The 72,089-nt window shown below is 32.2% G+C and overlaps 1 long non-coding RNA gene across 1 annotated transcript; it reads left to right on the top strand.

The window, feature by feature from the left end:
- The first annotated feature begins 43,258 nt into the window (after nt 1-43,258).
- LOC120135637 lies at nt 43,259-59,358 on the top strand. Its single transcript, XR_005517276.1, has 3 exons — nt 43,259-43,395; nt 47,763-47,765; nt 59,346-59,358. It is a non-coding gene; the product is annotated as an uncharacterized LOC120135637 (long non-coding RNA).
- Nucleotides 59,359-72,089: the final 12,731 nt, after the last annotated feature.

Raw genomic sequence — 72,089 nt, 5'->3', positions numbered from 1 at the left:
AGAAAAATTTCGTTGATTTTTTCCGAAATTAAAACAGAGAGGGTTTTTAATTTTGAATGAAATAGTAGGAGTAATTTGTAAATAAAGACCTATTTATAAATTTTAATTCGGTAAATTTACTTACTTTAAAATTTCCATTGTTGTAGATTTAATGGCAAACAAAACTTTATCACTGCGATCACTCCTTGAGAAGGATAAACTTAATGGCATAAACTTCCATGACTGGTTTTTTAATTTGAGAATTATTCTCAAACAGGAAAGGAAGGAATATGTCATTGAAGAACATGTGCTTGATCAACCGACAACTAATGCTTCAAGAGCTGACAAAGAAAAATTCAAGAAACATATGGATGATATGTTAGATGTTGGATGTCTAATACTTGCCACCATGACTACTGATCTTCAGAAGCAACATGTGGACATGGTTGCATATGAGATGATTCAAAGTCTCAAAGAAATATATGAAGGACAAGCACGTCAAGAGAGATATGAGACCTCTAAGCTTCATTTCAATGCAAAATGGTAGACGGAACTCCTGTAGGAGCTTATGTCATCAAGATTATGGGCTACATCCAAACTTTGGAAAAGTTGGGATTTCCTCTCAAAGATGAATTGGCTACCGATGTTATCCTGTAATTGTTGCCAGATAGCTTTAGCCAATTTATCCTTAATTTCAACATGAATGAAGTTAACAAGACTTTTCCACGATTACTTGGCCTGTAACGAATTGCTTAAAGTAACATGAAAAAGGTTGGACCTAAGCCCATTCTGATGGTCCACAAGGACAAAGGAAATGGAAAGAAAAAGGTAGTGGCAAAGTCTAAGGGTAGTGGTAAGGCCAAACCGAAAGGGAAAAATGCATTGAAACCCAAAGGGGAAGTTAACAAGGAAGGAAAATGTTTTCATTGCGATAAGACCGGACACTAGAAGAGAAACTGCCTTGTTTACCTTGAAGAGGTTAATAAGGCAAAAGCAAACGAAACGTTTGTTTTAGGTATTTATGTTATTGATGTTAATTTGTCAACATCTACTTTTTGGGTATTAGATACCAGTTGTGGTTCTCATATTTGTACTTTCGTACAGGGACTACAAAAGAGAATGAATCTGGCTAAAGGAGACGTAGACCTACGAGTGGAAAATGGAGCAAGAGTTGTTGCATTAGCTATAGGGACATATGTTTTATCTTTGCCTAGTGGACTTGATTTAAATTTAGAGGATTATTATTTTGCGCCTAGTTTGACTAAGAGCATTATTTATATTTCTTGTTTGGACAAGATTGGTTTTGAGATTATTATTAAGAATAATTGTTGTTCTTTTTATCTCGACAATGTTTTTTATGGTTCGACACAGTTTGTTAATGGTATCTATATTTTGGATCAAGAAAACACCATTTATAACATAAATACTAAGAGATCAAAAACGAATGACTCTAATCAAATTTATCTTTGGCATTGTCGTTTAGGCCATATAAGTGAGAAACAAATATCAAAACTCCATAAAGATGGATTCTTAGATTCATTTGTTTTCGAACAATGTGATGTATGTGAATCTTGCTTGTTTGGAAAAATGATTATAGCTCCTTTTAATAGTAAAGGTGAGCGAGTAAGTGATTTATTGGGGTTAATACATAGTGATGTATGTGGACCAATGAATACACAAGCCAGAGGTGGATTCCATTACTTCATTACTTTAACTAATGACTTTAGTTGGTATGAGTATATTTATCTTATGTGGCATAAATCTGAAACCCATGAAAAGTTTAAGGAATTTAAAAATGAAGTAAAAATTCAACTAGGAAACAGTATTAAGGCACTTTGATCAGATCGAGGTGGAGAATACTTAAGCATAGAGTTTGATGAACTCCTGAAAGAATGTGGGATTCTCTCACAACTTACACCACCTGGTACACCACAATGGAATGGAGTTTCTGAAAGAAGGAATCGAACACTGTTAGACATGGTTCGATTGATGATGAGTCATAGTGATCTACCGACTTCTTTTTGGGGACATGCACTTGAAACAATCGTTTTCACACTAAATCGTGTTCCATCTAAATCGGTTCAAAAGACACCATACGAGATACTGATTGGGAAGCGTCTTAGTAAGTCTTTTATGAAGATTTTGGGTTGTGAAGCTTATGTAAAACATCATATGTCTACAAAACTCAAACCTAAATCACATAAGTGTATATTTGTTGGATATACTAAAGAAACTAAGGGATACTATTTATTTAACCCCAATGAGAACAAAGTCTTTGTTGCTCAAATAGGAGTTTTTCTCAAAAGAGAATTTCTCTCAAAGAAAGGGAATGGTAGAAATATTGAACTTGGACAAGTTCAAGAACAACAAATCAATAAACCTAAAGTTGATCATGTTTCACAAGTTGTTGAGGAACATTCAACAGATTTAGAAATAAAACCACTACACAGATTCACAAGAGAACGTCGTGCACCTGAGAGATTTGGATTTCTCATTACTGCACATGGAGATGTTCTACTTATAGATCAAGATGAGACCAAGACTTATCAAGAGGCAGTGCTAACCTAGACTCTGAGAAATGTCTTGAAGCCATGAGATCTGATATGGATTCCATGTCATTAAACCAAGTATGAACTTTGGTTGAACCACCTGAAGGGGTCAAACCTATAGGGTGTAAATGGGTTTTCAAAAAGAAAACTGACATAGATGGTATTATACAAACATACAAGGGGAGATTAGTCGCTAAAGGTTTTTGACAAGTTCATGGTGTAGACTATGACGAAACATTCTTTCCTGTAGCTATGTTTAAGTCCATCCGGATTTTGCTCACAATAGTTACATTCCATTATTATGAAATCTGGAAAATGGACGACAAAATCGGTTTCCTTAATGGAAAACTTGAAGAGGATATGTATATGATAGAACCAGAAGGTTTATTTCCTAATTTTGTATGTAGACGACATACTCATCATATGAAATGATATACCTACTTTACAGTTTGTTAGGACTTGGTTAGGTAGTTGTTTTTCTATGGAAGATTTGGGTGAGACAGCGTATATCTTAGGAGTTAAGATCTTTAGAGATAGATCAAGATGACTTCTAGGTATGAGTCAAAGTACATATATAGACAAAGTGTTGAAAAGGTTCAATACGAAAGAATCCAAGAAATGATTTTTACCTATGAGACATGGCATTACTCTTTCTAAGGAAATGTGTCCTTCAACTCCACAAGAAAGAGAACGGATGAATACGATTCCATATGCTTCATCTATTGGTTCTATAATGTATGCCATGATATGTACTCGACCAGATGCATTGTATGCTCTAAGCATGACGAGTCGATATCAAGCGAACCCTAATGAAAATCATTTGGTTACAGTTAAAAATATCCTTAAGTACTTAAGAAGGACTAAGGATAAATTTCTTGTCTATAGAGGGGACAAAGAGCTTAGTATAAAAGGTTATACTGATGCCAGTTTCCAAACTGGCAAGGATGACTCACGATCGTAATCGGGTTTTGTGTTTTGTCTTAATGGAGGTGATGTGAGCTGTAAAAGTTCGAAGAAAGACACAGTAACTGATTCTACAACAGAGGTTGAATACATTGCAGCTAGTGAAGCAACAAAAGAGGTTGTTTGGATCAAAAAGCTCATATCGGAATTAGGGGTTGTTCCCAACATATCAGATGATGTAGAACTCCATTGTGACAATAATGGAGCCATTACACAAGCAAAGGAACCCATATCTCATCAACGATCCAAATATATTCTTAGACGCTTTTATCTCATTCGAGAGATCATAGATCGAGGAGATATACAAATATGCAGAGTACACACGGATGCCAACATTGTTGATCCCTTGACGAAGCCTCTTACACAGCAGAGGCATGATCGTCACATTGAGTGACTCGACATTAGATATGTGAGTGACTGATCTTAGTACTAGTGGGAGATTGTTAGAATATGCCCAAAGACCACTCATTTGATGATTGTAATAAAAAATTTAGTTATCGGTTTTATTGAATAAATACATTGCCACTATTATTTTTAGTTATATATATGTGTTTAACATAAACTGGAAGATAATAAAGTCCATATAATGACAAACTTTGTATTATTAAAATATCCCTAGTCAAGTATTATTATGGGAATGGACAATAATAATACGCTTAAGACTAACATGTTATTGATTGATGACAATAAGTTGTAATTGACATAGAAATGTCAGAATTGATACATGATTATATTGTTAGAGAACAATATATTGGATTGACCCACCATGGGCATATGTCTTGGATTATTATGTGATAGTCATAACATTGCTCATGGTGACGACTATATGTATGATCCTCAGACTTAAGATCAATATTATCCCAACATATATTGTTGTATGTTTTGATGCAGTTAAACAAGCTCCGTAACTGGTTTCTCTATAAAGACTGTTATTGAATATATCTCAATATATGCAGTGGGTGTGTATTTTTAATATAGGATTTGTCCTTCCTACATAATAGGAAATATATCACAGGCCACTTGATTGAATGAGACTAGAAATGCATGGCCATGCTCGAATAAGTTGAAATGAGATATCATAAACTATTCGTTAATTAAATTCTACTCTAGATATCAAGAAACAATAGATGGGCTATACAAGTGTGACTATTCAAAAACTTGTGCCTATTCTAGATATAAAGGACAAAAGGATATAATACATAAAAGAGTTAATCACCAAGATGATATGTCGAATAATATTTTCTTGTAACTTAGGTGACAATGATATATTGCTAGATGTCACTCATTGTATGTAATTTTAGAATTGTTCTAATAATTACTATTAACGTTACAAGAACCTACAGGGTCACACACTAGGATTGAAAGGAGAAGAGATGTACAATTTGTTGTACGTTACTAAAATATATCTAGAGTTAATATATGTATGTTTGATATACAAATGTTTTAATAATCTCGAATATTTAATTCCAATTAATTAAATAAAGATTTAATTAATTTGAAATAATAAAATCCCTAATATGATCAGGGTAACTTGGATATAAAATGATGTATTAGGTCTAGCACCCATTAAGAACACACATAATCTTCAACCATTTTTTCTCAAAAAATAGTTTTGGGGAAAGCAAATATTGCTCTCAATCGGGTGAACTGAGTAGAGGTCGAGACGTGATTTCGTGGAGGCTTACGATTCGAACCGATCGACACCACCATTAGGCACTGTTGTCCTTGTTGTTTTTCAAGGAACCCGCTGTAAGTATTCGCATCCATTTATCCCAATTTTGATTTTTCGTACTTGGATCACTGGTGAGACCGTCGAGTTTTGTTTCTGCTACGTCGTAGGGTACGTCAATGGTTCCAACAAGAATGAGTCTATTGGCATGGTGATGGTTCGGCTATCTCTTCAAGGGAGTCATGATAGTTCAGTTAGAATGAAGATAAATCTCCCTTAGCCAAATGGTTCTGTGATGGTTCGAGTTGGCACCAAAATTTTCATATGCATGGCATTGGGGGCTGGCCGAATGGTCGTGATGCTTGTCTTATGTCTCTTCGTGATTTAAGCCTCCATTTGATGATATCTCTTCACCAACATGCGCCTTGATGAAAATACGTCTTTATGGACAACAACATTCATTAAAGGTCACAATTGTTGGAAGGTAACCTTTCATGTTTGAGCTTGTTCTAAGGAGAATGAGCTAGAGGTGAGCTGGCCATAGGTGAGTTGCAACATGATAAGTATTATGGCAGCTCCTTGTGAAAAGGCACATCTTGGAATGACAACTATTCGCGAAAAGGTACGATTTCACAAAAAATTACTTAGGACTTATTTGAAGTGTCCTGAGTAGTGATGATGATGGTGGAGCTCCCCAGATGAATTAAAGTCATCTTCTAGCTTGAATCTTCATCTCAACCCAACTATGAGCTCATTGGTATCTGGACAACTTTTCACCAAATGTTCCTTATGCTCTCCTAAGTGTTCCCATATAAGTTTCCTTGTTGTTTCTTTCTCCATTTAGCTCAAAACAGCTCCCATAGATGTGACCAAATGTACCTATATTCAAAAACATAGAAACTAAATTAAGTATATGAATTATTATAAATCAATAATGATGTGTTTATTATAAAGATTTGGACTTATAGAATATAATGGTAACTTATGCCTCACATAATAATGAGTGAGTTATTATCATTATAACTATAGATGTAATATATATATAGATGAATATATCTATGTTATAATTAATGAAATATAAATCATTGTGTAGAAAAATAGAAAGTTTTTCCCTTTGAATCTAGTGAAAGGTTGGAGATACAAAGTTAAACATGATATTGAATCAGATCACATCACTTTCATTTTCCATATTTCTCTTATTTGGAACATTATAGCTACATAAGAAAATTTCTAAGGTGAGAATCCTTCTCCTCGTGATTTAAGCATTATTTTGAGTGGTGTATTTGGAGTGTAATCATTTGGGTTTTTGTGGGTTTTGGATGAGAAGAGATAAGGGCGAGGAGCTTGAAGAGAATGAAAGTGTATCTTAATTATTTATCATTTTTAGTTTTCTTTTATGTGTATTATTTGATGATTCCATTTTAGTATGGAAAGAATGGGAACCTTTTCAAGCTAAAGGGAAGGACAAAGCTTGAAGAAGGGAGTAAAGGGCTTCCATTTTTTAGTGACCAAAACAAAGGTAATATATTTCCATTCTTAGAGTTTCCATATGAAACATAATATTTAGATTTGTAATTTGAAAGCTTGTTTTATGTGAATAGTATAATGGGTCTAGTTTTGGATATAGATGACTATTTTGAAAATATCAATGAGGACCATGTATATATGGATAACTCTAGTGGCCATTATTAGTGATTAGAATAGTGAAAAAACTTGTTTAAAACCTTTAGAAAGGTTTTTTCGAGCCTTAAATATAAATTTCTAGGTTTTAGTATCGATACTAATAGAACAATATCTATACCAATTGAGATTTCAGAGAATTTTGGAATAGAAAATTCCAGTAGCTAGTTTTGGTTTCGATACCAAAGAATGATATCAATGCCAAAATATATGTTTGGGAACCCTTTCATAGTATAGGTACTAGAACATCAGTATGGGAACCATTTTAGAGTATAGGTACCAGAATAGTGATATAGGAACTGTTCCAAGGTATAGGTACTAGGATAAATGTATTGTTACCAATTATAAGAAATGTGCTTTTCACGAGTTTCACAACTAAATAAGAGAGTGGTGATGAATTGTAAAAGGTGATGTATTGTATGGGATACATAATTAACTATGAGAGTGGTGAGTATTATACAAGATACACACCCAAATACAAGGAAATGTGATGTATTGCATGGGATAACATCTAAATAAGAGAGTGGTGATGTATTGTATGTGATACACACCCAAATAAAAGGAAATCTAATGTATTGAACGGATACACATCTAACAATAATAATGTTGTTGTTGTACACCTTTAAAATCAAAGGTATACCTTGGTAAGAGGAAATGATACTATGAAATAAAGAGGTAAATGAGTGACGACAAGTAAGTTTGATAAGGTTAATGAAAGCTTAATAATATGATACTCTAAGTATGTTTAGAAATTATGGTGATGTTCGTATAATGTATTTCGCTTACATTCTTAATTTATGGTTATGTGAGTTTCTTTGAATAGTTATATATTATTTCACTTTTGTAGCTCATTCTTTAGTTGCTTACCATTTTTAGGATCCTGATAGCTGATAGTAGATAAAGGGAGCGCCATCATTAAGGAATTTCAACATCTAAACTATCAGAGTATAATTATGAATTATAATAGGGGGTTTGTGTGTTTCATGTGTATTTGTGTTATATATATGTATTCAGTTTGGTTTCTTGTCTTGTTTTGGAATTGTTATATATTTTTTGGATTGTCAAAAAGTTGGAGTTCCATATTTCGTATACCAACTATCTTAGATGCTAGATGTTTTGTGTTTAAATATGAAAGATGTTTTTTAGATGTTTTAATTTAACAAAAGAACTATATTATGGATTTTGGGTCACTATCGATCCAAAATGTGACATTTTAAGCCTAGTGTTAACATATTGGGTTTAAGATTACATGAGAAAAAGAAAATAATATTGTCACCAACTTAAGCACTAAAAAAAGGGTCTTGTATGTCCTCTAGGATTTAATTTGCCTTGTAATAACTCATTAGAAGTTCCTATAGCGACATATTACTTGAGTCCTTAAAAAAGATCGTAGTTGCGAAGGATGTTGACGTCTTTTACAATAAGTTATAAATAAGATAGCTCGATTTAGTCCCTAACTTTTTCATCTTATGTGATTTAAAGCATCCAGACATATAATGTAAATAGGGCATTCTAATAATACTAGAGGAGGCAACTGTCTACCCACCAAGGAGTTTTTGCGCGGACATTTTATCTTGTTTGAACGTATTTTTCATTCCTTATTTCTTTATTTGTTAAAATATTCTATAAGGGTTTAATGATTACATTCGATGAATAAATGTGACCTTCTTAGGTTATGAATAATGAAACAAATTTTGAAACATGAAGGTTCATTTAAAGTTAGGAAATGAAATGCACTTTTGAGGGTCGAGGTTATAGACCTTTTGCAAGTGATCAAATTCAGCCTTTCTTATCCCATACATAGCCAAAAACATAATTATTTGTGGCCAATGTCGAAATTCACAACCTTGACATTACCCTTTGTTGAGATATCAAAATCTTGCCCTTGCTTTTTATGAGAAGTCATCCTTGATATTATATAGCATTCTTTAAAGAGATGGCCTCCATATCACGTCATTATCCTCTAAACAAAAGTTTAACTTTCTTCTACCATAAAAAAATCCAAATGATGTTGAACAAGAAGAAAATATGGGGCATCCTGCATCAATCTTATGAGGATAAGCTTAAATGATTGAGGGGAAAAAATTATCATGAATTAATGATCTGTTTTTTTTTTCAATAAATAAAAAGGTTGATTCTAAATATCTATCCCCTTGTGATATCTCTTTCACAAGGAATTTCATGTATGAAATGACGAGCAAACTTATTTGACAATGATAAGAAATGTTTGAGATAAGGTAAAGCTCCGCAAAATTAACCAAATACAATATGTTTGAAGCTTCAAATCAAATTGAGAATGAAAAGAAATATTTCAAATATAAGAAGTGACTTGTGAGCAAATCAGATTGAGGTCTTGAACTCAAAAAATAAAAATGATAAAAAGAACATGCAAGGATTCTCACAAATAAAATAATTCTTTTGATTCTCGAGCCACAAGATTGAAAAACTAAAACAACTTCAAAGATCCATATTACAGTAATAAAAATGTCATGATTCTAAAGGCATTGAAAAGGGAAATTACCTCTAAGGTGAAAACCCACAAATGTGTAGTCTAGAGGTATTAAAAAAGAATAATGTCACACCCCAACTTTAGGGTTTAATTTTTCTTAGTTTAAATGTGAAGTTTAAAGTTGCTAATTAATTAAAATTTAGGGTTTACCAGGAAAATTGAAAAAGTTCAGGGGCTTTGGGTATAAATTTACCCTTCCTTGGATAATATAGAATTAGGGGATTCTAGAAATTTCATAAAAAATCCAACTTAAGTCTGATGTAAATTTTATTATTCTATCCAAAATATTTACAGACCACAACTTGAGAGATATTTTTGGTGTAACAATGAAAAGTTTAGTTTTTAAAATTGTGTTTGAAGTAATGAAAAAGAAAGATTGAATTAATCTATTCTGCCCAATTAGGTTAAACTTTACATAATACAACCCATGAATCCATCCCCTTGGTTCACCGAAATAGTGCACCGGTAAAGGAACCCGACCAAAAATGATAAATCCGAACCAACCGCCCCAAATAGCCTCGGATTATCATTCCAACGGCAACCATGATGAACCCAACAATCCAATAGAAATGGTAATGATCGTCTCCTCACAATAACGGTATTTCTCCAACAACGTCGAACAATCAGCAATGGAACTCCACTCATGCACCACTTCATCACCTGCAACCAAACAACTAAGAAATAACTACCAAGCAGCAAAAAATCAAGAAAAATATAAAAACCAACGGGATGAGTGTTTCATTTTCTAAAGATCCAAACATTGGTGGGAAAATATAAATGGTGAAAACGTCGGAGTGGTAGAGGTGAACAACGTATCTCAATTTTGGCACCATCGGACAGTCATATGAGGTAGATAGGCGTGTTTTGCTTCTAGAAAAGCGAATGGTTAATGCTAGATCTATTATGATTGGTAATGATTTTGGGTGATCGGATGTTGGATATTTGACGAGAAGGACAAGGCGCTTCAGACGATGAAGTTTGGTTGTGAATGGTGAATGAGAACAACGACTGACGTGGTGGTCACCAGCGTTTGACTTGTTTGTCAACGAAGCTTTCTTGTTTCAATTACAAAGAACAGTGTGAAGGCTTAAAGAAAGGTTCGAAATATTAAATGTTGCGTAGAAGATAAAACTTGAATATTGGGTTGAAGGAGAAATGAAGCAATAATACAAGCGCATGTGGTTTTGAGAATTGTCGATAAATTGAGAAGAGGAAAATAAAATCATGAGTCCTCCAAGATTGGTGAGAATTCAATCTTGCCTTCTAGTTTCCATATAGTTATGAATATGGCTTAATGGTTTCAACAAGATCAATTTAGTCACTAACCTTTGTCCCTAAGTACTAAATTGGCTCTATTAGTCTTCAATTCATCAATTGTATCCCCAAATTATTACATATTTTCTAATAAGTTATTTTTCATGGTGAGGGAAATTATTTGGAATTGAGTTTGTGAAAGCGATGGTCCGGATTCATGAGAAAAGATTGGAAACTTGAAATTAAAGTTGTTTCTCCCGATTCGCTTGTCCACGTGAGCCCGTTATTACCCGTATGGTTTGGTACACCTTTTTAATAATCCATTTAGAATATTAGTTCAATAGTAACTCTGTTATGATATAATTTAGGATTGTGCACTACTTTTTATCATAGCGAGACCAGTGCTAAATGGAATTCATGATCTGACCTATTATGCGAGGTGTGCTGCTTGTGTGCCATATAACTACTTGAAATATTTGTTTGAAATATTATATGATTTAAGTATGCTTCTTGATTTACTATATTTTAAATCATGCTTGCTTGACACCTGTTCTCTAGTTAATGTTTTTACTGATAAATAAATTTGTTTGAACTCTGATTTCCTGCTACATTGGTTACTGTCTAAAAAATATTTACTTCGGGTACTCTGAGATCCGGTATGAAGTCTCTACAGGGTCAATTTTGATCAAGCTGGTAATTCCTTATATTAGGATCATCATCAATCAGTTGCTAATTCTTTATAGACCTAAGGCGACCCTTGGCTCCTAGGTCCAATGGGCCTAGTGGTAAGACCTTATGGACCATATGGTACTCCCTTAGGGTGGCTCCATTACTATGTGCATTGGATAAGTCCTTATGGGCCTGAGGACACACCCATCAGGTGGGCACCTACGCTTCGGCTAGGGTAAGACCTTATGAACCCAAGGTACTCCCTTAGGTTGGAACCTACGCCCTTTGGGCTTTGGGTAAGTCCTTATGGATGTAGTTCTGGGGAACTGCATATGGTGATCAGTTGGAGGGTATTTTTATTTTAAGCAAAAAATACTACTGATGTTTTCACAAATTGAAACTAAATTGCTTTATACTGCCTTCGACTGATGTTGAATATTTTATTTTTATTTAGTCATTATGAAGACTTTTATTTACTAGAATTGAATTTTAATATTATCAAATCTATTTTTAAAGATTTTTATTCAGAATATGGTTTTAAATTATTGAAAAAGTTTTGGAAAACTTTATCGTAATCCGCTAGATCTAGTCATAACGCATAGACCGGATCTAGGGGCTTACAAATAAGAACCACGAAGAACCAAATTCAAGAAAAATATGAATGAATACATTGATCATTGGTTCAATTATCCTTAAACATGCGTTTAGGTCTATTTATCAATTTTTCATAACCGTGAGTCATGGCCTACATTACGTGCCGGAAAAGTTTTCTAATCATACATGAATATCTATGTGGAAGAGATTATCTCCATATTTTATTACGCCACTCAAGGTTAGTCTTTTTATTTGCAAAAGGTTCTCTAGAACTTTATTGCATGATAAAGAACATGAGAAAATTGATAAAAAGAGGTTTTGAGATGAAAATCAACAAAGGGGTCTTGTAACCAAAGGAAGATTCGAGTTGAAAACCTAAAAAGGCGGCTCGAATGTGAAGATTATGCAACTATCACATGAGAAGTTGTCTTATAAATCTCTTGATATATCATCGCACACCACCGTAAGTATTCGCTAGAGCTTGGAACTATTCTTTATTTTTAGAAGATGAACATGATGAACATATCAAACCAAAGAACATCAAAGAATCTGAGGCGCTAAATTTTAATCAAATAAGTCAATCCAAAACACATTTTTTCCCAAATATCAAAATCCTCATTAGCTTCAACACTTGTCAAAGAGTTATAATTTTTAAAAGATTAAAAGGGTATTCATTTGTTCGATAATCAATGAACTCATGTTTTACTGTTTATTTCGATTGTGAGCCTGAAACAAGGGGCACCATTCATTTTTTACCAAAATTTCTTCATTGAACTTTTCACATTGTGAAAAATGAAAGATGAATAAAGAAATTTTAAAATAGGATAATCTCTCAAGAAGAAAATAGGTCCTTGAAGTTGACGTGACCCGCTCTACCTTAAAAGCTTGACACAATGAAGTGGGGAAAGGAGCAAAATTCAGAGTTATAAGAAGAAACAACACTAAAATAATGAAAGTATCTTTTGATTTTAGAAGCATGAAAGATCAAAATTAAGGATTCCGAACATGTTTCATAGGGAAGTAGGTTCGGATGAAGTGTCTCTTTGGTACCTCAAAGGAAATGAAAACAATATATGATTCCTTAAGAAATAGAAGCAATTGTAGAACAACTTTACTTCCCCGATACAGAAGTTAAGGAAGCATGAATTAAATAATGTCCCTCACTAATTAATTTTTAGAAATAATGTGACCTTCTTGGGACAAGACGATAAGTCTCACCCCCTTGAAAAAGGATGAACCAAGGATGATATCTGATAAAGAAAAATCATCTTCATCAGAGTATGGAAAGATTTGATTGTCAAACTTGATAGAGAAATTACAATTGTTGAGATTGAGATATGTTCAAGATTATCTTTCAAGATTAATTAAGAAACATGCATAATTTCATTTTGTACATCATACCAAAATTGTATAAGATAGTTCCTAGGACACCTTTCATATGCCATATTTGAAATCATATCATGTGAGATTTTGAGAAGAATTTTAGAGATTCATCTCACTACTGAAGATAGTGGATAAATCGACTGATGATTACAACTTGGCGTCTTTCAAATAAAGGAGAAAGATCAATCTCAAATTTGGAATCCTTTAGAGGAAAGAGTAAATTAACTGATGATAATGACTTGGTATCCTTTCATGGAAGGAGGAAGATAATGACTCGACATCCTTTAAAGAAAGGAGAAAGATCATTATTTGATTTGGTATCCTTCATATAAAGGACTAAATCAACCATTAATTAGGAATTGACAACTTTGAGTCCAAAGGAGCAAGATCATCTTTAGATTTGCAGAAGTAGATTTCGCTAAACATGATTAACTAATTTTCAAATAATTTTACATTTATCATACAATGCAATTGATTCATTTTTGCATTACAATCTAACAAAAGTTTTGAACTTCTGCAGATGAGCACGACTTGGCATTTCCCAAAGTGAAGGAGGAAGATCGTTTCAAATTAAATCAAATATCCGATTATGACTTGACATCCTTGAGTACAAAGAAGCTGGATCATTCTTGGATTAGATATTTTCAAAAAAATAGTTAATTAAGACTTAATGTCCTTCAGAGGAAGGAGTAAGATCGTTTCTCAATTTTATGCCCTTTAGAGGAAGGAGTAGATCACCGATCTATCACAACTTGGCATCCTTCAGAGAAAAGATCAAAATTGTTCTTCGATTTGGTATCCTTCAAAGAAACAAGTACATCAACCATTGATTATGACTTGGTGTCCTTGGGAAAAAGGAGCAAGATCGTTCTTTGATTTAGCGTCATTTACAGAAATTAGCAGATCATTGATTTCGATTTGGTGTACTTTAGAGAAAGGAGAAACATCGTTCTTTGATTTGATGTCCTTTAGAGAAAGTAGCAAATCAACCATTGATTACGACTATACATCCTTAAGAGAAATTAGCAAGATCATTCTTCGATTTGGTGTCCTTTAGATAAAAAGAGCATATCAACTATTGACGATGACATGGCATCCCCATTCTAAGGGAGCAAGATAATTTTAAAACTTGATTATGTATGAAGAAATGAATGTGTCTTGGCATCAGTGGAAAAATGTTTTCAGAGTCTATCTCCAGAAAGAAGATTTTTCAGATTTTATATGCTTGAGTTGAAACCAAACAAAGATTTGTGTCTTTTCATCTTTTCCCTATTCTCATTGCATGACAATGGATAAAGAGGGGCAATTGTAATACCAAATTTTCATCCAAACTACCATTTACAAGACTGATACATTTTTATTGAAGTATATTTTGAATCCTGATACATCAACTGACTTATAACAAATTTTCAGATGAGATTCATACATTTTCGAGGCATGATGTCTTGAAACATAACCATCTTTCAGTTATATTTTAATGCATTTTGAAACACCTCAATTGGACATCGAGAACCGGATATATGCTTATTTTAGCGAAGACAACAATTACGGAAAATTGAATACGAGTTAAATACGTGGTTTTTAACTTATTATGAATTTCAAATATTTATTGATTATTTGTAATTAAATTCACCTTTAGACTTTCCTTTATTTATTTAAGGTAATTTAGGATCTTTTTTTAGTTATGATAAAATTTATTTTCTTTTAATTTGTGTAATTAGAATTAATGAAAATATAATAGTGTTTTTTTTAGGGATTTATGGAGCCCATAAATAGACACTTATCTTATGTAAAAAAGAGGAAAAAAAGAAGAGAAATAGAAGTAATAAAAATAGAGGATAGAAATAAGATAAATTATTGTAATAAGATCAAAAAATAAAAGCAATAAAAGCTGAAGTATTTTTTTAAATATTTCCCGTGTTCTTCTTACTTGCATGCTAGCACTTTGATTCTCACTTGATCTTTTTTTATTATATAAAAACCCACTAGTAGAGGAGGCCGGTGAACAAGAGGTGAAGATCTTGCTTAGATCTATCATACCTCAAGGCTCTCTAATGAAACTCGTTAGAGGATTATATCATTTTAACTTCTTTTTATTAATTTTCATTTTATTTTATTTTTCTTAAATTCGATTAAATGACCCGAGAATCCAACCTGAATCATCTATGAGATCTACACTTTTTTTAATGAGTAGGGGATAAATTATGGTTGACGTCCATGCAATTTAATTTGAAAAATTATTACTCAATTTATCGATAATTTAATTTTATTAAATTCTTTCAAGGGCTAGTTTGATATAGCTTTTGAAAGTAACCTTTAAAAGTGTTGTAGAGGCGAACTTTTAAAAGTGTTATACAAAAATGCATTTAAACTTTAATTGTTTAAGTTTGATGCTAAAAAGTAAGTTTGAACAAATAAAATGTTCATTTTATACATTAGGTTGTAAATTAAACAATATAGCATTTAAATTATACTTACACTTATATATGTGTAATACCCTAATTTTGTCCAAGGGCCAAACTATCATTTCTACCATTTTGTAACTTTTAGGGAGGCTTTAAAAACCAGTCAGAAAGTAAAGAACCCCCTTTTTTTTCTTGTATGCTGGAAAAAATGAAAGCAAATAGGCTCTCTCTCTCCTGGGATAAAAAATAGTGTATAGTAGAGACTTTGGGTTCCCCGATTCCTCGATCAAAAAAAAGGAGAGCAAGGTAGAGGTTTTTCCTCCCATTATACAAAAGTTTATAGTCATCCCTTCATATTTTCGGGCAAGAAACACCATTATACCATGAGCATTTCATTCTCAAAGGTTACAGTTTGTTCCACTTTCTTTTGATTTATGATATAAAAATGAATCTATATATATATATATATATATATATATATATATAAGGGAGATTTTGTTTTACCTTGCATGTTAGTGTCCTTAGCCGGAGTTGATTCGTCATTGGAAGTTGAGTCTAGCATCGAGAATGTGAGCAGTCGGTTTAGATCTAGGAGGGTCAGGGGCTATTTTTGGTCTCTTAGGATATTTTTGGGGTTGATCGGTTCGTGGCACCACCCTCATGGTGATCGGCCATGCATTTTAAGCCTTTGGTCAAGAATGAAAAAGAAAAGAATAGAGAGAGGAAGATTAGGTGTTCAGGTTCGTTGAAGGGTTGGAGTGCGTAGTGGCCACCGAGATTGGTGGTCGGAGGTAAGGAGAAGGGCCAAAAAATGGCTATTTGATTTTAGCGAGGAGCGCCGCTTGAGAAGAAGAGGAGAGTATGAGTGAAAGCAAAGTAAAAAAAAAACAATTAGATTTAATTTTTCTTATCGACAGAAACGAAAAATACTAAAACCTTAAGGAAAAAATGGTTAAACACAGGAGTAGTCCCCCAAGTTTTTTTGTCTTTTTTTATGTTTGTTTTACTAAATTTTAATCTAATCCACTGACTTATATTTTATTGCATTCTAACTACTGTTATTTATTTATTTATTTATTGTTATTAATATTTAAATATTTATACGACCTTGTGGTGACCCGATCCGGGGTACGATCCACATTATTATGGTATGGATTCTGCAAACCACTAACTATTTTTATTTTATTTTTATTAATCTGTTTGAATTATTATTCGACCTTGTGGTGACCCAATCCAGGGTACGGTCCACATTATTATGGTCCATACTCTGCTAACCATTAATAACTAGTATTCTAACTTTTATTTTATTGTTCGTACTAACATTCTAACTTTTATTTTATTGTTCACACTAACATTCTAACTTTTATTTTATTGTTCACACTAACATTCTAACTTTTTTATTTTTATTATTCATACTATCTTACTAAAATTTTATTTTATTACTCAAGCTAACCAGCTAATTTTTTAACATTAAAATATTCAACGACCTTGTAGTGACCCGCCCTGGGATATGGCCAGCATTATTTGTGATTTGGGTTAAAAGATTAAAATGACACTTCCTAACTTTTAAATTTATGCCATATTCCATTTTTATTTATTCCAACACTTTAATTTTCAGTATTTTATTTTTATGTTCTTTTAATTTCCTGTATTTTAATTTTGTCTTTTAATATTCCAGAACTTACTTTTCTATCTTATTCTTTTATGCATCTTACTTTGCACTTCATTTTAATTTATCCACCAATAGTGCTTGTGGTTTATTTATTTCCAGCTTCTACGTTTTTTATTATTTATATTTTAAGCCTTTTTCATTTCCTTTTTTTTTGTTTGTCTCGTGCTTTAAATTCTGGTCGTAAATTCGCAAATATTCTTGTTAGTCCCTCATTTATTCCATTAGAGAACAAAAATCGGATATATGTTTTAGACATATTAAACATATGTGTTCTCTCTAGAAAAATTAAATGAATATTATCTTGTATTGAAAATTTATGTAAACGCACCTAAACTAACAAGGGATGTGTTTTAAAGAATTAACCAAGCAAAATATTATTTTTACTCCTATGATTTCTTTATTTCATTTCATTCATTCATTTATATATATGTTAAATATAATTTAAGAAAGACATGGTAATGATATTTGGTATGGGAAATCCACAAAAACATGCCTTAATTAGCAAGGAATGTGTTTTCGAAGATGGTCTGTACAAAGTAATATCTTTTTCAAAAAATTTATTCTAAGAGGATCATAATTTAAATATATATTCAAAATTTTGAATTTCAATATTCAGATGACGTATAATCGCTTAGGTACCGATTTTGGGCGATGTGGGGTGTTAATCCTTCCCCACGCATAATCGACTCCTAAACGCTTTTCAAAATGACTTTTTGGTTAAACACATATCACTTATTATCTTTTAAAAGTATTTATCTTAAAATCATTTTAAAAGATATCTTTAGGTATTCGACCTACCTGAACCAAAGGTCGATGGCAACTCTAAAATTTATTTCTATATTTAAAACCCAATATTTCCTAAAATTAAGTTGGATTGCTCCCCGCCATAGCCCTGATAAGCTTAAGGACCATTCCGACAGCTTGGCAACTCTACTGGGGGATATTAGAAAGTCAGGCTGTAATCAATTATTCGTCATCTATTTTGGTTAAAAATGGTAAATTTTAATGATGTTTAATTTTTGATCCTCATGTTTTGTGTGCATCGCTTCGTACATATTTTATTTATTAGTTGTACTAACGTGTGATTTACATGTTTCAGATTTCTGACTTTTATTTTAGTTTGTTGCTTTTTGGATCAAGGCAAAGTATTTTGAGTTTCCCCCCACTCATGCTATAACCGCTTGAGTACTTAGAGCCTTTTAAATGTGCTCTGTCATGTTAGGCATGAGTGAACGCTACGTTTACGTGAGAAAAAATGTTTTTCTCCGCATATGATTTAGCAAGTAACCTCTGGGGTGCATATGTCCCGTGTTTGCAAGAAAAACATTGAGTTTCCTCGCACGGACATGAAGAAATGCATCCTCTTGAATTGAACTCGGCTCGTTTAAGCCTATAATGGGTGAGGATTGAGGGTCTGGAAGCCCCAAGGGGGCACCAGCAAAGGAAATTCGAAGACACTATTAGGAATACTAAAACTTTGCACGTTCCATACTGAATTTTTGTCTTATGTTCTTCAAAAGTCACAAAGGGGAAACTCAGTCTAACATTTTCCTCGAATTTATTTATTTATTTGGAAAAAAACATGAGAATTAGAAGAGTATGTGGTTAAGTTAATTTTTTTTTCAAACAAGCATGTGAACTAGATGACGTGAGGTTAGGATTTATATGTTGAATAAAGTATAGGGGTAGAAAACAAGTATGGGTAAAATTGTTATAAAAGCATGTCAGTGTAGAAACCAACTTGGGTAGGATCTTTTCCTTTCATAAATATTTCTTCTACTTTTTGGTTAAGTGGTACTAACAATTTGTTTTGTTTTATCTTATTTTTATCTGCCTTATGTTTACATTTGCATTTTCACATCATAACCAAACAAGGTGTTAATTCACAAGTGATTGACCAAATCAGAAGGATTTCATATCGACATAAGAGTTCCATAACTTGATAGTCAACTCCATAAGGGCGATGACTTACAAACAAAGTTGATAGATGAGAGAAGAGCTCAAAGATTGATCGAAGTCTCCCATTAAACAAAGATTAAGATGGTATCAAATAGCCATATGTTAGTTTAGTCAAGAGTGAGAATATCATTCATGAGATATCAAGGTCGTTTTTTTCTTGGAGAATCCCACGAAAATGGAAATCTAGAGATCCTATAATCATAATGGGTGAATTAAAACTAAGAAAGGAGGATCAACACTTTGAGAAGTCCAACAACTATAAAGACAAACAACAAATTACGAGTAATGCCTAGATCAATTAAATGAAGAAAATGAAGCTCGTTTGTCTAGTGTAAGGAGAACTTATGGTCTGATAAATTTTTTTTATGGTGGTTGCTTTTGGAATTAACGCCTTGTACTTTTGCATTTGAATTTGCATTATTGTTTTTTTATTATTAGCTCATTAATTAATTTATTTTGTTATTATTGCTTTCATAATATTTCTTGTCATTTGGTTATCTTATATGTACTAACTTGTTTTTATGTTGCTTTTCTTGTATCGTATGATCATGACATAATCAAAGGGGTATTGATTTGTGAGTGGTCATCAGAGTAAAAGGTTTTCAGAATGGACAAATGGTTTTATGATTAAGTAAACTATAACATAGTTAGGGAATAGCATCCAACGAAAACTCTAAGAATAGTGGAGAGCTATACACCCAAAGATCGAATGTCTGATGAATAGCAAAAGGAAATAAGAGAGATAAGAGATAAAATGTCCAAGATGATGGATAAAATAGTTGCTTTGGCCAAAGGAAAAGAGTCTTCTAAAAAAGAAAGGAAAGAGCTTGATGAAAACGATATTATGATGTCAAGTACACAAAGGACTACTTTAGAATAAGCTAATCCTAACCAATTTGAAAAGTCACGCGTAGTAACTATTCACATAAACAAGTTGTCTAGAGATACTTAGGAAATGGTGACAATTGTAGAAGTTCATAATGAAGAAAAGAAGCCATGCAATCAGAACTCGTAGGTATTTAAGAGTATACTCCCAACATCAGGAGAAGCAAATCTGAAATCTCCAATTTAATCCAAGCTGAGAGGTGGCTATCATTTTAATCCTATCCCTTTATCATATAAGGATTTGTATGGTAGGCTCTTAGAAGCCCGAGAGGTGGCAACACATTATGTGAATCCTTAGCAACCTCCATATCCAAATTGGTATGGCATCAATGTTCGTTGTGAATATCATGCGAGAGCTCAAGGACATCCCATTGAGAATTTCACTTCCTTCAAGCATTGAGTCCTGTTAAGATGTAGCCAAAAGTGTTCAAAGGTAAGGGTATACAGGAGGAAGATTATCTACTAAAGTATGAAGTTAAAGTTCGTTATTTGAGGAGTGAAAGAGATGGAAGCCATGCATGATGGTTTTCAAAGGATCTGTCAAGGCTTTAAAAATGATGTTATAGGAAATGCCCCAGAGGAGTGGGAAAAAGGGGTCACTAAACTGAAAAACGATGTTGAAAAATGGAGAAATAATTGTAAGGTATTTGAAGGTCGAGCCATGAATTCCTCTCATGATTTACACATTGCAAAAAGAAGACGTAATTCAGACACGTATGATTTGGAAATTTGCCAAGCTGAAAATCAAATGTTGAATGTATCCATAGCAAACATGGAAGCTTCATATCATAGCCACAAGCATTAGATTGATGCTGAGTTAGAAGCCACTAGAGCCAAGAACAAGACGTTATTGAGGATTATAGATGATTTTGGAAATATTACCCAAGGATTTCATAAAAACGAAGACTTTGTTACAAGGAAAAATGAACAACTTTGTTTATAGCTCCGAGAATTGGCACATAAGATGGAGGAAAAAGACAACGACATGAAAGAAGCTATGATCTAAGCAAGCAATGTGGCTCACAAGTTGATTGATTTAGTTGGATTTGCAAGAGAATTGAAGTAGATTGACAACTCAACACCCGAGTATGAGTGGAGGTTAACTTGGCTTTTAAGAGAGATAGAGAAGTTAGAAGTTAAGCTATCCATTATATGTAAATTTTATTTGACATACCAAAACCCTTGTGTTCAATGAAAATTATTTTAAGATAATCACTCTAGAATGACACCTTTTTCATATATGCATTTGTATAACACATTTTACATTCCCATTTCTGTATTTTCGCATTCATATTGCATTTTTTCATCTGTACATTCACATATGTACGTCATACATTGCATAATATACATTGCATCTTAACATGCTTTAATTACGGATCCTGGTAGTAACTCGCGGATAATCATGTTCAAGAAATATTGAAGGTAAATTAAGGCGACCAAGTTCGTGCCTATAGAACAATGGAGTACCGAATATCAAGTTACAGAATATGATCGATTCGGAGGTATGATCTTTTATAGAGCAAGTATTTCAAGATAATTTTCCCTCAATAAAAAGTGAAACAAATCCCTCTATTTCAAGATTTGATATTCCCTGAGTAACAGTGGAACAAGTCTACCTCGATTCAATCTTTCATTAAGAACAGTGGAATGAATTGAAGTCCCGTGATCTGATTTTTCCTTAAGAAGAAGCGAAACAAATCCATTTCTTTCAAGATTTGATATTCCCTGAGTAATAGTGGAACAAGTATTCCTCGATTCAATCTTTTCTGAAGAACAATGGAGTGAATCAAAGTTGTAACACTCATCTCCTATATACCTTTACGTATACGAGCTACGAATGTCACATCACTTTTAAAACATTTTGTCATTTGAACATCCGTACAATTTTGTTTCATTTTATAAACCATTAAAATTTATTTTTAACTAAAACATGCATTATCTTACATATATTAAATAAAAAGGGATGTTCTACATTTCACCGTTTTACAGTAGTTTAATTCAAAAGTTTTACAAAGCGTTTTTACTAAGTTTATTACATGCCGACTAAAATATATCAAAAGTAGACAGGTATATCATACTGTTACTGAATAGGAGACCCTGACTTAATGTCTGATGATCTCCTTACTCAGCTAGTATTCAACCTACGCTTGAAATAAACACATGTTAAGTATTACATAGTGAGGCAAAAACTAATCATACAATAAAATCAATATATCATTATTCTTTTATCGATCAAATACAAATTCATTATTTCCATTCATTATTATTTCTGGTCAATGCAGCCGTAGTGCCCATAAGTCACTCATAAACATATTATGAATTATGTGTTTTACACAGTCAGTGCCGAAATGATTATTCATCCACGTAGGATGAATTTCATGAAATGCACACTTAGTGTCGAAACGTCTATTCATCCACATATGATGAATTTAGTGAAATGCACTCTTAGTGCCGAAACGGTTATTCATCCACTTAGGATGAATTCCGTGAAATGCAGACTTAGTTCCGAAATGGTTATTTATCAACATAGGATGAATTCCGTGAAATGCACACTTAGTGCCGAAACGGTTATTCATCCACATAGGATAAATTCCGTGAAATGCATACTTAGTGCCTATTTGGTAATCACCACATACATTTTAAAACAGTCATACATATATGATTAGTACATCATATAGTTATACAATTAAATACACTCACCTGGCGTTTCCCGCTATGAATCCACAACGCAAGGCTGTTTACTCTGGTACTTTGCCTTTGCCCTTAGTTTTACTTGTCTCTGCAGCTTGGTTTCAATCTACTCAAGCATCCATTAAAACATGTATCATACCCAATGTTAGTATATTTTCTAACCATCATACTTAAATAATACTCAAAAGACATATCATTAACTTCCTATAACAATATCAACCTACGTTTAACATTTCTAGCTTCATAGTATCGATTCCCTTACCATGGTATCGATACTATTACACTATGGTACCGATACCCCTTCTGGTATCGATACCAAAATTAGGTTCAATGTTGCCTGGTATCGATACCCCTTACCATGGTATCGATACTACTATACTACGGTATCGATACCTCCTTCGGGTATCGATACCAAAATTAGATTCGATGTTTCTTGGTATCGATACTACATCACCATTATCGATACTGATTGAATCAGTATCGATACTACTCAGGTAAATCATCCCATTTTAGCCTATATTATTAGTACTGTTCTATCAGTACCGATACCCTTGCCCAAAATTTCTAATTTTCAACACGATTTTCACTCAATTAGGGTGAATTTCTTTAGATTAACACCTTACACATACTATGAAACTCTTTATTAACTATCAATACTAGTTTTACTTTATTTTGTTTCTTAAAACACCTAACATATTCAAGAACATTAAATTCTAAGAATCACACCACTTTTCCTAAAGTTTTTTAATCCTATCCAATGCTTCTAATCTCTCATTTACCTTTATGACAAGACAAATCTACCATAAAACATTCATAAACCCTCTTATTTCAACATATCACTCAAAAACCCATTTTCTTCAATCACTATTATCTCATCCATAACTTAGTTTCAATCCCAATTAAACCTTCATTAAGCTTCTAACATACTCAAAGCTTCGATAACCAACCAAAAAGAAAGAATAAACTAGCCATTTGAAATCTCACCTTTGAGCTATGGGGAGGGCTTTTTCCACGGCAAGAAGAAGATAGAAATATAGCCTTTTTGGTTTTTACTTTCCCCTTTTCCGTTAATTTAATACCTTATTAACTAATAATTTTTTATTCATTTTCTTGTAAAGGACCATAATACCCTCTTACTAATCCATTATCACAATTTACTCTAAATCATTAATTCTAATCATTCTCATCTTTATCATTAAATCGAATAAATCCTTTTAATTTTAAATTCTTTCAATAAGGTCCTTAACTCAATATTTGGGGCATTACAAAAGTCCCTAGATCTGATTTCCCTCAAGAAAAAGCGGAATAAATCCCTCTCTTTCAAGATTTGATATTCCCCGAGTAATAGTGGAACCAATCTTCCTCGATTCAATTCTTTTCTAAATAATAGTTGAATGAGTCAAAGTCCCTAGATCTAATTTTTCCTCAACAAGAAGCAGATTCAAGATTTGATATTCCCTAAGTGACAGTGGAACAAGTCTACTTCGATTCAATCTTCCCTAAAGAATAATGGAATGAATCAAAGTCCCAATATCTGATTTTCCCTCAAGAAGACGCGAAATAAATCCCTCTCTTTTAAGATTTGATATTCCCCGAGTGATAGGGAACAAGTCTATCTCGATTTAATCTTCCCTGAAGAATAGTGGAATGAGTCAACGTGTCTCGATCTGATCTACCATGAAGAAATAGTGAAGCAGATCTCTCATGAAACTTTAGACCATAGATTCGACCAGAAAAAACTCACTGTCTCTTCTTCTTTGCCCTATTATTGTCATGCGACAATGGGAACATAGACAAATTAATCAGTCGGAAGATCTAGGTGAAAATCAAATAAAATATTGATGAGGAATATCGGTGCCCGAAGATAGATTTGCAACATGTTCAGACAAATTAGGCCATTATTTGTCTTTGCTTCGCTAGTTGTTTACATAACAGACGAGCAAAGAGGGCAGTTGTAATACCCTAATTTTGTCCAGGGACTAAACTCTCATTTTTACCATTTTGTAACTTTTAGGGGGGCTTTAAAAACTAGTCAAAAAGTAACCACCTCAGTTTTTTCTGGTATGATGGAAAAAAAGCAAATAGACTCTCTTTCTCTTGGGATAAAAAATAGTGTATAGTAGGGACTTTGGGGACCACGGTTCCTCGATCAAAAAAAGAGCAATGTAGAGGTTTTTCCTCCCAGTATACAAAACGTTGTAGTCACCCCTTCATATTTTCGGGTAAGCAACACTATTATACTAGGAGCAATTCTTTCTCAAATGTTACGGTTTGTTCCACTTTCTTTTGATTTCGGATATAAAAATGACTATATATAATATATAAGGGAGGTTTTTGTTTTACCTTGCATGTGAGTGGTCCTTATCCGGAGTTGATTCGTCGTTGGAAGTTGAGTTCATGGCTATTTTTAGTCTCTTAGGATAGTTATGGGGTTGTTTGATTCGTGGCACCATCGCTCGTGGTGGTTGGACATGTGTTTTAAGTCTTTGGTCAATAATGAAAAAAGAAAATAGTAGAGAGAGGAAGAGTAGGTGTTCGGGTTTGTTGACGGGTTGGAGCGCAAGATTGGTGGCTGGACGTGAGGAGAACGACCAAAACATGGCTATTTGATTTTAGTGAGAAGCGCCACTTGATAAGAAGGGGAGAACATGAGTGAAAGAAAAGTATAAAAAAACAATTAGGTTTAAGTTTTCTTATCACCAGAAACGAAAAAGTCTAAAACCTTAACGAAAAAAGAGTTAATCACAGGAGTAGTCCCTCAAGTTTTTTTGTCTTTATTACAGTTTGTTTTGCTAACTTTTAATCTAACCCACTAACTTTTATTTTATTTATTCTAACCATTGTTATTTATTTATTTATTGTTATTAATATTTGAATATTTATACGACCTTGTGGTGACCTGATCCGGGTTATGATCCACATTATTATGGTCCAGACTCTGCTAACCACTAACTATTTTTATTTTATTTTTATTCATTTGTTGAATTATTATTCGACCTTGTGGTGACCCGATCCGGTATACGATCCACATTATTATGGTCAGGACTCTGCTAACCATTAACAATTAACATTCTAACTTTTATTTTATTGTTTGTACTAACATTCTAACTTTTATTTTATTGTTCACACTAACATTCTAACTTTTTTATTTTTTATTGTTAATACTAACTTACTAACATTTTATTTTTATTGCTCAAATTAACCCACTAATTTTCTAACATTCGAATATTCAACGACTTTTTGGTGACCCGCCCTAGGGTATGACACGCATTATTTGTGGTCCGGATTAAAAGATTAAAATGAGACTTCCTAAAATTTAAATTTATGCAATATTCCTTTTTTTTATTTATTCTAGCACTTAAATTTTTAGTATTTTATTTTCTTGTTCCTTTAAATTCCTGCATTTTATTTTAGTCTTTTAATATTCCAACACTTACTTTTCTATGTTCTCATTTTATGCATCTTACTTTGCACTTCATTTTATTTTTGCCACCAATAGTGCTTGTGGTTTATTTATTTCCAGCTTCTACATTTTTTATATTTATATTTTAAGCCTTGTTCATTTCATTTTTTTATTTGTCTCATGCTTTAAATTCTGGTCGTAAACTTGCAAAATGTTCATGTTAGTCCCTCATTTATGCCATTAGAGAACAAAAATCGGATTTATGTTTTAGACATATTAAACATGTGTGTTCTCTCTAGAAAAGTTAAACGAATATTATCTTGTATGAGAAATTTATGTAAACGCGCCTTAACTAACGAGGAATGTGTTTTCAAGAATTAACCACACAAAATAACATTTTTTACTCCAATGATTTCTTTATTTCATTTCATTCATTCTTATATATATGTGTTAAATATAATTTAAGAAAGACATGGTAATGATCTTTGGTATGGAAAATCACAAAAACACACATTAACTAGCAATGAGTGTGTTTTAGAAGATGGTATGTACGAAGTAGTATCATTTTCGAAAATTTTCTTCTAATAGGATCATAATTTAAATATATATTCAAATTTGCGAATTTCAATATTCAGATGACGTATAATCGATTAGGTATCGATTTTGGGCGATGTGGGGGTGCTAACCTTCCTCACGCGTAATTGACTAACGAACCTTTTTCAAAATGAGTTTCTGGTTAAACGCATATCACATCTTATCTTTTAAATTTTTTTCTTAAAATCATTTTAAAAGATATATTTTGGTAATCGACCTACCTGACCCAAAGGTCCACAGCTACTCCAAAATTTATTTCTTTATTTAAAACCCAATATTTCCTAAAATTAATGTTGATCGCTCCCCACCAAGCCCTAAAAAGCTTAAGGATCATTCCGACAATATGGATCATATCAATTTAAACTATAATAAATTCAAAAAACCGTTATTATATATGAATTATATCAATTTAAACTATAATGAAAAAAATAATTATAATAAAAATATATTTTATATAGCTCACTATTAATATTTTAATATATAAATCATGATTTTTTTAAATAAGTAGATTAAATTATTAAAAAAAATAAATTATTTTTAAAGGATGTTAGTATTAAATTATTACAATAAAATATAAATAATTAATTGAGTGCATGCATTAGTAAGAGTAATATTATAATTTGTTTTTAATTGTATTTTTTATTTTTTTTAATTCGGGGTAAGTACAAGTAGTATATGTTCAAAGATCAACTATTTGACATTGAACACTCACACCTATAGCATTCTTGGTGCTCAAACTCGAAAGTTTAAAGAATAACAATAATTTTTTTTACTATCGAGGTTGCTTGGTTGGTGCTAATTCCATTTTCATTAGACTTCTTTGTTTTATTCCATTTTTATTCTCTTGACTTCCACGTAAAAGACATGTAAATTGGCTTAATCTTTATCATTTGTTCCTAACTTTATTTCATCATATTTTTTAAAATTTGTTTTATTTCCTTTTCAATCTTTAATTTTTTTAATTTCCTAAATTCATGTTTTAATTTGCATGATAAAAATATATATTATTTATTTATTTGTTTTAATTTTATATAGCATGATATTTTGTTATAACCACCGGTATCCGATCTATTGTTTGACTAATCTGATCGGATACTATAGAGGCAAAGGCGACCCCCTCCCAACCTAGCTTGCTCCATTCGCAATTCTCAGGATTCGAACCCCTAACATTGCTTAAGGAATCTAATGCCTCATACCACTACACTAACTAATGTCAGTATATAGCATGATTTTTAAGTTTTAACTTTCTTTTTTAGTATTATTTTATTCGTATAAATTGTATTATTTATTATATATCGGTACCCATTGCACTCTTTCCTTATTTTTGCACATTCATGTATTATTTTACTGTGATATAATTTCAAAAAGTAAGTAAAGAGATCATTATTTTAAATTTTGACTTTTAACTTCAATTTTCGTTATCAAGACAACTTGTAACCGTGTTGATATCGAAAGGGTAATGTGGGGGTGTTTCTCCTTCCCCACACGTAATCGATTCTTGAACCCTTTCAAGTGAATCTATGGTATGATGCATATCTAGTAAAAGGTAAAATTAGATATCATACCTTACCTAATCCAAAAGGTTGGTGACGACACCAAAAGATAAAATTATTCACTTTTAGTAGAAATGTAATTCCGTACCACCCGAAGGACCGTTACAATACTTCTTGTCCCGACTAACTTCATGAGAAGTTCACCTATACATCTCAATGTCTAAAATTATTATCCTTCCATGTATTAATAATGTAATTATCAAATTGATCATCAAGATCTAGTTTATCAACAGTTATAAATTTATCAGTAATATAATTTAACAAGTCTACCCCTAAAATGTGAAAAAACAATTAATATTTTTTTCTCAAATTAAAAGAAACTCAACAATGCAGTTGACTAAGCAAACAAAGTTCAAGACTTTCAACTAGTAACTTTTAAAATATTAATATTTTTTTCTCAATTGAATATGGAAAACGTTTTAATTTATTTTCCCTTTACACATTAAACTAAACTTGATAGTTTTTTTTCAAAAGATAATATGTGGTTATTATCCATAAGCTTTATACATCCACCCATATTGTTTTGGCATATCTCACATTAGAGAGGTACAGATCATATTTTTTTGTATTGCGTCATTTTACCAACAACGTTTAGTAAAAAACATAGCGGTGACATCGAATTATTAACTTGCAGTATAATTTAGTTATATCAATGCTGAACAATTAGTTTGGATAAATGAGTAAAAAAAGTGTGTAAAATATACTTTTGAAAAATACACTGCAATAAAACGAGACAATGGACGCTACAATATTAAATAAAATAATTTAATTGAACGATAATTGTGTCGTGGTATTCGACTGCCTTAGAAGCGAATTTACCCCAATGTGTGTAGACGCTACAATGGACAAATGGCCCACCGAGGTTAACACGACTCTTCAAATTTCATATACCTGAAAGATAGAGTGGACTTAGGTGGTACTACTCTTCTCTCATCTCTAAACAACACTAAGGAAGAGGTCCAAAGAGTATTTCAAAGCAAACACCAATTGCCTTTTGAAAATGATATAGAACAAGTAAAATTAACCACTATTTATAGGCTAAATAGTGAGGACAAAATTATCACTCCATTCAACAACATTAATAGGCTATTTAAAAAATTAAATAGAAATCAAATGTTTTAATTCTGAGCATTAACAACATTCTTCAACTAATGTGAAATAATTCTTTCGTCAAAATGAGAACAATGAAGTTAAAACATGAGAAGAGCAATAGCGAGATTAGTTGATTAAACACTAGTGAATGTATCTTGAACTAGTACATAATGATGATGAGTAGTAATTCTTCTCTTAGATAAGTGAATGAAACTTAAACTTTTTAAAATTAAGGTGAACTCATAACACAGAAATAACCCCTTCATCCACCAAAGTCATAAAAACATATATACAAATGTATATATAGCCTTCTTTCCTAAAGATTCTAGTAATTTTACTGGAAAAACGACCCAACATTTTTTATAGAAGGTGACTAATCCTTCTCACTTATGTAATATTTTATGAGGTTTATCTCAGCATTAACACCCAAAAATGGGTTATAAAATAATTAAAAGCTTTTACTACAGCTCATCCTTACAAAAGGTAAGTGAATTTCTCCAAGTTCATTTTTAAATGAACCATCCAAACTTTGGGATAAGAAATCATTAAGAATAGATATGCAACCTCATTAATTGGTGAATTCAATATGTCATTCTCACTAGGAACACCCAAACTCTTGGGTTTGAATTCATTAAGAGTTTTAATAAACTCATCCTCTCTAGAGGTAAGTTCATCCAGTCCTCTACAATTAGGACTACCCATTCAACACTAGGTTATGAACTTATTAAGAATATACATTCAACCAAAATCAGTAATTCATGAAGTCTTTCTCACCAAGACCACCCAAAACCTAGACTATGAATTTATTAAGAGCAATAATCTCATCTTGTGCATATACATTATTAGTTATATGGATAGGTAGAAATGTACACTATGATTCTTTCTGTGGCTCCATTTGATCGCGTTGAACTTAAATAACTAACTTGGGCATCAACCATGAATTGCTCAACCAATAGGTTTTAAACCCATCCCCCTCAACAGAGCAAGAACTATTTTCGACTTTAACCTTCATCTCTCACTTTAATCATCATTTAAGATGCCCCACATTTCTAACATTTTTAGGATAGGAATAAATCCATAAGTGTCTTGAACAAAGTGTAAAAAAAATTATTGCACATATACTTAATCATACTAGAGTGAAGTTTGTTATCAATTTTAACTATAAAACTATACTTTAACAAACTAAAATCTTGTTTACACATAATTATATTCTCAAAATTTTTGAGAAGTTACAGATCATTAAAATTAGTATTCATAATCTTAAACGATCATGAAATTCCTTACATCCTATTTTAGTCCTCTGTAATTTTGTTCATTCAAAAGGAATTTAAATTTTTTCCCTAATTCTGCATAAGAAATGTTTAGGAAATCATGAATATTAGGAAATAGTATATTAGGAGTATTCTACTTTTTCTATAAAAAAAAATTATTTCAAGTTTTTCATAAAGAGTTTACAACACAACTCCTTAGGATAGACAACTTCTTTCATTTCCTCTATTTAAAAGTATACTCAATGGCTATAAAACATCTTTTAGTAACACTAATGTCTATCAGTTTTTCATTAATAATAGTCAACATATTAGCCTTAAAGAGACCATAACATATTTTATTTAGTATGACTAAATTTGGTATTGTACCCTACCAATTGAATCTCTACTCTTTTAACTTCTGCACTAAGTTTAAAGAGTTTTTTATTTTGTCATAGTATTTTATAAATTGAAATAGTGAGCATAGTAATGTACACAGTGCACCATGTAGGTTTCTATGGAAGAGAAGCGGTGCACTAGGCACGCTTAAGCACCATGTCTTAATAGAACCAATCCTAAACATGCACTTTTATACTTATCACACTAATTTCCAGTAAATCGTTTATGGATTTTCTCTTTCTTATGGTCTCTTAAAGAATTATGCTCGACATTTTTACTCACAATAGTATCTTATTAAGCATTCACATTTTGGGCACTACTGTCTTAGCCTTAGTATTCTTTCACTACTTTAGTCTTACTAGTGGTTTATCTCATTTCATAATATATCCACTAAGTTTAAAAGACTAACCTAAAGACTCATTTTAACTATTTAATTCATCAATCTATGCATGAATTAATAAGCAACAAGTCTAAATTATCTAACCTCATGGGTAGAATCATAATATTCAAGTAGACTTGCTCATTCTTATCATGCATGTGATCTTACCTCTTCATATCATATTGAACCAAAATGACCCCAAAATTTATTGTGATAGTCACTTCATCATAATCAACATCTCTTTTTAACCTTCTAAAACCAAATGAAGATTTTACATGGTTAGTCATAAAAATAATTTACTAAGAGTAATAAAATAAAATAAAAATTGTTTCATGATAGTAACAAGATCCTTATCTTTATAATTTTTGGTTTTTCATCTTCAAAAGATAGTGGAAATCAAACTGGAATTAACAAAAATTTAATTTGGAGAATTTTTCATTTCAACTTCATCATCTTTGTACTTCTCCAAAATTACAAATGTCTAATGTAATTATAAATTTCTCAAAAGAAATTATTAATACAACAAACTAAAATTATTTTTACCTTAGATTCTCGAGACTGAATAATACTACCTTTAAGATGAAAATAGATAGTTGCTCATTTCCACATACCAACTGATGCACATGATAATTGTGCATAACATTATTTAAAAAAATATTCAAGCGATACTTTATATTATTGTCATGCAACATATCTATACCACCTTCTAATCATATAAAGTATATCTTGAATTTCCTTAAAATAAGCATTTTCTTCGAAAAAAGAATGCAGGTCAGAAAAATGACTTTTAATAATATATATTGATAACCAAATTATGAATAAAAGTCCTAGCTTTCATTGTTTTAAAAGCTAGAACGCTTTCACCATGCATATTTCAAATGGGCATTTCTATAACAATTCAAAATTTATTATAACAAATAATAATTAATCAATTTCAATATTCTCGTAAACCAAGCCCAACCGAGAATGAGTGAAAAACTACTGGCTAATAATTCAACCTGCATATTACTTAGTAAATAAAGTTGCTTTCTAAAAAATTCGTTAGTGCTATAATTTGCTCAATTAATACCTACTAAAAAAATTCAACATTTCAATCCAAATTTATAAAGTAATATAAATCCACTATTTAAAGCTATAAATGCATGCACGAAGCAAGTGGCTTCCATGGTAAAAGAATTGTTGTTATTCTTTGAGAACCCAAGTTCGAGCACCATAGATTCTAGGGGTGTGGACGTTCAATGTCGAAAAATTGAGAGTTTATCTTTAAAAAGACATTACTTGTATTTACCTTAGATTAATAAAAAAAAACCTATAAATGCATGGAATTGTTTCAACCCAACGTATTTGTAAACAAAGATGTTACTCAGCTTTAACACATGTAACAACACCCTCTATCATGTTGTTAATTATTATTACATATTAATCATGAGATTAATGCATAAAAATTTGTAAAGATTAAACAACAATCAAAACTGTTTCAATACATTAAGGCCACATATAATTACCATTGTAATTGTGTTTAATGTCTCTAATTCCCCCATGATTCATAACCGCATATAATCATTTAAAGAAATTTTCTATAACATTTCATGGAGCATAAACAATAGGTATAATCCTTATTACGACATCATTTATACCGCTAATTATTCTCTGAAAAGCATTTTTATTCATGTTTTGAATCACATATTTTAACGTTTAGTTATTTAAACGTTTTAAAATGTTATAATCTTTACTCACGTAATATTCTACTCACTATTATCAATCATGCTAGCAATTTCTCATGCATCATTTTAAAAAGATACCAAAACTTTATTAGTAATTAAAACTCAATCGAAATGAATTATTCTTACCAAATATCTCCTACGAGTTATAGCTTAGAAAGGGCATGGTTTCAACCACGTGTATCAAGTCAACGTCCCATAGTCTTAAAGCCCATAGCAGCAATAAAATTCGACATCCAATTTCATAGTTCAATTTACAAATGATAAGTTTGAATAACACCACGAATTCACTTCTAAATTGTTTGAAAATAGAATAGTACAAAATGAGGCATTAGCATTGACTGAAAATATTAAATAAAATAGTTAAATGGTACCATGGTAATCCACTGCCTTAGAAGTGAATTTGCTCTCCAAATTTTGTACAATCGAAAGATGAAGTGGACTTTGGTGGTACTACTCTTCTCTCAACTCAAAACAACACTAAGTAAGAGTTCCAAAAAGTATTTCAAAACCAACACCAATTCACTTTTAAAAATGGTATAGAATAAGTAAAATTGCCCACTACTTATAGACTAAATAGTGAGGGCAAAACAAACATTTCATTTAACAACATTAATATGCTATTTAAAACAAAAATAAATAGCAATCAAATGTTTTAATTCTAAGCATTAACAACAATACTTATTTAGTAGAACTCATCAAATGAAGTGTTAAAAGGAAATGTTATTTTCTCTAGAGATCTGGGTTCAAGCGGTTGTCTCTACATGGAATATGTAAGTTGTTAATAGATTACAAAATTCTGAACATATATTATATTATATTATAATCATTTTAGATTATTAAAAACTTATTTAGTATCCAAAGTAATTAATTTGTTAAAAATAGTTGGAATTGTTACAATAAAAATATGCGCTTCCAACAACAGCATTGTTCATGGATGATGGGGCATTAGGTTGTTTAGGTTTTTAACTGCATATATATATCTAAATTAAAATCAAGATGACATGTTGGTAAGGAGCTTTCGAATCCAGTTTTCATATAAAATTTTGTTCTATTTATCGTCTCAGTTTGACAACTCAATGATTATTGGTCAATTTGGAAAAAAAATTATAAGCCTAATAGATTTAAACGTTTTCCGTAGAAGTGTTAATTTAAATGGTATTATTTGGTTCCAAAGGGTTGTTTTTACAAATTTGAATCTCACGTGGTTTTAATATTTTTATGCAAATAGAAACAATTATTTTTATTAAAAAATGAAAAAAAATCTAAAATCACAATTAAGAATTACAATTATGAGAATAAAATAAACACATAATTAAGACATTTTCTATAACTATAAATATAAAAAGTTAATAACTTAAAATCATACAAGAATCATATATAAGGGAAGATTAATAATCAATCTAAAAACTAAGGTGAAAACTAAGGTTGATACAACCACTTACCAACAAAATTAAAGAGAAAGAGAAACGGCCCTCGGGAGAAAACTAAGATAAAAACCCTAAAATTTTTGCACAGAATCGTAAAGATTAAAAATTTTGTAGCTTTTAATTAGTTTTGCTAAATATTTTATCAATTAATAGGAATATTATCCTAACATACAGCATTGCATTCGTTTATTTCCTTTAAAAGATGGGTAAACTATAAGATTGTCAATTTTTGTTTAAAATTTATATATTTTTCTTATTAAATTCAATAATAACATAATATTTTATCACATATTTTTTATCTAATTAAGATGTGGTCGTTGAGAGTTAGTTGTGTTGAATTTTTAACGAATTGTTAAAGTGACATAATAAATATGTAAAATTTTTAAAAGTTAACTACACAAATAATCACTAATATCTGAGTAGATTTTTGTTTGCAAATTGTGAATTTAGTGACCTCTAATTACTTTTCCCAAAAATAGTGAATTCAATCAATAAACTTTATTTTCATCATCGACGTCAATAGCCGCTTCCCTTGCCTGCAAATTCACCTCCTTGACGTCCCTCAAAACGATGTCGAATATCTAGTTATCTACACGATACATGCACCACAAACCTCACATCAAAAAAAGACTTGCGATGACATTTTGAATGGGATCCAGGTGTTATTTGGTTGACATGTCTCTTGAGATATGAGAGGTTTTCTCTTAGATTCCCAACGGTACTTGAACTAAGTCAATCCAATGTTGGGAACTCAAGATACGTACATTTTAGTGAAGATAACACATGCAAAAATTACTATATGGATTAATACAACATTTTATAAATATTAAGAATTTTCAATATTTTATTGACTATTTATAATATAATTTAATATTGAATGATGCACTATCTTTTAGGATTATATTGATTATTTCATTAGGAATTAAAATCAAAATATGTTTAGTTTATTATTATTTTATTCCTTAGTTATTTAGGACTTTTGGAACTCCTCTTGTATATAAAGGAGGCTTAATTCATCATTGAAAATCATATTTATTTGATTAATAATACAACGTGAGTATGCTTTTAAGTGATGATTACCTTTTTCCTTCGAAACATTCTTCATCATAATGTTCTTCAAGTTCTTCAAGAGGGAGATTTTAACACTCCAATTTGCCTTCCTATTGCTATTAGGAGGGCTGGTTAGAGTCGATTATGGAGTTTTCCTAGTCAATTTTGATTGAACATTTATCCATTCACTACAACATAAGTGTTTAGTAGTGGCGTTTGGAGAGTAAACGCCATAAAATTTGGGGATATAAATGCGTTTACAATCCAAACGCCGCCAAGTGATACTTTAGCGGTGACTTTTCAACAAATGCCACAATAGAGTGGTAATTTAGCAGCGTTTATAGCACAAACGTCGGTACAAAGTTCTTTATAGTGGCATTTTTTCAACAAACGCCGTAAAAGAGTAGTCATTTAGCGGCATGTTTATACAAAAGCCGCAAAAGAGTAGTAATTTAGCATCGTTTTCATAGAAATGCCGCATGAAGGTTGTTTATAGTGGCATTTGTCCAACAAACAACGCTATAGAATAGTAATTTAGCGGCAATAGTATTGTTTATAGTGGCGTTTGTGCAACAAATGCCGCTATAGAATAGTAATAGTGCGGCGTTTGTTTGATAAACGACGTAATATGGTTGTTTATAGTGGCGTTTTTAGAAAAATGCTACAATATGGTTCGTCAATAGTGTCGTTTGTTATAAAAGCGCCGCAAAAACATGTACTATAGTGGCGTTTTTTTTAAAAACGCCGCCAAAGGGTAAATATATGCTCCACCATTTTCTCCTTCCCGATCCCTAAAATCATTTCAACGCTGCTATCTTCAAAAGGGATTTCTCTATTACAACAATGGCCCTCGCACGATTCCAAGCGACGTGGTATTCTGTCTGGACAAGCTACCAAATCGGCCCTCTCACCAGTGAACAGTTATCTCATGATTGCACGGTTTGATCCCTTCTCTCACTACGAAAATTTTGCATTTATTTTTTGTTGGTATTCTAAAATTGGGAAAACCTTGAAAGATAACGTAGTTCAGAAAAATAATAGCTTTTGAATAGGAAAACAATATATATACATAGTGTTTTACACTGGATGGGAGCATTGTTTTTTCGCTTTCGAATAGAAAAATAATACCTTTCGAATAGGAAAATAATAGCTTTTGAAAACGTGAACAAATGGTTCTGGTACAAAGAGAAGGTGTTGCCTTTAGTAAGAGAAATTATCGTTGGAATGTCCACGTTGCGTATTTACTCTGACGATAGATCAAATTATCGTTGGGAGGCTATCAGTCTGAACTTGCTGTCGAAACTCGATGATGACCCCAATGGAACTCGTACTACTCCATACCCTTCCATGGTCGATCTCCTAATTGAAGGTAATAATCGCTGAAAGTTATAATAGCTATATTTTTATTTTTTACTCTAAAATTTCATAGATCGCACGCATGTAGGATGTCCGAAGCTTATTGAGAACGATGATAGAGGAGTGGATAAATACCCGATGTTTAGAACCTAATTTGGTAACTCTGTGGCGTTGAAAGAATATTTAATTGCAAAAGCATTATCTATCCTCAATGAAGACAACGTTGCCTCTACTGTTACTCCAAGTAAACGTTTCTAACATCTATTTAAATTTTTTTAATGTTTGATTAAGTTTCCAAGCCACCTCCAAACAAGTTTCATACTGTAGGTGGAAGTTCGTTATCTATTTCAAGTGAAGCACTGAATCGTGCAAGAATTCTTCTTGGTGAACCGGAGGTAGGGGATTTATTTGGTGAAATGGATGAAGAGTTTCTCCATATAGAGTTTACACTGACGAAAAATTTAACGATGTGTCGTCAAACAAGGAAAACAATTTTCCTACGTCCTTTCGCCACGAAGGAGCACAACTAAATTCTAGTGAAGACTATTATGCATAACTTTAATGTTTCTAACTTTTAATGTATTTTGTTGTTAAGTATTTTATGTATAACTTATGTGTTAATTAAAATGTATGGTTGTTGTTAATTAGATAAAGCTACATGATAGTAAATTTAGTTTATGTAGAGCATAAATTAAAAATTAAAAATTTGTTAATCTTATATAAATAAAGGTATTTAGCTGCGTTTGTATCCACAAACATCGCTATATACCTGACCTTTTGCGGCGTTTGTATCCAAAGACGCCGCTAAAGAGTCATATTTTAGTGGCGTTTTTCTAATAAATGCCGCAATATGGTTCTTCTATAGTGGCGTTGACAACAAACATCGCAATAGAGCTGGCCATTAGTGGAATTTTTATACAAATTCCGCAATAGTTGTAATATGTAGTGGAGTTTGTTGCGTTTGCAACAAACGCCGCAAAATATAAATATTTTAGTGGAGTTTTTTAATAACGCCGAAAAAATAAGAATTTTGTGATGTTTTTATGAAAACACCACAATAGAGTAGCGCTATCGAGGTGTCTGTCATACAAACGCCGCTATAGAGTTGGCCAGTAGTGGCGTTTTGTAGTAAACGCCGCAATATAGGTGGCAAGTAGTGGTGTTTGGTTCACAAGTGTCGCAAAGTATTATAAAAACCCCAAAATTTTTCATTTGCCTGAGCCCTAATATGCTTAATACGTTCGATCGTCCAATAGTTATGGTTCCCGTTTGAGTATCCTTCTCAGCAAATCAACTTTGCAGTGGCAACCATTGACGTCGTTGGTCCCAGTGTATCGCCATTAGTCACACCTCCATCAATCCAGCAAATTAGGTTTGCTTATTGTAGGTATTTTCTACTGGAAAAGAAATTGCGCATTATCTTAATAATACTTTTTGTAATGTGTGTTTTGCCTTTTTTAATTTTCGCAAGCTATTCTTATGTTGAAGCTATGCATGAAATAATTTCCTATTTGAAGTAAATTGCATAAAGAACAGTGTGTAATTAATCGAAAATGGGAAAACAAATTAAATGTTTTCCCTTTTTCAAGTTAAGGGTCGATAGGGAAGTAAATTGAAGAAGTTTGGTTGAAAATGGCTACGGGTTTTAGTGTTTAACCATTCAAAAGGACTCTTTTGGTTAGCAAAATAGACAACAAAACAAACACTATTTTGGGCTACTGTGGCAAAGATCGTATATCTTAAAATTCAAATATTTCGGTTGTTGATTAGATGGACCTAGTCAAGGTGTTTTTATACTATATTATTGTAGTTTAGCTGTATTATTGTTGAAGAATCAGGTAAAAAAATGAAAGAACACAAGAATTTTAACGAGGTTCAACAATGTGCTTACGTCCTCGGTGCCTAGACGACGCTAGTAGTTTTATTCAATGTCTCATAGGTTTAGGTTACATCTCTATTTATAATAAAAAACCTGGTACATAATTACATAATTAACCCAAAATGCATGCGAATATCCTGCCTCTTGGAAACTTCAATGTGGGTTGGGTTACCTTACTTCTTTAACAACTCAAAACATTCAACAAGTCCAAGCAATACTTAAACTTGTTTGTCGTAACTTGCTTGGTGAACATATCAGCGACATTCTTATCAGTATGTACCTTCTGAAACAAAACCTCTCCAGAGGCAACCAACTCTCTGATCTTGTGGAACCTTACATCAATATGTTTAGTTCTAGCACGATACACCTGATTCTTAGCCAAGTGAATAGAACTTTGATTGTCACAAAGCAACTGAACTCCACCTTGCTGAACACCCAACTCCTTCACTAAACCAGTAAGCCATAAAGTTTCTTTTGCAGCTTTAGCCGCTGCCATGTATTCAGCTTCAGTTGTAGATAGTGCCACAACAGATTGAACAGTAGACTTCCAACAAATAGGCCCTCCACCAAGAGTAAACACATACCCTGTCGTAGATCTTCTATTATCCAAGTTACCTGCAAAGTCTGAATCCACATATCCTACAACCAAAGGATTATCCCGCTGACTACCAAAAACAATTCCATGTCCCAAAGTACCCTTTAAGTACTGAAAGATCCACTTGACTGCTTCCCAATGTTGCTTACCAGGTTTAGACATGTACTTACAAACTTGACTAACATCATGAGCTAAATCAAGATAAGTAAATACCATTGCATACATCAAGCAGCCAACAACATTAGAATATGGAACCTTTGTCATATCTTCAGTTTCCTTATCTGTCTTAGGGCACTGTTCTAATGAGAGTTTAAAGTGATTCGCCAATGGACTGCTCACTGGTTTTGCGCTACTCATTGCAAACCTTTCTAGCATTTTCTCAACATAACCCCGTTGCGATAGCCACAGTTTCCTTGAGTCTTTGTCCCTGCAAATTTCCATTCCAAGAATTTTCTTTGCAGCACCTAAATCTTTCATATCAAATTCCTGACTCAATAAAGTTTTCAAACCGATAACATCATCCATGTTCTTCGCAGCAATTAACATGTCATCAACATACAATAACAGAAAAATAAAAGAACCATCATCAAGGCTCTTAACATAGACACAACAATCATACTCACATCGGTTGTAGCCAATATTGATCATATGGGAGTCAAATCATTTATACCACTGTCTTAGAGACTGTTTCAACCCGTATAAAGATTTCTTCAATCTGCAAACTAAGTGCTCATTTCCAGGTTGAGTGAAACCTTCAGGCTGCCGCATGTAGATCTGCTCCTATAAATCACCAAGCAAAAAAGTAGTTTTAACATCCATCTGCTCTAAATGCAAAACCCAACTAGCCACCAATGCAAGTATTGCTTGGATTGAAGTGTGCCTGACCACAAGAGAAAAAATTTCATCATAATCAACTCCTTTCTGCTATGAAAAACCCTATGCTACCAAACAAGCCTTGAACTTCTCCCCCTATTTTTCTGTTACTGCTGGTTTCTTCTTATACACCCATTTCAATCAATCGGCTTCCTACCCTCAGGAAGGCAAACCAACTCCCATGTACGATTATGATTCAAAGACTCCATCTCCTCAACCATGGCAGCCATCCACTTGTAGTTTTCCTGACTAGTAACGAAATCATGAAAAGTAACTGGATCATCACTGCTAACAGTAAGTGCAAAAGAGACCAAGTCTTCAAAACTCAATATGTTCGGAGGCTTTATATTCATCTGTCTCACCCTGTATCTGGCGAGACTATAATCCTAAAAATAATCCATATTTGAACTACCAGAAGTCGGTTAAGAAGTTTTTGGTTTCTCAACTGGAAACTGTTCGGAATCCACCACTGTTGTGTCTTTCTTCTGCTACAACATGGACTGTTCATAAAAAACAACATCTCTACCGATCATAATTTTCTTCACAACTGGATCCCAGAACTTGAATCCTTTAACACATTTCTTGTAACCAAGAAAAATGCACTCCTTCGATTTTGCATCAAGTTTGGATCTCTCATCAGCAGATACATGCAAATAAGTAGGACAACCAAAAATTTGTAAGTGATCAAAACTAACATCATGACCAGTCCATACCTCTTATGCAACTTTTTCAACCAATGATGCCCTTAGCAATCTGTTGATAAGATAACACGCCATGTTAACAGCCTCAGCCTAGAATTGTTTGGGAAGCCCCACATTCAACCGTAAACATCTGGCTCTTTCATTCAACGACTTGTTCATCCGTTCCGCAACACCATTTTGTTGTGGTGTCTTGTGCACTGTAAAATGTCTCTTTATCCCATGCTCCTTACAGAAGTGTAGAAACTATGAATCTGTGTACTCTGTACCATTGTCAGACTACAAACACTTGATTTTTTGTCCTGTTTGGTTTTCTACCTTAGCTTGAACTTCTCAAAAACGTCAGACTTTGGTTTCAAAAAATACACCCAAACTTTCCGTGAAAAATCATCAATAAAAGTAACATAGTACCTAGATCTACCCAAAGATGATGTTGTGAAAGGCCCCCATACATTAGAATGCACATAATAAAGAATCCCTTGAGTTATGTGCTTCGCAGTCTTGAAACAGACTTTAGTCTGTTTACCAATAACACAATACTTGCAAAAATCGAGCTTACAACTTTTGACACCATGCAACAAATTTCTTTTGTGTAATTCTCCCATACCACGTTCACTAAGATGAGTAAGACGCATATGCCACAGTTTTGTAGTATCATCACAGGATTCAAGAGAATGAACTCCATCTACAACGGTACTCCCTAACAATCTATAAATATTCCCTGCAATCATCTTTCCTTTCATCACAGTTAAAGCTCCTTTAACAATCCTAATGGTTTCCCTATCTTCATCAGCCTTAGGGATAAAACCATTCTTGTGCAAAGTGCACAAAGAAATCAAATTCTTCTTCAAATTTGGGATATGTCGAACACCACTCAACGTCTGAACAGAGCCATCATACATCTTAATTCTGACATCACCAGTACCAACAATATTGTAACATCGATCATCACCCAAATAAACAGAACTAGAATTAACTGACTTGTATGTCGAAAACCATTCCTTGTTTGGCGTGATGTGATAAGAACATCCAGAATCAAGAATCCAAATATCCATCAATTGAGTTATTGAAATAGAGAGCATATCACCCTCACTACAATCAGAGTTTTCATCCTCGACCACATTCACAGACTTGGATGAATCATTACGCTTCTCATCAGTATCCTTTTTCAACTTCGAATAGTCTCACTTTATAGATCCCTCCTCCTTGCACTTGTAACAGTGAATTGTCTTCTTATCCCTAGATTTGGATCTGGAATTCTGCTTTCCAGACCCTACCTTCTCTGGCTTCCGTCCACGGTCTCGATTACCCTTGACATATAAGCTATCGGCTTGAGAGCTTTCCCCTGCATTCTGCTTCCGTTGGTTGTGAGCCAACAAGGCTGGAGTAATCTCCTCAATGTTGATAGTCTTTTTCCCATATGTAAGAGTAGTCACCATGTGTTCGTAAGAGGGAGGTAACGAACACAACAGAATCATCGCTTTGTCTTCATCCTCAATTTGTACATCAAGTCGAGCCAAATCAGAAACGATTTGATTGAAGAAATTCACGTGTTGTGCCAAATCATGTTCATCCTGCATCTTCAGCCCATACAACCATTGCTTTAGATACAGTTTTATCGTTAAGGATTTGGATATAAACTGACTTTCCAACTTCCTCCAAATTTCATCTAGAGACGATAGATGCATGACGTGATATATGACCTCGTCCACCAAGCATAATCGTATGGTTCCTGCCGCTCACTATTGCAATTCTTCCTAATCTTCCTCCTCCATCGACGCCGACTTTGTAGGTCACAAAGCCTTCAGGATCCCTTACTGAGCCAATAGATCCTTCACCCTCATTTTCCATAATCTGAAATTACCCTGGCCATCGAATTTCGAAACTTCGAATTTTTCTCCTGACATCTGATACCAATTATTGAAGAATCGGGTAAAGAAAATGAAAGAACACAAGAATTTTAACGAGGTTCGACAATGTGCTTACGTCCTCAGTGCCTAGACGACGCTAGAAGTTTTATTCAATGTCTCATAGGTTTAGGTTACCTCTCTATTTATAATTGTTTACTGGTATATTTATGAGACATACCTAACAATTGTTTACATATCTTTTTTGGATTTTTTAATCAGGTCATTCTCCAATTTTTCCTTGATTTTGGAGAGGTGGTTCTGCATGATGCTGATCCTAGTCTGAGGACATTTTTTCGTTCATGTTTGAGCCGGTAATGATATGCAATATTTTTTGTTCTCAATATATATTTTTCTTGTAAGTTAGATTTTAATCCACTATATTCATTTTATTTTTTTCTTACTTCGAAAATATCCTTCATTTCTTTAAAATTAATGATCTTTACTGGACAAAAAAAAAGCATAATGATGTGTTTTATGTATGAAGGACAGGAATTTAAGCATCATCCTTTGGATGGATCATTAGTTAATCTGTTTGCTGCAATGTTAATCTACACGAGCCTTTTCTTCTTGCATTCACTTTATCTTGCCTATACTCTTATGGCAATATTAATTTTAGTATTTTTCAAAGTTAAACTTTCTGTTTCTCTTACAGTTTTTTTGATTAGCACTATTCTTCTGCTGGTTACAGTGAGTTTGCAGATCCTGTTGTTCCAGCTGCAACTCTTGATTTTCTAAATGTGAACAAGAACAAACTTCTTACATCTTTCCCCAACTTATGACCTCAGGTATGATCAATGAATTATGATTATGAACATATTCTTTTGACAAACATAATGATGTTTAAGGTATTAAATATGCTGGATATATGATTTATTTGTGTTGATTTAAACTTCTTTAAAAATGATGTTATTACTGTGATATGCTTTAGACATATATAACGTTGGAAAAGTAAAGATTAAAAGTTACATAACCTAAATAATAGAAATAGATGTACTATGTACCATGTATATATGTAATTTTGTCCCAAAAGCAATTCTGAGAACTGATGCTCTAAATGAGTGCCCTCTATATACTTTGTTTCTTTAAAACATTAGTTAATAAAATCTCATTGATATTGAACAAATCATTTAAGGGTGAAGTTAAATTGTTCTGTCTAAATACCATTTTCAGTAATCCTTATGGGTTTGAAATAGGGGTATCTATACTAATTGAAAAAATATATTATAGGCGTCGTTTGAAATGAGACATGAGTTAGTTGTCTGAGACTAATATAAAATACTAGCTCCTAGAATGTTGAAAACACCATGAAGGAGTAGAGTTATCAACTTATAATAAATTGTTTATCAATTTAAAAGTTCTATAATTTAGGAGTGATTAGTTCTATAATTTAGGAGTGATTAGTTTAATGCTTATGTTTAGGTTCTAACTTTCTGTATAATATTAGCATTTAACATTTGAAATTGAAACTCCATAAATACGAAATGGATAAGACTTGGATGGATTTCTCAAGGGTTAGCATCAAATATCGAAATGGAGTCGAAAACTTTCTAAATTTAGCTTTTCTGAATGCAAGACAAGAGAATATAATTCTTTTCCCTTGTAAGAAGTTTGTTAACATTAACTGGCACATTCGTAAAGTTGTGTACGAGCATCTAGTTGTTTTTTTGATTTGTTTGGGGGAATAGAAAATGGATCTTTCATGGAGAGTTTATATCAGATAGATCTGCTTCCACGAGTTATTCGACTTATCCTACTTCTTCTCACCATCCAACTTTTAGAGAAGATGACATGGAAGAGATATTACGAGATGCATTAAATATGCACAATCCCTCAATGGAGTATGTTACAGAAAATTATTGTCAGAATGATGTTAATGATTTCATTGAGATAGGAAGAATTGGATGTGATGAAGAGCCAAATGGAGAAGCGGCAAAGTTTTACAAGTTGCTGAATGAAATTAATGAACAACTTTATGAGGGATCAAAGCTTTCTTTCTACATTCGACTTTTCCACTTAAAATGCCTCGGAGGGTGGACTGGTAACTCCTTTACACAATTATTGGAGTTACTAGAAGAAGTTTTTCCTTTTGCAAAAATCCCTCAATCATGCAAATATTTGAAGAAAATGATAAAAGATTTAGGTCTTGGATATGACAAAATTCATAGTTGTCCGAATGATTGTATGTTGTATTGGGGTGATCGAAAAAATCAGAGTCTTGTCATGTATACGGAAAATCTCAATGGATGACTAAGGACGCAAAAAATGTTACTGAGGATGAAGCTCAAACATGATCAAGAAAGAAACCGGTAAAGATTCTATGATATTTTCCTCTCATTCCTAGGCTACAAAGATTGTTCATGTGCTCCAAGACTGCTGAGTTTATGAGGTGGCATCATGATGGCAGAACCGATGATGGATTATTACGGCATCCTGTGGATTCTTTAGCTTGGAAGTCATTTGAAAATAAGTATCCAAGATTTGCGAGAGATCCTCGAAATGTCAAGCTCGGTCTTGCAACTGATGGGTTTAATCGATTCAAAATCATGAGTACTTCTTATAGTACTTGGCCTGTTATACTTGTTCCATACAATTTGCCTAAGTGGTTTTGCATGAATCAATCATCTTTCATCTTATCCATGATAATCCCTGGCAAGAAAGGCCCTGGAAATGATATTGATATTTACATGAAACCGCTAATTGTATAGTTGAAAAAGTTATATGAAGGGTCGAAACATATGATGTGTTTAAGAAGGAGACCTTTAATTTACGCGCGATTTTATTATGGACAATTAATTATTTTCATGCGTATACAAATTTATCTGGTTGGAGTACCAAATGTCGTTATGATTTTCCTTGTTGTGCTGCATAAACATGTTCGAAGTGGTTGGTTAATGGAATGAAGTTGTCCTTTATGGGATATCGTCAGAGGTTACCTGATAATCATAGATTAAGATGTCAAAAGAATATGTTTGATGGTGATGAAGAGTTTCAAAATGCTCCTGACCAAACAATCGGGTCTGAAATATTCTTCATGTTGAAAAATATCAATTTTACTTATGGAAAGATGAATCAACCAAGTAGTACACGATCAAAGAAAAAGGCAAAGTAGGTCAATGAAGAGCTTGAATTTGACCAACAGAGTGATGATGAGACTGATGAAGAGGATGATCCAAATGAGGTAGACTTGTGGAAAAAGAGTAGTATATTCTTCGAGTTACCGTATTGTAAGAATCTAAAGATAATCTCAAGAGTTGACTTACCTTAGTCGACATAGGAATTCGACATGATCTTCATCTGCAATTACATCCTAATGGAAAATATTTCTTGCCGCCTTCTATCTTTTATCTTTCGATAAAAGAAAAAGAAGTGTTTTGTTCGGTCTTGAAGGATATAAAAGTCTCAGATGGGTATGCATCAAATATATCTCGATGTGTCAGTGTTAAAGATCGAAGACTTTATTCTTTAAAGTCACATGATTTTCACATATTAATGAAAGATTTACTACAAGTAGCTGTATGCGGTTGCATGTCTAGTAAGGTGACGTCTTGTATAATTGAACTTTCCAATATAATGAAAGCCATATGTGGGAAAGTTCTGATGGTTGAAGAACTTGATAAACTACAAGATCGAACTGCCTTGACTTTATGCAAATTGGCGAAGATATTTCTACCTTCATTCTTCACAATTATGGTGCATATGCTAATTCATCTTCCTCACGAAGCAAGAGTTGGTGGACCAGTTTTCTATCGATGGATGTACCCTATAGAGAGGTGTTAATTGAATTATATATTTCAAATGACTACTGATTATACCTTTTAATTAAATATATTTACAATGTATGTTGTTTTCTATATAGGTTCTTGGGCAAGTTGAAGTCTTACTGTCATAATAGCGTTATCCGGAAGGATCAATTGCTGAAGCGTATTTGGCAGAGGAATGTATGACATTTTGCTCTAGATATTAGGAAGATGTTGAAACAAGATGTAATAGACCAAATAGAAATGATGTGTTCAGTACTAACGACTTACCTCAAGATTATTTGTTTGGAAGTTATAGTCAACCATTTGGGAAAGTTGAAATTGCACACTTAGATAACACGTCTTGGGTACAAGTACACCAATATGTTCTTTTCCATCATGATTCAATAGATCCCTTTTGCAAGTAAGTCTTTCGGACCCAATACTAATGAAATTTCTTAATCTTTTATATTTATCATTCTTTAATGACATAATCTACTTTATAGTGAGTTTAAAGAAGTCTTGATATCTCGTGCACGGTCCTGAAGATTACATCAGCGAGAGATACATAAGTTATTCACAGAAACTTTTCATGAATGGTTAGGCCAAATGGTAAGCAACTAAATCATTCCATATACTTATAAATAATATATGTCTTGCTTTTTATATAGAAATCAACCCTTATATATGAACCATTAATGTGTAATAGGTTTGGAGTGGGAGAGAAGTTAGTGAAGATGTTAAATGGCTTTCTCAAGGTCCGAATAGAATAGTTAAAAGATATAATGCCTTTCTCATTAATGGATTCAGGTTCCACATGAAATCTCGTGAAAGATTAAGGAGGACAAAAAATTGTGGAATCGTAGTTACTTCTTCAACTACCACTTATTCTTGTGTCAGGGACAATAATCCGCAGGAGGGAGATGTTGATTATTATGGAATTCTTATGGACATTATTGAGTTAGATTATTATGGAAAATGAAAGGTTGTGTTATTTCGGTGTGACTGGGTTGATGTAAACAGAGATAAATTCGGGTTTACAATGGTGAATTTCTCTTGATTAATTCACACTGATCAACGATAGATGGATGAACCATATGTATTTTCTTCTAAAGTGAAACAAGTATTTTACTGTCACGATCCAATGGATGACGGTTGGTATATTGTGCTCCGTAATACTCCAGAGATTTGATAGACATCAGAGATGGAAGTAGAGATAACATTGAAACGAGAACAAAATGTTTACCTCTAGTAGCACAAAACTTAGATGAAACTATCACTAATACAACACAATTTCAATCGGTTCGGGAGGACGTTGATGAAGATATTTATGACAACTAACATTACAAATGTTAGAATGTCATAAGATTTTATATCTTAATTTATTTGTTTATAATGTTATAACTTTTAACATGTTATCTTTCAATATACTCATTAATTAAATCGCTTTTCATTACAAATGTTTATTTATTACAGATATCATGCCGAGGATAAAAATAAGTGATTTGCGGGTTGTTCGAGCTTCTGAGGAGCATGAACAAACAAATAATGAGGAATCGAATGCAGCTGACTCTTCCGAAGTTCCTATAACCGTTGAAGAAGCTGTAGAAATTCAAGGTAATCTTCGAAACTTTATTTAATAGTTTGTTCATTTTCAAAACATACATTTAATAATTTCTTATAAAGTTGAAAATTCTGGAACACGCAAGAGTAGAGGACGTACAACGTTGAAGGAATTATACCAACTTCCTCTTGGGCACCGTGTCAAAGTTTAAAGAAATGATGTCGGTCAACCAATTGGCCCAAAAGCACGTCTTCTAGTCGGTTACTTAGGCATAGTTAGACGTAATGCTAATCTTTTGCCAATCAATTACAAGTCATGGAGCAAAATGCCTAATAGTAACAAAAATCAGGCGTTGGATTTTGTTAAGGTAATAATGTCATAATAATAGATACTCTATAACAATTCAATACTAATTTATACTTGCGTTGAACACTTATTTGTTGTATAGGAGAAATTTTCTTTAGAGGTCTCTGACGAATATGTGAAGAAAGTGTTAGAGAAGAGATGGAGACACCAAAAGAGCTCATTAAAAAAGAAATACTTCAAGAATGATCTCAACCTTGAATAGAAGATACAAACTGTCCCACCTGGAATGCTCATGTACCAATGGGAAGATGCAGTAAGATTTTGGAGTTCACAAAAAGGACAGGTATGATGTAGTTTTCAAAAATAGTTTTAACGAATTATAAATCGTCATTAAAAGTGGTTGTTTGAAATTGTAGGACTGAGATCATATTGGTGTTGCTAGCAGGCAACAACAAAAGTTTACGCACATGGCTGGATCGAAGAGCTTTGCTTGTATAGCTAATTACGAGGTATTATAGATTATTCACATAATTATTTGTATTCCATGTACATAGAAACTCAAACTAATTATATTATGGTACATTGTAGGAAAATACATTTGGTTCTAAAGTTGTCCGAATCCAACTCTTCGATATGACACATACAAAGAAGGATGACACTCCTATGGCTGCTGAAGCTGCAAAAATTATGGTACATTTATTGGATACTGTAATACCCATAACCTGTATAATTATTCCTATACAGATTATAGATGTCACCCGAATTTTGTAAGCTTTTCCACTTTTTACCAGTGATTTAAAATTTATTTTCTTAAAATGGTAATTGATATTATAAATAAAATATTTTTTACCTTGGAAGCTTTCTCACGTGAATATGCTGGAGAAGAACACTTTGGCATGATATTTTTTATTGATATCATGCTTATCATCCTTTAATTATCATTAACTTGGGAAAATACCAATATACCCTTACTGAAACTTCATAATTACCATAAAACCAAGTTACATATCCTTATCAATCTTCTAATTCAATTAAATATCAGCCTTGTCATCTTTTAATAGTCAAAGATAAACAAATTAATTTTCCACTTTACCATTTTTCCCTTGTAATTTCCAAAAATTGCAATTCAATCACTTTAATCAAATAATTCAAATTAAACATTAAATTAAACCATTAAATATTATTTTCCAACATTTAAAAAATATGAAAGTAATATTTTTATTTCTTATTTTCGTGACCCATTTTTAATTTTATCAAAATTACATTTTGGTCCCTAAACTTTCCAAAGTTTATACTTTGATCAGTAAACTTTACTAAATTTATAATTTGGTCATTTAATAAATCCATTTATGAAATAAATTTCTTTTTAGGAAAAATCACCACTTAATTCCTTAAACTTTTCCCAATTTTCTACTTTGATAATCAAACTTTCAAAATTTGCATTTTGGTTATTATCTGAATTTTTTTGGGTATTACAATTCTCCCCTCCTTAAGAAAATTTATCCTCGAATTTTAAAACTGTCTATAAAACCACTAACTCCCCTTTTATAAGGATTGAACTTTCAATTGTAAATTTTGTAACCCTAATTTAGGATTGTACAAACTGGTAAGACATGCCCTCGCCTTATGCGAAAACCTCTTCTAGTCTTGCCAACTTCTTGAATTCCGATTTTCCCTCTTTAATTTGGGAATTTTATGAAGATCAGGGTAATCATTAGATTTGGAAGATATTTAATCCAAATCTTCAACCTGATACAAAAATGTTCTGAATATTATTTCTTCATATCATCCTCCCTTTCACAAGTAACATCCTCGACAATATGATTTTGCTAAATCACTTTAACTAGAGGAATCGTCTTGTTACGCAGTTCTTAGATTTCTCGAGCCAAGATCCTTATTAATTCTTCTTCATAAATCATATCTAGTCATATCCTAATTTACTTTGATGAAATGACATGTAAAAGATCTATTCGATACTTTCTAAACATCAACACATGAAAACATTGTGCATTTTGTTCAACTCTGGATCTCAATTACCTCCAGAGTTAATGTTAACTGATAAACCAACAGTCTAACTCTTTTTAATATCTCATAAAGTCTTATGAATCTTAGACTTAAATTTTCCTTTGTATTTTGGAGCAAAAATAGTTTTCTAATGCTATACTTTAAGAAAAACTTTATCCCCTTCATGAATTTCAATCTCTTTTCGCTTCAAGTCTGTATAAGACTTTTTGCCGATCAAATGCCATTTTGAAATTATCTTGAATTATCTTTACTTTATCCTTAACATCTTTCATTAAATCTGGGCCAACAAGATTTCAATCTTTTAACTCGAACCCATTCAGTGGTGTTCGACATTTTCTCCCATATAAAACTTCATACAGAGTTATCTTGTTACTCAATTGATAACTGTTATTATAGGAAAATTCTACTAAAAGCAAATACTTTTATTTTCCCATGATTCCTTAGAATCAATCACACATGTAATCAGCATATCTTTTAATATCTAAATAATACTTTTTGAATTATCATCCGTCTATGGATGAAAGTCGTACTGAAATTCAACCAAGTACCCAATGCTTTATACAAAGAATTCCAAAATCTTGAAGTGAACCTTGGATCCCTATCAGATATGATTGATACTGGCACTCCATGTAACCAAACTATCTCCTTGATATACAACTCTGCATATTTGTCCAATGTGTAGTCCATTCGCACCGGAATGAAATGTGTCGATTTAATTAACCGATCAACTATCACCCAAATGGAATCCTTCTTATTTGATGTCAGAGATAACCATGTAACAAAATCCATAGTGACTCTTTACTATTTTCACTATGGAATATAAATCTGTTGCAAAATTACGAAACCACTTTATGCTCAACTTTTAGTTGCTGACATGTCACACATGTAGGAATAAACTCAGTAATGTTTTTTTTCATACCTGGCCACCAAAATCGACTCTTTACATCATGATACATTTTTTCACTTTGATGCATAGTTAGTAGACTATAATGTGCATCAAAAACAATATCTTTCTTCAACTCATCATTATGAGGAATACAAAATTTTCCTCGATAAAATAGACATTCATCATACTTGATTTTAAAGTCTTTAGTCTCGTATTTTTTTTCAGAAGTGAAATATTTTCCAAGTATCTACCAACTTTCTTTTGTAGCTCTATTTCCGATATCAAAACATCGTTTTTACTTTTAATTCATCTAATAGTGCGCCATTTTCTATCAATAATAGTCGCACATCCATAGCTCGCAAAGCTGTAAAAGTTTTCCGACTAAGTGCATCTACTACACATTTGTCTTACCTGAATGATAATCAATTATCAAATCATAGTCCTTTAAAAGTTCTATCCATCTTCTTTGTCTCAAATTGAGCTCTTTTTTTAAGTCAAAAATATTTCAAACTCTTATGATCCATGTAGATGTGGCATCTCTCACCATACAAATAATGACGCCAAATCTTTAGAGCAAAAAGAACCACTGCTAACTCAAGATCATGAGTAGGATAATTCCTCTCATGCGTCTTTAATTGTCGAGAAGTATAGGCTACTACTTTACCTTTTTTCATAAGTACACAACCCAAACCATTATGAGATGCATCATTATACACCATATATTATTTACCCGATTTCGGTTGTACCAACATTGGTGTTTCTGTTAAAATCTTCTTTGGAGCTTCAAAACTCTCTTGACATTTCTCAGTCCAAGAAAATGAAACATCCTTTCGCAAAAGCTTGGTCAAAGGAGAAGCAACCATCGAAAAGTTTTTCACAAACCTTCGATAATAACCAGCAAGTAAAAAAAAAATTCTGATCTCTGTAATATTCTTTGGAGGTTTCCACTCCAGTATTGCTTGAACTTTATTTGGATCTACTCTTATGCCTTCTACCGAGACAACATGACCAAGAAAATAAACTTCTGATAGCCAAAACTCACACTTTGACAGTTTGGGATATAACTTTTTATCCTTAAGTATTTCGAGCACAGTACGAAGATGAACATCATGTTCTATCTTTGTGTTTGAGTATACCAGAATATTATCAATACAGACCACCTCAAATTAATCCAAATAAAACTGAAATACTTGATTCATCAAATCTATGAATGCTCTATGAGCATTTTTTTTAATACCAGCCAACATTACTACGAAGTCGTAGTGTCTATATCGTATTTTGAAAACTATCTTTGGAACATCTTCCTCTTTAATCTTTAACTGGTGATATCCCATTCAAATATCAATTTTAGTGAACATTGTTGCTCCTTTTTAAGCTGATTAAACAAATAATCAATCCTCGGAAAATGATACTTGTTCTTGATAGTTACTTTATTTAACTATCGATAATTTATGCATAATCGCATATTTCTATTTTTCTTTAACAACAACTGTTCACCCCAATGTGTACTACTCAGTCTAATGCATCCTCAATCTATCAATTCTTGCAATTGGTTCTTTATTCTCTTAACTCAATCGAAATCATTCGATACGAACCCATAAATACAAGATCTATGCCTTGATAACAATTAATATTAAATTCCACCTCTTAATCTGGAGGTAACCCATAATAATAAATCTAAAAAGACATATGGAAATTCTCGAGTTATGGAAATATCATATGATCTTACTTTAGATACTTGAGTATCTAACACCTTAGCTAGAAAAGCTATGCATCCTTTTTACATCCTCTTAATCGCAACCATTGTTGATATCACGAATTGATGATTTCACTTTTTCATCATCATTAATTTTATTTTCTGCATTTTTTTCTAAATTAATCGCTTCTTGCGACCAATAACTCAACCTTAATGCAGAGTCAACCAACTCACGATCAAAATGATCTTAAACTCGTTAATGATAATCCCATCGGATTCATCAGAAATATAAGCTCCTGAATCTTTATCGAGCATTTACTATTTTTCCTCTCACTATGAACCTGACACTTTTCAAGTTCTTGAGAATCCATCTCAATCTAAACAATATTTTCATTGCATATAGAATGGTTAAACAACCCATTTTCGTATATTTACCTTCACAAGGTAACTCTATCAAATTTTATGGACTTGATATCTATTCTCAAACCAACTAATAACCATTTGATTCACTAATAATTCAACTTCCTTTAAACTTTTAGCGGAAATCATATTTACCGCTTACTCATTTCCTCTTACTCAATCAACAATGATTTAAACAATTTAATGTTTAGCTTAAATATTTCTCACTTATTTAAGCTTACTTGGAGAACTTCACAATCATCACTAGATTCAGAAATCTACTGTGGATCCTCATCCAATTTGACTTTTCTTGTAAGTCGTTCAAACTTTTTAATCGATTCTTCCATTCAGAATCTTCAACAAAATGGAGAAAAATCTCTTACAACATTCACCCTTCTAAGGTGTTTTACATAAATCATATCGGGTCCTTTTTTGGTCGATTTCAATCTCGACTTTCTTTTCAACATTTACAACTTTCTAACCTTTGTCTTTAATTCCAACATCTGAACATAATCAGAATTATCATACATTAGTAAAGAATAACTTTACTCTCAATAAGCATAATCACAGTATATATACAACTATCAGTAACTTCTGACATCCTAGTGACATGTATACACTTTTTAACTCAAAACAACCTCGGTTTAGTACTAGAATCGGCTAAACCTGTAGCTCTAATGCCAATAAATGTAACACCCATAACCCGTATAATTATACCTATACATATTAAAGATGTCACCTGAATTTTGTAAAGCTTTTCCACTTTTTACCAGTGATTTAAAATTTATTTTCTTAGAATGGTAAATAATATTATAAATAAAATTTCATATCATATAAATCATGTTTCGTTGTAACCAATTTAATTCAAAAGATATTTTTTAAATAGTGAAGAGTGAACAATAACAGTAAACAGTAACCCGTGAACAGTGGGGGAATCGGTACCCTGTATGGGGGTATCGGTACCCCAAATGCATTCTGGAAAATTTTGCTTAAAATGTTTACTATTCACTGCTACAATAACTACAACCGTAAGCTACAGTAACTGATACAGTACTTTCAAAAATATATATCTTTAAAATTCGTAAAACTTAACATTTCATCACTATAAAGTTTCCATTTTGTTTCCAAATTTATTCAACAAAACAAATTGAATATTCTTATTTACATGCCACTATCTAATTCAAATTGCATCATAAGATGTCGTACTGATATTGCAATATACTCCTCGATGCTTGATTCACTTTGAACTCTTTATTCCAGTACTGGCTTTTTACCTACGCGTGAAAATCATCACACGCTAAGTGTATACTTAGTGAGGCAATTTAAAAGAATAAACAGTGCAATAAAATTCATGCATGATTTTCAATATCAAATTCAAAATGCCATAAAATCATTTTATTTGCATATTAAATATTTTTACCATTTATTAACCATAAGCTCGTAAGCTTATTTTATCAAAATACTTATCATTTATCCCATAAGCTCATAAGCTTATCTTACCATTATACTTACCATTTGTTCCATAAGCTTGTAAGCTTATTTTACCAATACACTTGCCATTATTTCATAACCATATACCATAGACAATAGCCCAATATACAACCCTGAGGACCCTGGGTACACGAGTCAAATATAAGCACCGTAGTGCTAATCCGTATGACACATAAGGTCGTGTCCACCATATGTACTAGGTATCCTTAAGTACAGTCCCGTATGGCACATAAGGCCGTATCCACCATATACACTAGGTATCCTTTAGTGTATCCCGTATGCAGCCTGCTGTTGGACTCTATGGCATGCCAACTATACCCTGTCCCTCAATAACTGACTTGGGCGTACAATCTATTTTATTTGATTCATCCATGGCAAAGTATATTATCAATATTTAACAATGGGGCAGTTCATACCCAAAAACATTCATGGTAAAATATCACATTTTTCATGATCAATGCATTTTAATTTCATACTCTAACATATCAATGTCAATCTATAAAAATGATATAAAATCATGTCGATATAAACAAGGTCGACTTATCGCAAGTCTTCCTGATGATCTATAAAACATCAATGTATAATTTCATGCATGTATTGCACTCACCTTGACACTTTATGTCTTTCAAAATATATGAGCCTCGCTAATGTCCACCATAAGGCCTGTTATATTTGATTTTCTTCGATTACAAATCAATCACAATCTGTATAAATCGTCAATTCATAACGATAAATATGTTAGTATTGTACTAACAAAAACATATCCCATAATAACTCCATAATATATTTGAAACTCATTATCTATCAAAATATTTATCTCTTAATAATTCCTTTAACATTGGAATCAACTTTTCCAATTTACACAAAATGGTCCTTCACCATTTTATCACTTACATTCTTAATATCAAAAATTTCAGCATTGAAATTACTATCATTCAAATGCTTTTCAAAGGCATAATTACATTTAAGTACTCCAACTATGCAAGTTTTGTACTTAAATCATCAATCTTTTCAAACTTCCAAAATAGTCATTTTTCACATATAACACTCATTTAAATTCCCAAATAATAATTTCCAACATAGTACATCAATTATATATCACTTACACAATAACCCATCAATTTTCCAAAATTTACAAATTGATTCCCAACTTTTCAAAACTTACGAAATTGTCCCTAATTTTCCTAAGGCTTGTAGAATATTTCCTTCATCATTTCCAAGCCATATATAATTTTTCCATAATTTTTCTCACTAAAACCATTCATGGCCAAAACTTAAAGAACAAGTTTTAGAAAGGTTAAATATGTTCTAATCATCATACATACTTGAATATGAATCTACAACATGTAAATCATCAAGATTTATCATCAATTTGATGAATCCTATTATGAACATAAACCCTTAGATTTGGGATATTTGAAATCCAACAAGATTAGAAAGCAATATTGGTACCAAATGATAGCTTTTTTCGCTTAGATCACTTTCCTATCTCACGACACAACTCCAATTCCAAAGGAATTAGCTCAAAAATTGAAAATAAAATATTTTTCTTACCTTGGAAGCTTTCTCACGTGAATATGCTGGAGAAGAACACTTTGGCATGATATTTTTGATTGATATCATGCTTATCATCCTTTAATTATCATTAACTTGGGAAAATACCAATATACCCTTAATAAAACTTCATAATTACCATAAAACCAAGTTACATATCCTTATCAATCTTCTAATTCAATTAAATATCAGCCTTGTCATCTTTCAATAGTCAAAGATGAACAAATTAATTTTCCACTTTATCGTTTTGCCTTTTTAATTTCCAAAAATTGCAATTCAGTCACTTTAATCAAATAATTCAAATAAAACATGAAATTAAACCATTAAATATTATTTTTCAACATTTTAAAAATGCGAAAATAATATTTTTTATTTCTTATTTTCTTGACCCATTTGAAATTTTTCCAAAATTACATTTTGGTCCTTGAACTTTCCAAAGTTTATACTTTGATCACTAAACTTTACCAAATTTATAATTTGGTCATTAAATAAATCCATTTATGAAATAAAATTCTTTTTAGGAAAAATCACCACTTAATTCCTTAAACTTTTCCAAATTTTCTACTTTGACCATCAAACTTTCAAAATTTACATTTTGGTCATTATTTGAATTTTTTGGGTATTACAGATACAGTTTTGGAATTATGTTTTATTTATATATGTAGCATGATATATTTATTTGAATTAATTATTTACTTTATTATTAGGAAAAATTGAGGGTGAAAAGGGTGGAGTATCAAGCTACGACTTCGAGTCAAGGTCTTGTTAATGAGGATGACATTGAAAACCAAGCTATTAAAGATGTTTTGGGTCCTGAAAGATATGGCCGGGTGCGCTGTCAAGGATAATTCGTTACTCCCACTAAATATTTTGGATCCAGTTCATCTCAATACATGACATCACAGTCTCAGTCTTCCCAATTATAAGTTAGTCGTTTAAAACAAAAGTTGGCTGAAATGGATCAACAAATGGCTAACATGAAAGTTGAAAATGAAGCAAGGGAAGCAGAGAGAGCTACAGCAGAAGCATAGAGAGAAGCAGCGGCAGCACAGAGAGAAGCAACATATCAGCAGAAATGTCAAGAATCTGAAAAACGACTCAACACTATGGTGTAGATGTTACAGAAAACGCAACCTCAGAATCCATCATCATAGTCTCATTTATGTTATCAGTAGTGTTAATGTTACTGAACCGTGTTTAACTGAATTGATATTACGTTAATTAAAACTTTTATTTATTATACTGGATTTGATGTTGCTTGTTATTGATATAGAGTTTGATGCTATTGATGTCATGTTTATTGGATAATGGAACATGTTGAAAAAAAATAGATTTGGGGTAATCGAAAAAATATTTAAATTGTTTAAATTATGTGTTTTTTAGCGGCGTTTGTAAAAAACACCGCTAAATATAAAAAACAATATCGACGTTTGTAACTAAAAATGTCGCTATAGACCACACCTTTTGTGACGTTTGTATCTTAAAAACGCCATTATATACCATACTTTTTGCGGCGTTTGTATCCAAAAAACTTCGCGAAATATCTTAACCTTTTGAGGCATTTATAAAAACGCCACTAAATCTCAATACCTATTACGGCGTTTGTGGGAAAAACACCACTAAATCTCAACACCTATTGTGGCGTTTGTGGAAAAATGCCGTTAAATCTCAATACCTATTGCGGCGTTTGTGGGACAAACGCTGCTAAATCTCAACACATATTGTGGCGTTTGTGGGACAAAAGCCGCTAATCTTTACACATATTGCGGCGTTTGTTGGAAAAATGCCACTATATCTCGTTACCTGTTACGACATTGTTTTTTTATCAAACGCCGCAAACTTTAGCGGCGTTATTTTCCCTGGCGCTCTTTGCGGCGTTTGTCATATCACCGCAAGTGTTTTTTGTTGCGCTTAAAAGTGCCGCTACAGGTAAAAAAATGTTGTAAATGTACAATTTTATTGTAGTGCTTATTCTTATCATCACCATAATCATACCACAATAAACACATCACCGTAGCCTTTTTCACTCTAAGCTTATGCATACCAGGGGGATTTTCAATTTGAGTTATTTCATATCTTTATTTATCTTTTCATAATTCTTTTACATAGTTATCATATTTATAACAATATTTCATTAATCATCATCCTCCTATATGATTTCCAGTAACTTCCTTATTTAAGAAACCCTAGTTTGCGATAAAACCCTAATACAATCCAATCTCGTTCTTTGATTAAGTCTATATCCATATGCTTGATTCTTCAACTTTGAGCAACGTTCATCTATATGCTACTATCTACTATCAATTGGTATCAGATTTAGATTGATTCTTGGAGAAAACAAAGCAATCTTGCTTGTGCTTACATGCATAAACCGTCAAGGTACCCAACGGAGCTAGTTCGCAATGATTAGTCAATTTCATGTTCTTTGTGAATTGTTTTGATTTGTTTTCAATTATTTATTTTTATATTGTTTTTTGCACATAAAAAAGTACAACAAAAAAATGGAAAAATGATGAAAAAACAAAAAAAATCCAAAAAAAACAAATGAAGATATTTGGAGCTAATTTTTTAAGGGTACATTTTTCATCCCAAGAGAGGTATCCAATTAAAATTCAGGTCCATATGACATCAAAAACCCATTAAAAAGTGTCATATAAGTTTGAGTGGTAGATTTAGGATTGTTCGTTTGAAAATGTTTTAAAAAATTCCACTAAAATTATACACAAGTATTTTTTATCCCAAGAGAGGACTCCAGTAAAATAAAATTAGGTCATTCAAACACCAAAACCTCTATTCAAATACATTGATCATGCAAAGTCGACAAATTTAGAGTTTTTCGTTTGAAAAAAAGCTATTGAAAGAATTTGGATCTAGAATTTTACATACTAATTATAAAGCCAAATATCAACCTCCACATAAAATTTCAATTCATTTGGACATTTTCAACCCCTTCAAATACATTACTCAAGTTTATTCGACATTTCTAGGTTTCCCGGGTTTGGGTTTCCTACTCTTTCTTGACTCTTATTGCTTTAAGATCTTTTGTTTTTACCTTTCTTGTTCTATTACACCATCTAACACATTGTTTTAATTTTTTATTAGGATTAAAAGAGTTTGCATATTCCTTATTTTCTTGCATTCTCGTTCAATTGAAGTCTAACTCTTTATTTGTTTTCTAGAGCTACTAAGCTTAAATTTTTCGTCTTTGTTAGATATTGTTCTCCAACACAAAAATTGTGTTATAGAGAAGCAACATCGGATGATGATCGTTGCTCTTCACCAAGGAATCAAACCTAGAAAGCTCTAGACTCGATAAGAATGAGAAGATGAATGAATAATATGGGTGACAACAATGTAATTGGAATAGGGATATTAGTTGTTGAGATTACGATAAGAAGAATAGGTTAAGAGAATAAAATAAGGATAATAGAATTCTAAAGACAAAAAGGGAAACAAAGTAAACAAAGAAACTAAAAGACAAAATATAATAAAGGAATTAAGTTTATCATCCTTTATGGTAGGCGAAAAGGGACTGTTGTAGATAGATTTTGACGGTCTGATCTTAATAGAATGATATTTAAAAGTTTTCTCATGGTAGGTATATGCTTAACAAAAACCTCTTACTTATAATGGAAAGGTAAACTCGGCATTACGGCTCTAACCAGCCTTCCTAATTGCAATAAGAAGGCAAAATCGGAGTGTGAAGATCTCTTTCTTAAGAACTTGGAAGAACTTAAATGAAAATATGCTTCAAAGGCATAAGGCAAAGGCCTCCTAACTGCAATAAGAAGGCAAACCGTAGTGTGAAGATCTCTTTCTCAAGAACTTGGAAAAACATAATTAAAAATATGCTTCAAAGGCACAAGGCAATTAGCCCTTGTAAAATTGTACTCACGTTGTATTATTATTCAAAGAAAAGATTATGTAAAACAATGAAGGGGGAGCCTCCTTTATATAGGTGAGGGAGATTCCTTGAAAGAGGAAAAGTATGTAATAAAATAATAATAAAAACATGTCCTAATAACACTAGAATGGGTGGCATGATTGTTGGTCGTTGATGTAGTGCTTAATCCAATGGTTATGATAAAATCAAGGGTCTTGAATGCTTGATGAAACCTCTAGCTTGATGGATGGTCCATATGAGTCTTTTATAAGATGAAGGGGGTGGAAATACCTTAGAGAACAATGAAGGGTCAGCCATATAGGGTAAGGTGGAAATGATGGGCTTTCCTAAAAGTTTGTAATTACAAACAATTACCATCTTTGGGCCTGATCCTAATAAAATAAAGAAAACAATGTAAATAACTAAAATCTACTTAGGAAAAGTGATTTATGCTTTATAAATGTTTTAGTAATTCAAGGGGTTTGAAATTAATTTCAGTGCCATCTTCATGAATCTTGCAATTTGGTCCTAGGTTATCTTTAACTTGGGTAATGGAGGTCCAAGTAGCAGTAGGAGGAAGGATGAATGAGTTTCATTCCTTAAAATTTTATTGTAATTAGGTCAGGTGGAAGAGTTAACCCATCATCTTTGGAAAAGTGGTGTGTGGTGCATGTATCATCTATCCTTTCCTTAGAAGTATTCGTCCACAAATTTGGAACATCAAAGGGAGATAGGTTAGAGACATTAAAAGATGCACTTATGTCATACTCACTTGGAAGATCAATGCGATATGCATAGTCATTGATACTTTCAAGGACTTGGAATGGCATATCGCCTCATGGGTTAAGTTTAGAGTCTTCCTTTGTTGACTCTTTATGCCACGACTTCATATGTTTTCTCCATCCTTTTCTTGGCTTTGGCGTGAAGGTCTTTGACAAAGGCAACTTTTTGTTCACCATCAATGCTAGCAATATGTTCTAAAGGTAAAAGAACAAGATCCAAAGTAGTTAATAGATTAAATCCATAAACTATCAGGAATGAAGAATAACCTGTAGTGGAGTGGATCGATATGTTGTAAGCAAACTCAACAAAAGGTAGACATTCTTCCCAATTACATGTGTTCTTACCTTCTACCGTTTTAAGTAAAGAACCTAGAATTTAATTGATTACCTCAGTTTTTTCATCCGTTTAAGGATGAAAAGTTGTTGAATAAAGAAGTTTTATACCAATTTTACCCCACAATACCTTCTAGAAGTGGCTTATGAACTTTGTATCACAATCGAACACAATTGTAGGAGGAATTTCATGAAGTCGAAGGAATTCCGTAAAGAAAAGGTCGGTGATATGTGTTGCATTATCAATTTTGTGGCATGGAATAAAATGTTCCATCTTTGAAAACCTGTCAACAACCATAAATATAATATCTTATCCTCTCTTGGTACGAGGTAAGCCTAGAATAAAATCTATAGATAAATCTATCCAAATAGAGGAATAAACTGACAATGGAGTATATAAACCATTAGGATTTACCTTTGATTTGATTTCTTTTAGGTGATGCATGAAAAACATATATTTTCTATGATTTTCCTCATATATGGCCAAAAGAAGTGTTCTATTACCATGTCAAAGATATAATATTTCTCGTAACAAACCTTGCAGAAAGTACAACCTATTCAATCTATAAATAAACCCATCTAAAAGATAAAACATGTTAAAAGCATCTTTTAAAGAATGGTTGTAAATATTAGAAAATACTGGATCATAAGAGTCAAGTTCTTTAATATGTTCAAATCCCAAAATTGTAGCATGCATTTGAGTAATAAGTGTGTACATTTGGGATAATTCATCGGCTAGTATGTTATATTTCCCTTGTTTAAAGTGAATCACATAAGGGAAATAATTTATGAATTCAACCCTTCAAGCATGTCCTTTACTTAACTTACCTTGATTATTTAACCACTTTAGTGATTCATGATCCGTATGTATAATAAACTCTTTCTGTTGGGACTGTCGTTGCACCCCATGGTGTAGCGGAAACAAAAATCGACAGTCTCACCAACTATCCAAGTATGCAAAATTGAAATCAGGGGAAAGGAAGTGAATACTTACAATGGGTTTATTTAAAAACAACAAAGACAACATTGACTAATGGTGATCACGAACGGTTCGAATCGTAAGCCTCCACAAAAACACGTCTCGGTCTTTATTCAGTTTACCCAATTGAAAGAAAATTTTACTTTTCTCAAAAACAATTTTGAGAAAAACGGTTGAAGAAGAAACAACTACTACACCTTACCTCACTTTAAATACCGAGTTTCCCTAACATATTAGGGATTTTAAGTTATTTCAAATTAATTAAAATCTTATTTAATTATTTCAAATTAAATATCCATTAAAGACTTATAATCTGAATTACAATTTTTAACGTTTATTTAAACTATTATTCTGAATTAAATATATATTAAAAGAGTTGTAATCAAAATTACATTCTTTTAATGTTTACTTACTATATTCTGGATAATTAAAATCATATGTATATTAAATATACATATATTAACTATAGATATATTTTAGTAACATATAACAAATTGTACATCTTTGCTCGTTTCGATCCTAGGGTATGACCCTATTGTTTCTTGTAACATTAGTAGTAATTATTATAACAATTCTAATATTACATACAATGAGTGACATCTAGAAATATATCATTGTCACCAAAGTTACATGAAATTATGAACTTAGTGATTAACTCTTTTATGTATTACATCTTTTTTCCTTTATATCTAGAATAGGCACAAGTCTTGGAATAGTCACAATTGTATAGCCCATCTATTATTTCTTGATATCTAGAGTAGACTTTGATTAATGAATAATTTGTGATATCTCATATCAACTTATTCAAAAATGGCCATGCATTTATAGTCTCAATTAATCAAGTGGCCTATGATATATTTCCTAATATGTAGGAAGGACAAATCTTATCTTAATCATACACACCCCACTACATATATCGAGATATATTCAATAATAGTCTTTATAGTGCAGCCAGTTACGGAGCATGTTTAACTGTATCAAAACATACAACGATATATGTTAGGATAGCATTAATCTCAAGTCTGAGTATCATACATATTCATCACCATGAGCAATGCTATGACCGTCACATAATAATCCAAGACATATACTCATGGTGGGTCAATCCAATACATTATTCTCTAACAATATAATCATGTATCAATTTTGATATCTCGTTGTCATCAATCAATAACATATTAGTCTTAAGCGTATTATTATTGTCATGCCTATAATAATACTTGACTATAGATCTTTTAATAATAATAATGTTATTAAATGGACTTTATTATCTTTTAGTTTATGTTAAACACAAATATATAACTGAAAATAATAGTGGCAATGCCTTTATTCAATAAAATTGGTAAATAAATTTATTATTACAATCATCATATGATTGTATTTGGGCATACTCTAACAATCACCCACTAGTACTAAGACCAATCACTCACATATCTAATTTTGAGTGACTCATTGTGATGATCATGCCTTTGTTGTGTAAGAGGCTTCATCAAGGGATCAGCAATGTTGTCATCCGTTTGTATTCTGCATCTTTCCACATCTTCTCATTCTATGATCTCTCAAATAAGATGAAAGCGCCTAAGAATATATTTGGACCGTTGATGAGATATGGGTTCCTTTGCTTGTGCAATGGCTCCATTATTGTCACAACAGAGTTCTAAAGCATCTGATATGCTGGGAACAACCCCTAGTTCCAATATGAACTTCTTGATCCAAACAACCTCTTTTATTGCTTCACTGGCTACAATGTATTCACCCTCTATTGTAGAATCAACTATTGTGTCTTGCTTTGAACTTTTCCAGCTCACAATACCTTAATTAAGATAAAACACAAAACCCGATTGCGATCGTTAGTCATCCTTGTCAGTTTGGAACTTCGCATCATTATAACCTTTTACACTAAGTTCTTCCTCCTCTTTATAGACAATAAATTTATCCTTAGTTCTTCTTAAATACTTAAGGATATTTTTAATCGCAACCTAGTGATTTTCACCAGGGTATGCCTAATACCGACTCGTCATGCTTAAAGTGTATGATACATCTGGTCGAGTACATATCATGACGTACATGATAAAACCAATAGCCAAAGCATATGGAATCTTATTCATCCGTTCTCTTTCTTCTGGGATTGAAGGACACATTTCCTTCGAAAGAGAAATGCCATGTCTCATAGGCAAAAATCATTTCTTGGATTCTTCAATATTGATAATTTTCAGCACTTTATCTATATTTGTGCTTTGACTTAGTCCTAGAAGTCATCTCGATCCATCTCTATAGATATTAACTCCTAAGATATATGTTGTCATATCTGAATCTTTCATATAAAAACAACTACCTAACCAAGTCTTGACAGACTGTAAAATAGGTATATCATTTCCTATGATGAGTATGTCATTTTTATAAAATGCTTGCTTATGAACACAAGCTCATAAAATCAAATTTTTTGATTGCATCAATGAAACGAAGATTTCATTTTCTAGAGCAACAAAACCTTCTGGGTGTGTTATATAGACATCCTCTTTGAGTTTTCCATTAAGTAATGTGGTTTTGACATCCATTTTCTAGATTTCATAATCATGGAATGCAACTGTTGTGAGCAAGCAAGATCTGGATGGACTTAAACATAGATACAGAGGATAATGTTTCATCATAGTCTACACCATGAACTTATCAAAAACCTTTATTGACTAATCACCCCTTGTATGTTTGTACGTTACCATCCATGTTAGTTTTCGTCTTAAAAACCCATTTACACCATATAGGTTTGACCCCTTCTGGTGGTTCAACCAAAGTCCACAATTGGTTTATTGACATGGAATCCATCTCAGATCTCATGGCTTCAAGCCATTTCTCAGAGTCTGGGCTAGACATTTCCTCTTGATAAGTTCTAGGCTCATCTTGATCCATAAGAAGAACATCTCCATAAGTGGTCATAAGAAATCCAAATCTCTAAGGTGAATTCCATTCTCTTATGGATATATGCAGTGATTGTGTTTCTAAATCTGTTGATTGTTCCTCAACAACTTGTGAAACATGTTCAACTTCAGATTCATTAATCTATTGTTCTTGAACTTCTCTAAGTTCAATATTTATACCTTTCTATTTCTTTGAGATAAATCCTCTTTCGAGAAATAAACACTTTGTTCTCGTTAGGGTTGAAGAAATAATATCCCTTAGTTTCTTTAAGATATCCAATAAATATACACTTATGACATTTAGGTTTGACCTTTGTAGAAATTCAATGTTTTACATAAGATTCACAACCCTATATCTTCATAAAAGACGTAATAGGATGCTTCCCAGTCCATATCTCATACGGTGTCTTTTGATCCAATTTAGACGGAACACGATTTAGTGTGAAAGTGACTGTTTCAAGTGCGTATCCCCAAAAAGAAATTAAAAGATCACTATGACTCATCATCGATCGAACCATGTCTAACAGTGTTTGATTCCTTCTTTTGGAAACTACACTCCACTGTGGTGTACTAGGTGGTGTAAGCTGTGAAACAATCTCACATTCTTTCAACAGTTCATCAAACTTTATGCTTAAGTATTATCTACCTCGATCTGATCGAATTGCCTTAATACTCTTGCCTAGTTGATTATGTACTTCATTTTTAAATTCCTTAAACTTTTCAAGGACTTCATATTTATAGCGTGTAAGATAAATGAACCCATACCAACTGAAGTCATCGGTAAAAGTAATGAAGTAATGAAATCCACCTCTAGCTTATATATTCATTGGTCCACATACATCACTATGTATTAACCCCAATAACTCACTTGCTCGCTCATCTTTACTATTAAAAGGAGCTTTAGTTATTTTTCCCAATAAGCAAGATTCGCATACATCATATTGTTCAAAAACAAATGAACCTAAGAATCTATCTTTATGGAGATGATATGCATTTCTCACTTATATGGCCTGAACGACAAAGCCAAAGATAAGTTTGATTCGAGGTATTTTTTATCTTTTAGTATTTATGTTATAAATGGTGTTTTCTTGATCCAAAATATAGAGACCATTAACAAATTGTGTTGAACTATAAGAAACATTATCGAGATAAAAAGAACAATAATTATTATTAATAATAATCTAAAAACCAATATTGTCTAAACAAGAAATAGAAATAATGTTCTTAGTTAAACTAGGCACAAAATAACAATCCTCTAAATTTAAATCAAGTCCACTAAACTTATGTCCCTATAGCTAATTCAGTAACTCTTGCTCCATTTCCCACTCGTAGGTCTACGTCTCATTTAGCCAGATTCCTTCTCTTTTACAGCCCCTGTACAGAAGTAACAATATGAGAACCACAACCAGTATCTAATACCCAAGAAGTATATGTTGACAAATTAACATCAATAAAATAAATACCTGAAACAAATGTTTCGTTTGCATTTTTATTCTTGACCTCTTCAAGGTAAACATGGTAGTTTTTCTTCTAGTGTATGGTCTTATTGTTAACTCTCCTTTTGGGTTTCAATGCATTTTTTTCTTCTGGTTTGGCTTTACCATTACCCTTTGACTTTGTCGATACCTTTTTATTTCCCTTTCCTTTGTCCTTGTGGACTATCATAATGGTCTTAGGTCCAACCTTTTTCATGTTACTTTCAGCAGTTTGTAACATGCCCAGTAACTGTTGCAAAGTCATGTTAATTTCATTCATGTTGAAATTAAGGAAAAATTGGATAAAGATATCTGGAAACAATTGTAGGATAACATCAGTAGCCAATTCATATTTGATAGGAAATCCTAACTTTTCTAACGTTTGGATATAGCTCATCATCTTGATGACATGAGCTGCTACAGGATATCCCTTTATATTTTGCATTAAAATAGAGCTTTAGAGGTCTCATACCTCTCTTGATGTGTTTGCCCTTCATATATTTCCTTGAGATTTTGAATCATCTCGCATGCAACCATGTCCTCATGTTTCTTCTTAAGCTCAAGAGTCATGGTGGCAAGCATTAGACATCCAACGTCTAACATAGCATCCATATGTTTCTTGAATTTGTCTTTGTCAGCTCTTGAAGAATTAGATGTTGGCTCATCTGGAACATGTTCTTGAATTAAATATTCATTTCTTTCTTGTTTGAGAACAATTCTCAAATTATGAAACCAGTAAAGGAATTTATGCCATTAAACTTCTCCTTCTCAAGGAGTGATCGCAGTGATAAAGTGTTATTTTCCATCAAATCTACAACAATGAAAATATTAAAGTAAGTAAATTTAACGAATTAAAAATGTATAAATAAGTCTTTATTTACAAATAACTCACACTATTTTATTTAAAATTAAAAATCCTCTCTGTTTTAATTTTTTTTAAAATCAACAAAAATTTTTCTAGTGGGTGAGGATCCATAATTCATCAATTTCCTAAATCAACTTTGGATTTTCTTTCAGGATAGAGATTATTTAGGTACGTAACACTTTACTTGTTACATCTCATGTAACTTCTCCTTTTGGTGAACAACTCTTGTTTAAATCATCTCATGACTTATCCAAATACTTAACCTCTAGGTTTCTAATCCTATTAGAATAACCTAGCTAAGTTATTACCAATATCTAAATCGGTGAATATCACTTACTTATTCTCCGTGTTTAACCAAGAGAGATTTATGAGTCAATATTTTTGCAAAACCCACACAATATCGATCGAAGCCTTAACGAGGGTAAATATTGGATGGTTAAGTTAACTTGGATTATATAGAGGGATTTGTGTAAATATCTCATCATTATTCGTTTTAATATTAGGCCCTTATTTATCTCATCAATATTCATTCTTATTTTAGCAATTGTTGCATTACACACATAACAAATATAAGCAATAGATAAGATGCAATGGTTATAACCCAAAAATAATAACTAAGGTGGCCTATCCCAAGCCAATGGGAGAACCAAAATCCTAAAACCTAAGATTGTTCTCTAAGTATCTTCTCGCCTTTAGCTCAGTCCGTTCTTATGCTACTTTTGAATCTTCATAGGATTACAATTTAAAAGAAACTCGTTTTACATACGAGGGAATAAGATGAGAATATAAATACAACTGAAATATAGAAATGCATGGCATGCAGGCTGTATTTTAAAATTCAACCATTGTAAATTGAAAAAAGACATATAACCATGCATGTCAAACACCGTACAAAACAAACGTATATATATATATACACACAGACATTGTTACTCATTTGTTAAAAACAACAGTTTCGTTTCTATAGAAAAACCTCATGATTTGATAATGCTTATCAACAGAATCGTGTTTTTGGGATTTTCAATCCAGAAGGTTTTTCTGCATCGGAACAACAATTGTTCCACTACAAAAAGCAATCTGCTATCGCATACCCATCGATCACCATGTCAATGATTAACATATGGATTTCATAAATCCTTGTAGCAACACATAGATTGTAAAAAACATATTAACATATTAATCGAAACTTTAATTGAACATTGCTTTCACAAAAAATCACATAATCGTCGAAAACAATAAAGCCAAAACATGCATCTCATACCGCATCAACCAAGAATTTAATCCGAATTTGGATCATACAAGTGCCTCTAATACCACTATTGGGACCGTCAACGCACCCCATGACGCAACAAAAACTTGACAGTCTCACCAGTGATCCAAGGCAAAACTAAAATCGGGAGAAAGGATGCGAATACTTACAATGGGTTCCTTGAAAAATAGCAAAGACAAAAACGACTAATGGTGATTAAAAACGGTTCAAATCTTAAGGCTCCATGAAAACACATCTTGGCCTCTACTCAGTTCACCCGATTAAGAGGAAAATTTACTTTTCCCAAAAATAATTTTAACAAAAATGACTGAAAAAGAACGACTGCTAGACCTTACCTCACTTTGAATATCCGAGTTACACTAACATTTTAGGGATTTTAAGTTATTTTGAATTAATTATAATCTTATTTAATTAATTCAAATTAAATATCCATTAAAGACTTATAATTCGAATTACAATCTTTAACATTTATTTAAACTCTTATTTAATTATTCTGAATTAAATATCTATTAAAAGAGTTGTATTCAAAATCACATTCTTTTAATGTTTACTTACTATATTCTGGATAATTAAAATTATATGTATATCAACTATACATATATTAACTCTAGATATATTTTAGTAACTTACAACAAATTATACATCTTTTCTCATTTCAATCTTAGGGTGTGACCCTGTAGGTTCTTGTAATAATAGTAGTAATTACTAGAACAATTCTAATATTACATACAATGAGTGACATCTAGGAATATATCATTGTCACCTATGTTACAAGAAATTTTGATTCGAAGTATCATCTTCGTGATAAATTCTTTTACGTATTACATCATTTTGTCCTTTATATATATAATAGAAACAAGTCATGGAATAGTCATACTTGTATAGCCCATCTATTGTTTCTTAATATCTATAGTATACTATAATTAACAAATAATTTGCGATATCTCATATCAACTTATTAGAGCATGGCCATGCATTTCTAGTCTCATTCAATCAAGTGGCCTATGATGTTTCCTATTATGTAGGAAGGAGAAATCCTATCTTAATCATATACACCCCGCTACATATATCGAGATATATTCAATAATAGTCTTTATAGTGCAACCAGTTACAGAGCATGTTTAGTTGTATCAAAACATACAACAATATATGTTAGGATAACACTGATACATATAGTCATCACCATGAGCAATGTTATGACCGTCACATAATAATCCAAGACATATGCTCATGGTGGGTTAATCCAATGCATTGTTATTTAACAATATAATCATGTATTAATTTTGACATCTCTATGTCAATGACAACTCGTTGTCATCAATCAATAACATGTTAGTCTTAAGCATATTATTATTGTTCATACCCATAATAATACTTGACTATAGATCTTTTAATAATAATAATGTTATTATATGGACTTTATTATCTTTCAGTTTATGTTAAACACATACATATAACTGAAAATAATAGTGGCAATGCATTTATTCAATAAAATTGGTAAATAAATGTATTATTACAATGATCATATGATTGGTCTTTGGGTATGCTCTAGCACTTTCAACTTTTCGCTATAGCAAGTGATAGGTTGTTTCTCCTGCATAAGTATTGCGCCTATACCTATGCATGAAGCATCGTATTCTAGCTCAAAAGTGTTAGAAAAATCGGGAATACAAAAAATGGGAGCATAATATAACTTACCTATTAGAAGATCAAAAGGTTATTATTGTTGAGGTCCTCATTTGAATTCAATTGATTTCTTGATTCTTTCAGTGAGAGGTGCGAAAATGGTGGATATGTCTATGACGAATCATCGATAAAAACTTACCAAGCCATGGAAGGATCATATTTCAATGATAGAAGATGGCATGGGCTATTCCTGGATTGCTCTCACCTTTTCTTCATCTACATGAATACCCTGTGCACTTATTATAAAACCTAAAAAGATAAGCTTGTCACTACTAAACACACACTTGTCCAAGTTAGCAAATAAACATTCTTTTCAGAGAAATTTGAAAACAAAACGAACGTGCCTGACATGAGATTCAAGAGAAGGTGAGTAAATAAGAATATCATCAAAATAAACAACAACATAATTACCTATGAGCTCCTTTAGAACATGGTTCATTAACTACATAAATGTACTTGGTGCATTTTTTAAAGTTATTTTCCACTCATCTCCTTTTTTCATTCAGATTTGGTGGTAACCTCTTTTTGAATCTATCTTTTTGAAAATACAAGAATCATGTAGTTCATCCAACATATCATCAAGCCGTGGAATAGGGTGCCTATATTTGATTGTTATTCTGTTGATTGGTCTGCAATCTACACACATTCAGAATGTGCAATCTTTCTTTTATACTAGAATATATGGAACTGCATAAGGACTAAGGCTTTCACGAATGTGGCCTTTTTGTAGCAAAGCTTAAAAATGTTGTTCCAATTCATTGGTTTCTTTGGGATTGCATTGGTAAGTAGGTCTGTTTGAAATAGATGATCTTCGAATAAAGTAAATTTGATGTTCTATTCCTTTTTTAGTTGGTAAGCCATCTGGTGGATCGCTTAAGGCATCTATGAATTCCTGCAAAAGAGAAACAAAAGCATTAGACAAATTCATGAGGTTAATAAAAATAAAAAATATGGTGTCTTTGAATCGGATAAGGATGCAAGTCTTATGCTGGAAAAGGTTACTTTCAGGTCTTTTGAACGCAAATAAACGTTTTGTGACACTATTTTTCTCAGTATTATATTCACTCACCTCCCATGGGTCATTCTCATGGCTTTTATCGGTTTTGACCTCTTTTGCCTATTATTTTGAAATTCCCAACCTTCTCACAAATTATTTTCTGATCCTGGAGAATGTATTTTGGATGCATTGGTCATAAACTATAT

Source organism: Hibiscus syriacus, unplaced genomic scaffold, assembly GCF_006381635.1.
Source record: "Hibiscus syriacus cultivar Baekdansim isolate YM2019G1 unplaced genomic scaffold, ASM638163v2 tig00110610_pilon, whole genome shotgun sequence".
NCBI classification, from domain to species: domain Eukaryota; kingdom Viridiplantae; phylum Streptophyta; class Magnoliopsida; order Malvales; family Malvaceae; genus Hibiscus; species Hibiscus syriacus.
This window is presented reverse-complemented; position numbering and strand designations above follow the sequence as displayed.